The 72,089-nt window shown below is 45.8% G+C and overlaps 1 protein-coding gene across 1 annotated transcript; it reads right to left on the bottom strand.

The window, feature by feature from the left end:
• Nucleotides 1-25,689: 25,689 nt before the first annotated feature.
• On the bottom strand, nt 25,690-35,708 carry CMAS (cytidine monophosphate N-acetylneuraminic acid synthetase). Its single transcript, XM_040437708.1, has 8 exons — nt 35,483-35,708; nt 32,899-33,041; nt 30,372-30,527; nt 29,688-29,818; nt 29,431-29,525; nt 27,315-27,483; nt 26,681-26,834; nt 25,690-26,344 (listed from the first exon to the last, which is right to left on the bottom strand). Exons 1-8 carry the CDS (start codon nt 35,656-35,658, stop codon nt 26,169-26,171), a joined length of 1,200 nt encoding a protein of 399 aa, XP_040293642.1. The 5' UTR covers nt 35,659-35,708; the 3' UTR covers nt 25,690-26,168.
• Between the last annotated feature and the right edge of the window lie 36,381 nt (nt 35,709-72,089).

Below are 72,089 nucleotides of genomic sequence, written 5' to 3' on the forward strand. Positions count from 1 at the left end.
CTGGACTGCTGTCTGGCCTGTGTGGGCACCCTAACCCCAAATGCCAGCATTGGTGGGGACCACAATTATTTGATGATTTTGATGTCATTGAACTCCAGGCTGAAGGTTTTATTTTGACTAACCACCAGCTGAGAGAGTTACAGGGGCTGGCTACAACAGGAAGGCTTGAGGTACCCTTGAATTTGCCTGAGCCGACCTGACAGAGGGAATAGTAGATGTATAGTAGCCCCAGAATCATCATATTGTCTCTTATGGACACTGTTCTGGCGTGGCAAAAGGACTAAATCTTCACGACTAAGGAATCCTGCTAATTTTAGGGAAAAAAGGAGGATAACAGATGAGAGTCTAGAAGAACTCCCAATATATTTTGTTTACTTTGGAGACAGGTTGAATATTTGTAGATTGACTCGCTGCTCAATGATTCTCTAGCTGGTCTATCTAAAGTTAAATGGATGTGTCTGCTGTCCCTGGTCTTAACATAGCAATATTTGCTCCCCATGAGCTCTTCAGAAGGCCCTCAATTTTTTTTATTCATGAGACTCTTCCTCAGCATACAGGAATTTCCTTATGAATGCTGGACCTCTTTTCCGGATCTCTCAACTCCTTAAAAATCCGCTTCCTAACATTATTGTGTATATGGAAGACTCTTTTCTTCCTGTTCCTCAGGTCCTGAAACATTTGGTATTGCATTAACTGAGGTTATTTTATATCCTCCAGTTTTATGGTTGCCCTGATTATTTTTAGGAAACATAGTGGTTGACCAGAGCCATCATTAGATGAATCAAGAGCCAACATCCAAGAAGATTTCCGATTATCAATGCTTCCTGAATTTTTGATGTAGAAGGAAGGAGTAAAGAGGGGTTTCAGCTAAGGTTACTAGGAGAATTGACACCTATCTATCTCAGGGTCCACACACTATTCACACTTTCTCTGTACAGCGTGCACAAAGCGGTCTTACTGCCAGAGGTCTTTGAGAAGGGGTCTCGAGGTTCTAAAAAATGTCAACAAAGAGCATCATAAACTTGCTGAACAGCCAGCAAAGGATAAAGGAGTGCCCAACCAGGGGAAAAAAATAGGGGGGAGGATGTCACCAAAGTGAAAAAAATAAGGTATGGATTCACCACAATATGTGAAACCCTCAACTAAAGAATAAATTTAGGGGCTGACCCAAATACACCAAAAGGAGCTAACCAAACAGCATGAAATATCTTAATTTTCCCAGAAGAGAGGAGGTATACAGGGCTGAGAGCTTTGCAGTGGGCCACAGATTTGCAGAAAAGGTCACAGGAGTCTCCAGGTGAAGACATCTCAGTGTTCGCAGGATCCAGCAACTGAGGAGAATGGGTGCCCTGAGCTACTCTGTTTAAAAGACTGCCAGAAAACTGCCTTTGCACCACATCAGTTCTGGAGCATGCGTTCCTCCCTGTTCATCATACATGAAGTGTAACCCCTTAAGTAGAAGGGATTCCCTTGCCCAAAAGGAATCGAAGTCCGCAATGGCCACGGACTTGCGCGGACCATTCACATCGGCTGGCGCTCAAGTGCAGAAATGCTGACAGCAGAGCCCAGGGCTGCCTGTCCCGAAGAACTTAAGACTGGAACAGAGAAGAGTAGCGCAGATTCCCCACTGAGTCCCTGTCCTTTAGAAAGACAGGGCTAAAGATGAAGATAATAGACGGAAGAATCCTGGCAGGAAGGATTACACACATCCAGGAACAGGACACAAACTGAAGCAATACTAGTGCTTCCATTACAAAAGTGCTCACTAGTACGCAGGACACGTGGGGAGTGGTGACTGTAGCGCTATCTATACTCACTGCTCCCTGGTCTTCCTCTGGGCACTGCATGTGTCCTGTTTGCATGCAGCATCAGGAAGTAGTGCTCACAATACGATGCCTTATGCAGTCAGGTCACAGTGCAGCGTGGGTCCATAGAAGACCAGGGATTGGTGAGTGTAGGAGAGACTTCCTGATCTGCAGGAGAGGTATTCATTATTATTTTTTTTATCTCTGATGGGGGTCTAATTTGGGGATATAATCAGAGGGTATAATTTGGGGGTCTGATGAAGATTGGTGGTCTGGTCTGAGGTCTGATGAAATTTTTTTTTTATTTTCTTCTTCTAAAACCTAGGTGCAACTTATCAGGAGCGTCTTATAAGGCAAAAAAATATGGTATATTATAATAGATTATACAAAAAGATAAAACTAACCACACATGATGTTGTCACCATATAGTATTTATTTCAGCTGCAAGGTCCTGGTTAATAGAAAAACACATTAAACCGGATCCTACATATAAAATCTCCACCAACATAAAAGAATAAATTAGTGTAAATTCCCAGATTTACCCTGTAATTTGTATCACAACAAGAAGTGATAAAAGGTAACAAATAAGAGTCGTTTTTCATTCCTAATGTGCCATAAAACATGCAGGGTGAACAGGTGTAAAACATAGCAAGAGAGGGAGAGCTCCTTCGGATAATTCGTGGTCAGTGGCCAGTTACCTCCTGCTCTCCATCAGGGATATAACATGTTCAGCAAACTCCTGGACGGCTCCATAACCACCTCCCTGTGTACAAGTAAAGCTGTCAGTCATCTTAGCGGATGTTGATGCATCTGCTGGGACCCCGCTAACACCAGCGAGCTTCAGACATTCCACATCAGAGTCGCTGCATCCTGTCCAGAAAATGGGGTGATTACCGTATGGCCATAATACAATTGAAAAATGCCCTGCACGCATCGATAGTCTGAGGCCCTAAAACAAGCATAATAAAAATAAAAAATTTATTAAAAAGTCACAGCATATATAAGTATGGAGTTGTTTTCTGTCACTGGGCTTTCAAAAAACCCTGAACATCAAATCTGCCTCTGAGAAAAATGCATGTGGGGAAAATCGATGAGACTAAATTCGCCACTGGCTGGTGGGAAAGACCCCTCCCCCTCACGCTGACCCTCTAACTTCACACTGCCCTTTACCTCCCCTGCCTTCCATAATGACCCGCCTTCCCCTGCCACTAACCCATGTACGCAGCCTGGATCCAGGACAGTCCAATCTTGCTCATCCACTCTTGTCGGTGACGATGACCTAGGACTCACATGGCAGTTTCAGATTGGAGATCAGAGATGGACGGATATCTCTCTCTGAGATTAAAAGGACCTGAGAAAGATGAGCGACAATTAGAGCAGTCAGAGGGATGATTCGGCAGCAACTGGGTGTCACACTCAACGCCATCACCAACATAAGATGGTAGGGAGTCCTGTAGTGTTGAACCCCAACAATTCCCACACAAAGAAGTGGCTGCCCTACTTGTGAGTGCACCTGAGTGTGCTTCATCTGCTAAAGAAACCTCTACTACTTTAGTTCTGAAGAGATGGGATGCATTAAACACCAGCTTCACTGCTGACAAAAGCTGATCTTGGGGTACCTAATCATACAGCCCAAAATATAAAACAGTAACCCAAACTAGATAAACCCCTCAGTGCACTGACCGTGACCTCTCGGTCCAGCAGCTTCCGGATCCCATCAAGATCGCGCAGACTGTAGGAAATGAACTCGTCCTCTTGACTGACAGACTCGGCCGTCAGTGAGGCAGCCATCAATATTACAGACTAACAACTTCATCACTGTGGGCATCCCTTTACCAAAATACCCGAACCTGTCAGGGCAAGAGAGACATGGTGGGTTACCCACAATTAGGGGTCACTGCTCCTTATTAATATTATATATACAGTTGAAACCAGAAGTTTACATACACTATATAAAAAGACACATGTGCATGTTTTTCTCAATATCTGACATGAAATCAGAATAAACCTTTCCTGTCAATTAGGATTACCATAATTATTATTATTTGACAAATGCCAGAATAATGAGAGAGTGTTTAAGGCATTTTTATTGCTTTCTGAAAAGTCAAAAGTTGACAAACATTTCATTAATATTTGGTACCACTGCCCTTAAACTGTATGACTTGGGTCAAACGTTTTGGATATCCTTCCACAAGCTTCTCACAATAGTTGGTCGGAATTTGAGCCCATCCCTCCTGACAAAACTGGTGTAACTGAGCCATGTTTGCTGGTTGCCTTGCTCGCACCTGCCTTTTCAGCTTTGCCGATAAATTTTCAATAGGATTGAGATCAGGGCTTTGTGATGGCCACTTTGTCATCCTGAAGCCACTTTGTAACCAGTTAGGCAGTATGCTTCGGGTCATTGTCCATTTGGAAGACCCATTTCCGCCCAAGCTTTACCTTCTTGGCTGATGTCTTGAGATGTTGCTTCAGTATTTCCACATAATCTTCTTTCCTCATGATGCCATCTTTTTGTGAAGTGCAACAGTCCCTCCTGCAGCAAAACAACCCCACAGGACATGTCTCCAAAAATGTAGGTCTTTGTTCCTGTGTGCATTTGTAAACATTAATCTGGCTTTTTTATGTTTCTTTTAGAGTAATGGCTTCTTCCTCAGAGAGTGGCCTTTCAGCCCATGTTGATACAGTACTCATTTCACTGTGGATATTGACACAATCTTACCAGCTTCCGCCATCATCTTCACAAGGTCTTTTGCTTTTGTTCTTGGGTTGATAAGCACGTTCATCTCTGGGACACAGAACCTGTCTCCTTCCTGAGCGGTATGATGGCTGGACATTCCCATCTTGTTTGTACTTGCCTATAATTGTTTGTACAGATGAAGGAGGCACCTTCAGGTATCTTGAAATTGCACCCAAGGTTGAGCCAGACTTGTGCAAGTCAACAATTCTCTTCCTGATATCTTGGCTGATTTCTTTAGACTTTCCCATGATGCTACACAAAGAAGCAGCGCGTTTCAGGTGTGCATTTACATACATCCACAGGTGTGTCTCTAATTAACTGAGATGTTGCCAACAAACCTATCAGAAGCTTCCAAACACATGACATCATCATATGGGCAGTCCAGAATTGTTTAAAGGCATAGTATGAAACTTTTGACATTGCAGAAAGTAATACAAATGCCTTAAAACATTCTCTCTCTCATTATTCTGGCATTTGGCAAATAATAATAATTATGGTAATCCTAATTGACCAAAAACAGGAAAGGTTTATTCTGATTTCATCTCAGATATTGAGAAAAGCATGCACATGTGTCTTTTTATATAGTGTATGTAAACTTATCGTTTCAACTGTGTGTATGTATATATATATATATATATATATATATATATATACATACATACATACATACACTGCTCAAAAAAATAAAGGGAACACAAAAATAACACATCCTAGATCTGAGTTAATTAAATATTCTTCTGAAATACTTTGTTCTTTACATAGTTGAATGTGCTGACAACAAAATCACACAAAAATAAAAAAAATGGAAATCAAATTTTTCAACCCATGGAGGTCTGGATTTGGAGTCACACTCTAAATTAAAGTGGAAAAACACACTACAGGCTGATCCAACTTTGATGTAATCTCCTTAAAACAAGTCAAAATGAGGCTCAGTAGTGTGTGTGGCCTCCACGTGCCTGTATGACCTCCCTACAACGCCTGTGCATGCTCCTGATGAGGTGGCGGATGGTCTCCTGATGGATCTCCTCCCAGACCTGGACTAAAGCATCTGCCAACTCCTGGACAGTCTGTGGTGTCCAGGAGTTGGCAGATGAAAATAAAGAAAACTCTTTGAATGAGAAGGTGTGTCCAAACTTTTGGTCTGTACTGTATGTATATATATATATATATATATATATACACACACACACGTACACAGTCAGTGCTGACTTCTAATAGAGGAAGTATCTGTGACAACTGTCCATTATTTCATAACCAATTGGCAAGAACAATAAAACCATTAACAGATTACAATAGCACCAGACACGTGATGGGGTAAATATTAGGCATCAAGTCTGCAGTGTGCTCACAAGGTGATGTGTGGAAAGAAGGAAAAATGAGGCTCTGAAGGGTTTAAGGTCCCATACACATCAGTGTAATGTCGGCTGAACCCCCCCTCCTCCCCCAGTCCCCCGAGAATGGTGAGTTTGGACAACAGTCTAACGTGTGTGTGTGTGAGGATCTCAGAAGATGTTGAGGAGAAAGGATTGGGCGAAATTAATATTTTCCCCTGGTCCTTTTGTTCTCCTTGGAGATGAGCCACCACTAGAAGTGTCTGGCAGTGGTTTTCTCTGCTCTCCCCATAGAATACACATACATGTTCTGCCGAAACCAAATGTCCAGGTGTATGGAGGAGGCAATTGGCAGTCAGGAAAACCAGGCTAACTGGTAACAAGGTCATATGCTCCCATGACTTCCTGGCACACATGGGGAATGAAGATTATACCATCTGGTTTGATGCCACAGAAGGGCACAAACTGATGGAAAAGTTACTATGGGCTGTGATAGAAAGACATCTGAACATACTAAACATTGCAGCTTGCTGCACAAGGGGCTGGGGAGCCACAGACCAGTCAGAACGCCTATCCTGACCAATATCTACTGTCAAAGGTGACTACAATGTGCATCATAATGCACTATGAAGGGGGGAGACCAACCAGTGGAGGCAATGTTATGCTCTTGGCAATTTTCTTTGAAACCTTGGGTCCTGGCATTCACATACTGATGATGTACCTCCCAAGGACAAGCCATCAATATAAAAATCTTGGAAAAACCCTTTAATGTTAATATATATTTTCATACGCCGGTTATTACTTTTCTTGGGAAAGTCACGTTGCGTCAAAGCGCCAAGAAGACCTTTCTTCCCACCATTTGACAATTTTTTGGAGAACTATTTAGTTGATATAACAACAGTCTCTGGTAATGCATATTACATTATAGGAAAAGCCTTTGATTGAGAGGACGTGGTCTCATCTTACTTTTTAACCCTTTGTTCTGTAATTGGCCAGTCCAGGTCAATGTCTATGTGCTGTGCTCTGGCTTCATCTCATAATAGGCCATCTTTCCGCCCTGAGAAGAAATAAATCAAAACTACTATCAACAACTCATCAGTGACATAATTAGCCACATAGAGAGACTAATAGGATAAAACATTGATGGACTCGTAATAGGGCAAGTCCTTACGATATGATCTATGGGTGCCAAGAGCCTGCCTGGCACAGCACCATCCATATAACTGCAGCTCCATCCATGCAATCAAGTTCAGCGCCAACTTGTGCCAACATCATGGCTGGTATATTTTTAGCACAGTTCTCAAATTCTGAGGCTTCTACTGGGACAGGTGACATATAGTAAGATGTCCCCACAGGACAGAGCTGAGCCCAGCTGCCTATTTAAGGACAGCCAAGTGCTGCCAAAACCCAGAGCGGCACTTAAACTCCGGTCCGGTATTTGACCTCATCTGGCTGGAAACCAGCCCAGCTGCACATGCTGGGAGGAAAATACCTGCCTTGCCAGACACAACCCCTCACTGTGTCACAGCACCTATAATAAATAGCCAAAAAGAATCCGATCAGCAATGCAAGAGAAATAAAGGAATTATCTCACCCTCTTGGTAGCTGTCCCCAAGGACGCCGCAGGACGCCGCAGCCATCTTTGATGATCCCCTGTGCTGTGATCAAATCAGAGCCGCCTGGCACCGCCACGGCGGCTCCCAACATGGGGGAATCTGGGAGGAGAGCTGGATGAACAGCAGGCTCGAGAAGCAGCTACGAAAAGACACTTACGCCGCCATAGGAAAGGTCACCCACGGGCTAAAGCCTAGACCCTCCACAGCCATCCTTGGTGTGAACTTAAAAAGGTAGGTTCCCTAGGACCTCCTATCCGGAGGACAGGAAACCTGAACTGAGGTGTGGTGGGGGTGTGAACTTTTTTATATTCTCAGGTTTCCTGTCCTGGATGGGAGGTCTATAACGCATGGGTGCGGGGAAATATACATGATATCATCCAATCATATATACATTGTATCATCTTATTTACATTAGGATACAGTGTCTCTCTGTAACATGGAGCTGTATACAAGGTACACACTATGCAGTATACTTAGTATCATCTTACATTCTAACATTATACAGATTGTATATATTGTATAATTTTTAGATGCAATGTATATATTGCATCTGTACACAGTATATAACTTCTGCACAGTGAATATTAGTTGTAGAGTATAGATACTATAATATACAAGTCAGACATTACTATACTGGCGGTCAATATACACTGCTCAAAGGGAACACAAAAATAACATCCTAGATCTGAATTAATTAAATATTCTTCTGAAATACTTTGTTCTTTACATAGTTGAATGTGCTGACAACAAAATCACACAAAAATAAAAAAATGGAAATCCAATTTTTCAACCCATGGAGGTCTGGATTTGGAGTCACACTAAAAATTAAAGTGGAAAAACACACTACAGGCTGATGCAACTTTGATTCAATGTCCTTAAAATAAGTCAAAATGAGGCTCAGTAGTGTGTGTGGCCTCCACGTGCCTGTATGACCTCCCTACAACGCCTGTGCATGCTCCTGATGAGGTGGCGGACGGTCTCCTGAGGGATTTCCTCCCAGACCTGGACTAAAGGATCTGCCAACTCCTGGACAGTCTGTGGTGCAACGTGACGTTGGTGGATAGAGCGAGACATGATGTCCCAGATGTGCTCAATTGGATTCAGGTCTGGGGAACGGGCGGGCCACTCCATAGCATCAATGCCTTCGTCTTGCAGGAACTGCTGACACACTCCAGCCACATGAGGTCTAGCATTGTCTTGCATTAGGAGGAACCCAGGGCCAACCGCACCAGCATATGGTCTCACAAGGGGTCTGAGGATCTCATCCCGGTACCTAATGGCAGTCAGGCTACCTTTGACGAGCACATGGAGGGCTGTGCGGCCCTCCAAAGAAATGCCACCCCACACCATTACTGACCCAATGCCAAACCAGTCATGCTGGAGGATGTTGCAGGCAGCAGAACGTTCTCCACGGCGTCTCAAGACTCTGTCACGTCTGTCACATGTGCTCAGTGTGAACCTGCTTTCATCTGTGAAGAGCACAGGGCGCCAGTGGCGAATTTGCCAATCTTGGTGTTTTCTGGCAAATGCCAAACGTCCTGCACGGTGTTGGGCTGTAAGCACAACCCCCACCTGTGGACGTCGGGCCCTCATATCACCCTCATGGAGTCTGTTTCTGACCGTTTGAGCAGACACATGCACATTTGTGGCCTGCTGGAGGTCATTTTGCAGGGCTCTGGCAGTGCTCCTCCTGTTCCTCCTTGCACAAAGGCGGAGGTAGCGGTCCTGCTGCTGGGTTGTTGCCCTCCTACGGCCTCCTCCACGTCTCATGATGTACTGGCCTGTCTCCTGGTAGCGCCTCCATGCTCTGGACACTACGTTGACAGACACAGCAAACCTTCTTGCCACAGCTCGCATTGATGTGCCATCCTGGATAAGCTGCACTACCTGAGCCACTTGTGTGGGTTGTAGACTCCGTCTCATGCTACCACTAGAGTGAAAGCACCGCCAGCATTCAAAAGTGACCAAAACATCAGCCAGGAAGCATAGGAACTGAGAAGTGGTCTGTGGTCACCACCTGCAGAACCACTCCTTTATTGGGGGTGTCTTGCTAATTGCCTATAATTTCCACCTGTTGTCTATCCCATTTGCACAACAGCATGTGAAATTGATTGTCACTCAGTGTTGCTTCCTAAGTGGACAGTTTGATTTCACATAAGTGTGATTGACTTGGAGTTACATTGTGTTGTTTAAGTGTTCCCTTTATTTTTTTGAGCAGTGTATATATCTTACCATTGGCTACAATTTATTAGTTCCACTGGTCCCCCAAGGATTTCTTTGAACCTGATCTATCAGCATTCACCACGCCCCATGCACTCATAGGCACTACAGATTTGCACAGACAGATACTGTCTGCTGAACTGCTGTATCTAATCTTATCATGATCAGTAAAATGCCCGTCCCAGTAACATTAGATAATCGGATTTGTAGTGTTGTGTGGATAACTTTTACAACTTTCAAATGTTTTGCAAAGAAAAAGGTGATCAGCCATCTATAAAGCATTTTGGCGTCCAATCTTGTTGAGAAGCACATTCCGGTATTTGGCTGACCTTTTGGGGTTTGCTGGTCCTCTGCGTATATCAGGGATCGTCCAGCATCTCTGAGACACCAATGAAACCAAATTAGATCAGGCGAGTCCTCTCCAATAGGAGCGAGTTCCATGGTGTGACTGCTCTTACTGTAAAGAATCCCTCCTCTGCCGATAGAGGAACCTTGAAGTGGTGACATAAGGGGCACGGCTTCCTAATCACTAACACCTATATCATCCACAAGATCCTACGTATGCAAGGTGAACTCTAATCTGAATTCAGTCTCATATCTTAAAGGTCTCATTATAATAAATATCCCCCCCCCCCCCCCAGTAACTTTCCTGGGGTTTTACTGGTGAGTACACCTCTTTTCCTTGACTGCAGTGGCGTAACTATAAATGACTGGGCCCCACAGCACTCCATCCGTTTCCTTCAGAGTCACTGTATATAATGTTATTGTATAATACTATTGAGGGGGCCCTGACAAAATCTTTTAGTCCTCCTCCTGGAAGGGCTACTTCTGAGTTGAGGTCCCAAGGCAGCCGCTTCGCCTATAGCTACGCCCCTGCTTGATTGCTAAGCTTCAGTCTCAAACTGTGAAGGGCAGTCCTAGTGGGTTTCCCAGGGGTGGGACTTATATGCCCAAATTAATTTACCAACTACTATGTTGGTAAGTATGGAAAGCATCCCCACAGTTTATCCTTTCTCCATCTGCTGTCTGGTTAAAGCATAAATCATTATTTAATTTCTTTTATTTTATTTTTTTATAGTGTAGGGACTGGTACGTTAAACATTTTGTAGTATTTTATCAGAGAAAGATGTTTCTTTGTACTTGAAAATGGTGTAAAGAGTCTTCTTAGCAAAGTGCTGAGCATTGAGGAGAATCTTTCTTCCGTCTTTCACTACCACAGTCTCTATGTACATGGTGCCCCATCACCCCCCCCCCCCCCCATTTGTCATTACACACGCACTCAGTAGAAGACTGAAGACAGACTTTTCCTTGGCAGCGATCAGTTCGAGGTTTGCTAACTGATCACGATGTAATACAATCATATAATTATAATATTCAGTGATGTCAATAACTTGGGCTGTGACTATCTGCATGGATCTCATTACCAGGGGATGAATGCGGAGTTTGTTCTAGGTTCTTCTTATTATTGTTGACTCTTGGTCTTTGTAGATTATTATGGTGGTCCTCCTCTTATATAAACTGCTGGTTGTCAGCTCTCTGGTGGGTGCCACCGACGTTGTCCTTCTTGCTCCAGTACAATATTTCATTGCTACAAAGCTGGCGAAGGTACAGAAGAACACACAGGTGAGTGTGGCCCCAGCTAGTGAAGGTCAGACTTTCAAGATTATTCCACCGACAGGTTAAAGAAGACAAACGAGATCCTGAATGGCATTAAGCTGCTGAAGCCTTAGACTGTCTAGAAGTTAAGTCTGAGATTTAGTAAATAGGAGCTGAAGTCTTAAGGTGCTCACACATCTGCAATAGCTGTAAGCGGACACATGCATTCCCAATTCAGTCAAGCATGCATGTGTTTTCAATGGCAAGAGAGAAGAAAGCCATTGACAGACACCTCTGGTGGCAAGAAGAAATCCTGATCTTTCTTTTTCTTGACATCAGGGAGACTTAGGAGGCCCCACACACACAATAGGTAACCCAGCCAAAAGTGTTGGATTTTATGTTAGAGTCTTGGAGAGCAGGGGCTACATCAGGAGCTCAATATTCTCATACAGCAAGGAAGACTTTTTTCAAGATACAGGCTACCTGGGAGTCAATCTTAGGAGATTTATCACACATATTTAAGTCTTCCCTCAGCAAACAAGTATGTCATCTTGAACACTATGGAAATGCTGGCCCTCTTTTCTGGATCTCTCCGCTCTTTAGACATCAGCTTCCTAACATTACTATGTATAGGGAAGATGCTTTTCATGCTTTTGCCCAGGGCCCGAAAAACATTTGTTCCCATCGAATTATGGTTTGTTTATATCCTTCAGCTTCATAGTTGCCCTGATCATTTTTAGGATTTACTCTGCATCTTCTGGGAAACATAGTGGTCAACCAGAGCCATCTTGGGACGAATAGGAGTAAACACTAGAGATTTCTCAGTCAAGCTCCAACTGCATAGTAGGCGCTTCCTAAGTTTTTCATAGAAGGGGTTAAGAAGGATTTAATCTAAGGTCAATAGCAGCAGAACTGACAATCTATAACCAGGGTCTGCACACCATCTAAAAGGTAAGGAGACTCTTCATTCACTACTTTCTCTGTGCAACGTCTATCTTTTGAAGGGAAGAGATAAGATCACCCTACACATTGTGCAGTTTTTGCAGGAGCTTCACCACTAGAAGCCTTTGAGGAAGGGGTCTATAGGTTCTAAAAAAAAATATCACAGAGAGCATCATAAGCATCATAAGCCTGCTGAACAGCTAGTGAAGGATGTAGGAGGAGCCCAACCAGGGAAAAAAGGTCAAAGTGAAAAATTAAGGGATAGATTCATCACAATAAGTGAACCCCTCAACTAAAGAAGAAATAGAGGGGCTGACCCTAATACTCCAAAAGGAGCTAACCAGCTAGCATGAAATCGCTTAATTCTTCCAGAGGGGGAGGCTTACCTGTTTTAGGGCTTTGCAGGGATCCACAGACCTGCTGTGAAGATTAGAGGAATCTCCAGGTGCAGAGATCTCAGTGTTTGCAGGAGCCAGTAAGTCGGGAGAACGGATGCCCAGTACTATTCTGTATAAAAGACAAGCTGCTTTTGCCCCACCCTGTTTCTGAGATGTGCGCTGCTCCCAGGGCATAAAAATACTTCAATTACTCTTACCGGTAATTTGTTTTCCATGAGCCCATGACAGCACCTGTGAGAGATCCTCCTCCTTCCGGACAGGAAACAGGAACTTCCCAGATCTTTAAATTGGTCCCGTACCTTCCACCTTCAGTATTTGACAAGATTCCTGGGACCAGCAACACACCTATATATAGTGAAAACTAAAAACATAGGCGAGAAAAACATAATAGAAAAAAACTCTGCGCCAAATATATGCCAGGCATATCTCCTCTTTGGCACCATACCAAAGGGTAGATTTCTCTTTTTTCATCATACTTTATGTATAAATAAATTTTTTTCTTTTTTAATTAAGGGAGGGAATTATGTAGGTGCTGTCATGGGCTCATGGAAAACAAATTACCGGTAAGAGTAATTGAAGTATTTCCATTACGCCCCATGACAGCACCTGTGAGAGACTAGACTAGATAACTATTAGGGAGGGACTACAACCTGCAGCACCTTTCTCCCAAAAGACATATCCTGCACAGATGAAAGGTCCAACCTATAGTGCTTGTAAAACGTAGAGGGAGAACTCCACGTTGCAGCCCTACAGATCTGTTTGATGGTAGCGCACCCTTTTTCTGCCCAGGAAGAGGCTACTGCCCTGGTGGAATGGGCTGAAAAATCTGAAGGAACCTGACAATCTGATCTTGAATATGCCAGACCTATCGCTCTCTTGATCCATCTGGCTAAGGTACGGCTTGTAACTTTCGAGCCCCTGTTCTGACCCTGAAACTGAACAAAGAGTTGCAGGGTTTTTCTAAAGCCCTTCGTAGACTCTAAATATGCACAGACACACCTTCTAACATCTAAAGTATGAAAGGATCTTTCTCCTTCATTCTTTGGGTCCTGACAAAAGGAAGGGAGAACTATTTCCTGAGACTTATGGAATACCGACACTACTTTGGGCAGGAATGCAGGATCCGGTTTGAAAACAATTCTATCCTCCAGAATCTGAGTATATGGTGGGGAAGAGGACAAAGCGGATAGTTCTCCTACTCGTCTGGCAGATGTAATGGCCACTAAAAATACGGTCTTATAGGACAGCATCTTTAAGGGGATGTCCCCCAGAGGTTCAAACGGAGCCTTGGTTAGAGCAGAAAGAACCAGGTTAAGGTCCCATGGGGCTGACTTAGATTTAACTATAGGACATAGTCTAGAGGATCCCTTAATGAACCTTTTGACCCAAGGATGAGTAGCCAATCGAAAATCAAACAGGACACTCAGTGCCGAGACCTGTACCTTGAGAGTGCTGGGTTTAAGCTTTTTGTTAAGGCCTTCCTGTAAAAAGTTTAAAATTAACGGGATGTTGGGTGAGCTCAAGTCTAAGCCTGGACCTGCAAACCGAAGGAAGGTTTTCCATACTCTCAGATAGATTTCGGAGGTGACTTTTTTCCTACTAGCCAGGAGAGTCCCAATGACTTGTTCTGATAGGCCTCTAGACCTGAAGAATGTCCTCTCAAAATCCAAGCTGTCAGGTGGAGGTTCTTGACTTCCGGATGACGTAGAGGGCCCTGATATAATAGGTCCTGTCTTTCTGGAAGCACCCAGGGATCGGCTATTGATAGTCTCCTCAACCAAGCAAACTAAACTCTTTTTGGGCAGAATGGTGCTATTAGTATCACTGTAGCCTGTTACCTCCTGATCTTCTGGATCACTCTGGGCAATAGGGTGATGGGAGGGAAAGCATAGACTAGGCCCTTCAGATTTATCATCAGCCTGTTGGGCTTGGGGACCAGAAATAGGGTTGAATAAAAACCCTCTCCTTGTTCGTCCTTTGGGACTGGAACAAGGACTACCTTCTCCAGGAGGTTGTTTATTTCCTCCGAAGGTGCCAGCTGTTTTGGAGAATTTTGGTTTAATGAAGTAATTTTGAATGTCCTGGGTGGTAGTCTCTTGAAGTCTAGGCGATAGCCTTCCCTTATAACATCCTTTATCCAGGCGCTTGCGGTAATATTTCGCCAGGCCGGAAAAAATAAGGAAAGACGACCGCCTACTTGGGGTCTGGCGTCATTGTTGAGTGGAACTTGATGTTTGAGGTCTGGATTTAAACAGCACACCTTTGGATTTATCAGAACTCCACTCCCTCCTTATCTTTTGATCCCCAAAACCTTTCCTTCTTTCATTGATCCGAAATGGCTTCCCCTGTTTAGGAAAGGACGGTGCTGGAAAACCTTTTTTCTTATCAGATGCCTTATCTAAAATATCATCTAAGGCTGACCCAAACAAAAAATCTCCTTGGCAAGGGAGGGCACAAAGCTTAGATTTTGAAGCTACATCACCCTTCCACCCCTTCAACCATAACGACCTTCTGGCTGAATTGGACAATGCAGCCGCCCTAGCGGAAAGCCTCAATGCGTCAGCAGAGGCATCAGAGATGAAATCCACAGCACCGGACATAGTTGGTATAGCCTCCAGCAGCTGATCCCTAGGAGTCTTGTTCTCTATATGAGACTCTAATTCCTCCAACCAGAGCTTTAATGACCTTGCCACCGAGGTAGTCGCTATATTTGGTTTAAAGGCAGAAGTGGAAGCTTCCCAATTCTTCCTCAAGTACGCATCAGCCCTTTTGTCCATGGGATCTGTGAGGGACCCTAAATCCTCAAACGGGAGAGCTGACTTCTTATTTATCTTAGCTACGGGAGCGTCTACCTTCGGTACCTCCTGCCAAGCTGATACTTCTTGATCATCAAAGGGGTACTTTCTCCTGACCGCTCTAGGGATAAAGAATTTTTTATCGGGCTTCTCCCATTCGCGTTTAATCAGGTCCTTGATACAGTCCTGAATGGGGAACACCCTAGACTTTTTAGGCTTTAGGCTCTCAAACATTAGCTCTGGTCTAGACCTGGACTCCTTTTCTTCCTCAAGCTCCATCGTGGATCTAACCGCCTTCAATAGTAGATCTGTATTTTCCGCTCTAAATAACGGCTTCCCTGTCAAATCCTCAGAGGAGGAATCTGAGTCTGCAATAGCGCCCTCCTCAGACCCAGAGTCCATAGAATCCTCCACTATCGCCTTTTGGGCCCTCTTATGCCTGGATGAGCTAGGCAGGGATTTTTCAAACTCCTCCACAGAAGAACGTACTTCAATTTTAACTAAATCTTGGATACTTTGCAATAAAGATGGCGACTCCTCTGCCACTAACTTATCCAGACATGGTTGACAACATGCTTTTGGGTAAGACGGATCCAACTTCCGCTTGCAAATTCCACACTCTTTAGCTCTTTTGTGGGAAGCTTTCTTTGGGGCTTCTTTAACCTGCATTTAATAAAACAGCCCAATCAGTCTAACCCGGGGGTCGGCAACCCGCGGCTCCAGAGCCGCATGCGGCTCTTTTACACCTTTGCTGCGGCTCCGGTAGTGTGTCATGCGGGCCGGAGTCTTTCAGTGGCTGCGGCGCGCTCCTGAAGAATGGGAGGCGCCGCCTTACCTGTCAGGCTGCTCGCCGCGGAGGAAGATCTGCGACGTGTGTGCTGCCGCTGGCCGGCAGCCTATCAGAGAGGCCGCCGGACCTGTGCAGGCGGCGCGATGACGTCATCGCGCCGCCAGACTGCCGCTGCTCTGCCGAGCCTGCCGTAAAGAAGAGGACCGGGCTGAAGGAAGGCACGTGATTCGCTCTCAGGAGGTAAGTCACCCTTTTTTTTTTTTTTTTTTCCTCTTTTCTTTTCTATAATGCCAATGGCTAATTATATGTGGCCTGGACTCATGTGGCACATGTGGGGGCCCCCCTGGACTCTGGCACATTATATGTGGGGGCCCCCCTGGACTCTGGCACATTATATATGGGGGCCCCCCTGGACTCTGGCACATTATATGTGGGGGCCCCCCTGGACTCTGGCACATTATATGTGGGGGCCCCCCTGGACTCTGGCACATTATATTGGATGGGGGGTGCCTGGACTCTTGCACATTATATTGGGGGGGCCACCTGGACTCTGGCACATTATAGGGGGGGCCACCTGGACTCTGGCACATTATATGTGGGGGCCCCCCTGGACTCTGGCACATTATATGTGGGGGCCCCCCTGGACTCTGGCACATTATATTGGATGGGGGGTGCCTGGACTCTTGCACATTATATTGGGGGGGCCACCTGGACTCTGGCACATTATAGGGGGGGCCACCTGGACTCTGGCACATTATAGGGGGGCTATTGGACTCTGGCACATTATAATGGGGGCCTGGACTCTGGCACATTATAGCGGGCGCCTGGACTCTGGCACATTATAGGGGGGGCTATTGGACTCTGGCACATTATAATGGGGGCTATTGGACTCTGGCACATTATAATGGGGGCTATTGGACTCTGGCACATTATAGGGGGGCTATTGGACTCTGGCACATTATAATGGGGGCTATTGGACTCTGGCACATTATAATGGGGGCTATTGGACTCTGGCACATTATAGGGGGGGCCTGGACTCTGGCACATTATAATGGGGGCTATTGGACTCTGGCACATTATAATGGGGGCTATTGGACTCTGGCACATTATAGGGGGGCTATTGGACTCTGGCACATTATAATGGGGGCTATTGGACTCTGGCACATTATAGGGGGGGCCTGGACTCTGGCACATTATAATGGGGGCTATTGGACTCTGGCACATTATAGGGGGGGCCTGGACTCTGGCACATTATAGGGGGGGCCTGGACTCTGGCACATTATAGGGGGGGCCTGGACTCTGGCACATTATAGGGGGGGCCTGGACTCTGGCACATTATAGGGGGGGGCCTGGACTCTGGCACATTACAGGGGGGCTATTGGACTCTGGCACATTATATTGGGGGCTATTGGACTCTGGCACATTATAGGGGGGGGCTATTGGACTCTGGCACATTATATTGGGGGCTATTGGACTCTGGCACATTATAGGGGGGCTATTGGACTCTGGCACATTATAATGGGGGCTATTGGACTCTGGCACATTATAGGGGGGCTATTGGACTCTGGCACATTATAGGGGGGGCCTGGACTCTGGCACATTATAGGGGGGCTATTGGACTCTGGCACATTATATTGGGGGCTATTGGACTCTGGCACATTATAGGGGGGGCTATTGGACTCTGGCACATTATAGGGGGGCTATTGGACTCTGGCACATTATAATGGGGGCTATTGGACTCTGGCACATTATAGGCGGGGCCTGGACTCTGGCACATTATAGGGGGGGCCTGGACTTTGGCACATTATAGCGGGGGCCTGGACTTTGGCACATTATAGCGGGGGCCTGGACTCTGGCACATTATAGGGGGGGCCTGGACTCTGGCACATTATAGGGGGGGGCCTGGACTCTGGCACATTATAGGGGGGCTATTGGACTCTGGCACATTATATTGGGGGCCCCCCTGGACTCTGGCACATTATATATGGGGGCCCCCCTGGACTCTGGCACATTATATGTGGGGGCCCCCCTGGACTCTGGCACATTATATTGGATGGGGGGTGCCTGGACTCTTGCACATTATATTGGGGGGGCCACCTGGACTCTGGCACATTATAGGGGGGGCCACCTGGACTCTGGCACATTATATGTGGGGGCCCCCCTGGACTCTGGCACATTATATGTGGGGGCCCCCCTGGACTCTGGCACATTATATTGGATGGGGGGTGCCTGGACTCTTGCACATTATATTGGGGGGGCCACCTGGACTCTGGCACATTATAGGGGGGGCCACCTGGACTCTGGCACATTATAGGGGGGCTATAGGACTCTGGCACATTATAATGGGGGCCTGGACTCTGGCACATTATAGCGGGCGCCTGGACTCTGGCACATTATAGGGGGGGGCCTGGACTCTGGCACATTATAGGGGGGGCCTGGACTCTGGCACATTATAATGGGGGCTATTGGACTCTGGCACATTATAATGGGGGCTATTGGACTCTGGCACATTATAGGGGGGCTATTGGACTCTGGCACATTATAATGGGGGCTATTGGACTCTGGCACATTATAGGGGGGGCCTGGACTCTCGCACATTATAATGGGGGCTATTGGACTCTGGCACATTATAGGGGGGCTATTGGACTCTGGCACATTATAGGGGGGGCCTGGACTCTGGCACATTATAGGGGGGCTATTGGACTCTGGCACATTATATTGGGGGCTATTGGACTCTGGCACATTATAGGGGGGGCTATTGGACTCTGGCACATTATAGGGGGGCTATTGGACTCTGGCACATTATAATGGGGGCTATTGGACTCTGGCACATTATAGGCGGGGCCTGGACTCTGGCACATTATAGGGGGGGCCTGGACTTTGGCACATTATAGCGGGGGCCTGGACTCTGGCACATTATAGGGGGGGCCTGGACTCTGGCACATTATAGGGGGGGGCCTGGACTCTGGCACATTATAGGGGGGCTATTGGACTCTGGCACATTATATTGGGGGCTATTGGACTCTGGCACATTATAGGGGGGGGCTATTGGACTCTGGCACATTATATTGGGGGCTATTGGACTCTGGCACATTATAGGGGGGCTATTGGACTCTGGCACATTATAATGGGGGCTATTAGACTCTGGCACATTATAATGGGGGCTATTGGACTCTGGCACATTATAGGCGGGGCCTGGACTCTGGCACATTATAGGGGGGGCCTGGACTTTGGCACATTATAGCGGGGGCCTGGACTTTGGCACATTATAGCGGGGGCCTGGACTCTGGCACATTATAGGGGGGCTATTGGACTCTGGCACATTATATTGGGGGCTATTGGACTCTGGCACATTATAGGGGGGGGGCTATTGGACTCTGGCACATTATATTGGGGGCTATTGGACTCTGGCACATTATAGGGGGGCTATTGGACTCTGGCACATTATAATGGGGGCTATTGGACTCTGGCACATTATAATGGGGGCTATTGGACTCTGGCACATTATAGGGGGGCCTATGACTCCTAGCACAATGTAGGGGGGAGCTATGGCTACTAGCACATTGTGGGGGCTCCTATTGGCTACTGGCATATTATATGGGGGGCTTATTGGCCCAGTAATGGTGGTGATCTGTGATTTTTAGCGGTACAGTGGTATTGCGGCAGAAATGCCGAACAATTTTCACACAGGTTGCAGATAAAGAAAGGGGAAGTGGGCATAGCAAATTGGTATGGGGCCCTGTGATTTCTACTTACGTTGCTGTTTTCAACCCCCTGGTAGGCCAGCCATGGATAAAGGCAAGAAGAGAAAAATTTCTGATGAAAACAGAGTGTTTAATGATACGTGGACAGAATCATTTGCATTCTCTACTGACGAGACTGGTTTACCAGTATGCTTAATATGTGGTGAGAAATTAGCAAACCACAAAAAGTCCAATGTTGCAAGACATTTCCAGAATAAACACACAGCCTTTGCTGAAAAATATCCAGATGGAGATGAGAGACGAAAAGCTGTTGCAGAACTTATCAGGAAGGTTAATATGAGCAAAAATAATTTCAAGAAGTGGGTGAAATCTGCAAATACCACAACATATGCTAGTTTTGTGGCCGCTCAGGAAATAGTCAAGCACGGGAAGCCCTTCACCGATGGAGAGTATATAAAAGAAGCATTCATTAAGATTTCGGAACATCTATACATGGACGTCAAAAACAAAAATGAAATTGTGCAGAAAATCAAAGACATGCCACTCTCTGCGAAGACTGTCAAAGACAGAACCCTAAAAATGGCAGAAAACATTAGCAAACAGCAAATTCAAGACATTAATTCAGCTGTGGCGTACTCCATTGCCTGTGATGAGTCCAAAGATATCAGTGATATTGAACAAATAGCGCTGTTCTGCCGATATGTGAACTCTTTTGGGCCACAGGAAGAACTGATTGAGCTGATACCACTAAAAGACCAAACAAGGGGTGAGGATATCTGTAAGGCTGTCCTGGACTTTTTAACTGCTAAAAAAATAAACACCAACCACCTGGTCTCAGTAGCTACTGATGGGGCACCGAGCATGAGAGGAGCACAGAAGGGCTTTGTGGCTTTACTGCAGAAGGCTGTGGGTAGAACGCTGCTGTCATTTCATTGCATCCTGCACCAAGAGGCATTGTGTGCTCAAACATTTCCGCCGGAATGCACAAAAGTGATGGATGTGGTCATTCAGATTGTTAATAAGATAATGGCAAAGGGTTTAAACCACCGTCAGTTCCGTTTGTTATTGGATGAGGTGGAAAGCAAATATTCTGACCTCCTGCTCCACAACAAGGTCCGGTGGCTGTCCAGAGGCGAGGTGCTAAAACGCTTTGTCACATGTTTGGAAGAAGTAAAAACCTTCCTGGCCAGCAAAGAGCTCACCTTTGCTGAGCTGGAACAGCCAGAGTGGCTGGAAAAATTACATTTTATGGTAGACATGACAGCACATCTAAACACGCTAAATACAACCCTTCAGGGGAAAGGAGGCACAGCCCTGCATATGCTGGAGGAGGTTTTGGCATTCGAGCGCAAGTTGACAGTGTTTGTCAAAGATTTACAGAGAGGCACACTGTCTCACTTTCCCTCTTTGAGAGAGTTCAAACAAAGTCATGATACAATCAATTTGGAATATTTCAAGTCTGCAATCACCGCAATGCAGAGTTCATTTGGGAAACGATTCTGTGAGTTCAGAGAGGAAAAAACCACATTATCCTTCCCTGTCACTCCCCTGGAGATCGATCCATCCCTATTGAATATGACTGCATTTGCAGGTGTAAGTCAACCTGATCTTGAGATGGAATTGGCCGATATAGCCGACAAAGATCTATGGGTGTCCAAGTTCAAATGCTTGACCGCTACTCTTGAGGATGTTGCCCGTCAGAAGGCCATTCTGGCCCAGAATCATAAATGGACTGATATTGAAAACCTTCCCAAACAGGACAAACTTGTATTCGAAACATGGAATGCCATCCCCAACACTTATATAAACATGAAAAAGTATGCATTTGGAGTGCTGTCGATCTTCGGCTCCACATATGTATGTGAGCAGGTCTTCTCCAACATGAACTATATTAAAAACAAACATCGATCACGCCTCACAGGTGACAGCTTGCAAGCCTGTGTGAAAATGAAGGTGACGTCTTACAGCCCTGATGTGCAGACACTGTGCACTGAGGTTCAGGAGCAAAAATCCCATTAACCAGGTAAATTAAATATTTTAGTTAGCTATTAACAATGTAAAATATTTTTGCACATTAAGTGAAAAAGTCCTTTTTTTCTTCAGATTGACAGCTAACTGCACGATCCTGTATATAGCATTAAGCCTTAATGATTAAGGTAAGAAACAATATATGCAGTGTTAGATTTGTTTTATAATGGTTTTGCGGCTCCCAGTTTTTTTTTCTTTTCGGAAACGGGTCCAAGTGGCTCTTTATTTCTTAAAGGTTGCAGACCCCTGGTCTAACCTGACCATAATAATAACTCCCCGAAGGGAGATGGTGGGGGTTAACCCCTCTTACCCCAAGGAGTACCATGCTTGGTTCCGAACGCTGCTCCTGTCTGTCGGTGCGCTGTTGTACTTCCCCCTCTTCTTGCATGATAATGCTGCCTCAAGGGGGGCCAATGGAGGGCTGCAGGTGCCGCCTGGCGTCCAGTCCGGTCAGTATCTGCCTGCTGCTGCTCCCTCCACGCTGGCTGGCCGGCGTTCCCTTTTTCAAATGGGCCGCGCAGCGCCCGCCATGTTTAAGCTCCTCCCCTTCTGGCCGGTGGAACGCACGCGTCACTTCCGGTGCGACGCGCACGCCCAGCTCAGCCAGCCTCAATGAGAGGAGAAGACGTACCTCCCCCCTCACGCCGCAACTTCGCCGGCAGGCAGGGTCACAAGGCAGTTACAGGATTCCCCGCATGGCACCGAAGAAGGAAAAAAACAGCAGACGCCGGGCTTCTCAGCGGCTCCTAGTGGAGACTTACGCCGACAGGTACCTCCACTAGGTTTCGCTTTAACCCTAGAGATCCTGCAGCCGAAAATAGACCTGGAAAGATCTGGGAAGTTCCTGTTTCCTGACCGGAAGGAGGAGGATCTCTCACAGGTGCTGTCATGGGGCGTAATGGAAAAAAACACAACGTATAACTTGAAGTAGAAGTAGTTCCTTGCCAAGAGTGAATACCAGTCCGCCAACGCACAGAGCAATCCCACCTGCTGGTGCTCAAGTGCAGTGATGCAGACGACAAAGCCCAGAGCTATGTTCACAAAACTTAAGCTCAGAACAGAGAAGAGGAGCGCAGACTCCTGTGGAGCCCTGTTCCTTACCTGGACCTCCCAGCCAAGCTGGTTAAGAAGAAAATAGGAAAAAAAGGATTGCGCTGCAGGAGAGTGTTCTTATTGTATTTAGGTCCAATGATATTGGTGTTTTATTTTCTATGGAAATCCTCAGTCAAACAGGTTCATCTATACACATCAATCACAGCTCACCCACAATTACTTTCTGTATAGCGATCAGTTCTATCTTCAGCATTCTGGCGTGGCGATGGGGGCGAAATTCGCCCCCAGCCTCGCCAATCTGTTCATGACTATGTGGGAGAGAGAGAGGATAGACACGATCCTCAACAAAGATCTAGGAAGGGGACGTCTTCTAATATGGCGCAGATACATAGACGACTGCCTCCTCATCTGGTCAGGTGAGAAAGAGGGACTCGAGTCCTTTATAACAGATATTAACAAGAATCACTTTAACCTCAAGTTTACCAGCCACATTAGTGATACCTCTGTTGACTTTTTAGATCTAGTTATTTTTATAGAAGAGAATAGACTCAAAACAAAAACCTTTTTTAAGACTGTGGATGTAAATACATATATCGAACTTAATAGCTGCCATCACCCTTCCTGGCTTAGGAATATTCCCAAAAGCCAGTTTCAACGGATCTCTAAGAACTGCACTAAAGTAGAAGACTATAGGGAACAGGGACAGATGATAAAAACCAGATTTCTTGAAAAGGGATACCAAGAAGATCTTTTGGATCATTGTAGAAGAGAAATAGAAGACAAGCGTTACATCACCCAGACCCCAATAGATAAAAAAAAGTGACCAACAAAAGAAAGACTCTAGATATATGTTCCTAACACAATACAATAACCAAGTGGGCCATATTAAACATATGATTAGCAAAAATTAGCATATACTCAAAAATGACCCCGTTTTGAGCAAGGATTTGCCAGAGAAACCCCCTGTAGTTTTTAAAAGAGCCAGTAATCTTACTAATAGGTTGGTGCATAGTGCCAGCTTTGCTACCAATAAAAAACATAAGGCCGCATACAAGTGTAAGTTCACATGGTGCGGTTTTTGCATACCCTGCAAAAACCGCATCTCTAAAGATCGGAAAATGTTTGTGGACTCTGTAGCATCCAAAAAAAGAGCAGATACTAATTTTAAAATAAAAGGCAATCTGTCCTGTAATAATGTGGGTATCATTTATTTGTTGGAGTGCCCGTGTGGCCTCCAATATGTGGGGAGAACCACACGTAGTCTGAAAACTCGAGTGCAAGAACATATTTGTAATAATCAAAAAAGGTCTTGAGACTCAGTGTCTCTCTCCATTTTAAAATTCACCACCCAAAAAATCCCAAGGGGTTCCTTTTCACTGGTATTGAGTTGGTCCATACTCCTATACGGGGAGGAGATTTTATTTCAATATTAAATAAAAAGGAGGTGGAGTGGATGTTTCTATTAAACACCATTCAGCCCCAGGGACTAAACATTGAATGCAACGTGAATGCCTGTATAGTCTAAAATCCTCCATACTAGGAATAGGTTTGCGTTGTATATGACAGGGAGATGTAGGTCCCAAATGCGATTGTACTAGGTTTGTGGATCCTGAATGTGATTTTATTTTCACCAATTTTTTTTTTATTGTTTATTTATATATATTTTTATATGTGTGTGTGTACTTTTCAGCATTATGGCGAAACCAGGGTCGGGCACTGTGGACTTTTTTTTAACTTGCTCCTATACTTGTGTTTTTTTGTGAGTATATTAAATATTTTCCATTCAACACTGGTACGTACTTCACTATTGGTTGACCTCCTTTCTTTGAGACTCCGAAGAGTGGAGAGTCTGGTGATATTCTGTGAAAGTGGTTTTCCATCTTCGGGATCGTGGACATTGGCAGAATTTTACACAAGCGGTGAAGCCCCGGTCAGTGCGGTTTCTTAGGCGGCATCTTAGGGTGATTGTACATCTACCAGCTATAGTACAAACCTACATCCGTCCTCCTGACCACTCCAGATTTACCTTCATCTCAGTGTGCGAAGTTCCTTGGTGGATGACATCACTGAGCCTGCTTGTTACGCGCAATACCATCTGAGTTTTGTGAGTATAACCTGTTCACAGGTGACACCTCCTTTGAGAAGTTACTACACCATAGTGCGGTTTCTATTTTATTTCAGATTTCCACACTGTAGCTGTGATTGATGTGTATAGATGAACCTGTTTGACTGAGGATTTCCATAGAAAATAGAACACCAATATCATTGGACCTAAATACAATAAGAACACTCTCCTGCAGCGCAATCCTTTTTTTCCTATTTTATTGTGCGGACCATTTTTACTCACTTTGTCCTGGGATTTGCAGCGCTAGAGGGAATAATATCTCAACAGGGATTGTACCTTATATTTTTGGTTAAGAAGAAAGCCTGAACAAAAGAAGAAGATATAAGATGAATAATCCTGGCAGAAAATCTTCTATGCATCACACAAGGGACAGGAAACAAACTGAAACAGGTATGGGGAGAAGGCTCTTTATCTGTGGCTTTCACATGGTTTCCTGTCCCATGAGAGGGGCAGGTAAACCCTCCTGTCAGTGCCGCTGTGGAGGTGCCAGTGAAATATGTACTGTAAGAGATTATTTTAAATAAAAATAAAAACACTAACCAGACATGATCTCGTCACCATATAGTATTTATTGCAGGCACATGGTCCCGGCCAATAGAAAAACACATTAAACCGCATCTTGAATTAAATAAAATCTCCAATGGCACAAAAGAATAAATTAGAGCAAATTCATGGATTTATCCCAATATTTGTAAACATTTTAGAGGATCTTGTGGATATAGCGAGTCAATGGACTCAACGTTACACAAACAACAACCCTCAACATCCCACATTCCTATAAGATAAAATGTATGAAAAGACATAAAAGGCAACAAATAAAAAGCGTCTTTCTTCCGTCATAATGTGTAATAAAACTGACCCCTGCGAGCCTGGACACAGATTTCAAGCTGCTCGCAGCTTCGCTCAAATAAAAACTAAGATTAAAATTCTTATTACTGCACGCAGGGCATGCTGCGAAATAATGGAGGAGAACAGACGTAAAACATAGCAGGAGAGCTTCCTTGGATAACGTCGTGGTCAGTGTCCAGTTACCTCCCGCTGTCCATCAGGCTTATAACATGTTCAGCAAACTCCTGGATGGCGCCATAGCCGCCTCCCTGTGTGCAAGTAAAGCTGTCAGTCATCTTGGCAGCTGTCGATGCGCCTGCTGGGACCCCGCTAACACCGGCGAGCTTCAGACACTCCACATCAGAGTCACTGCATCCTGTCCAGAAAATGGGGAGATTACCGCACAGCCATAATACGATTGAAAAGTGCCCTGCAAGTCATACTACAACACCCAGTATGAACTGACAGCCTGAGGCCCCAAAACATATAATCACAGTAAATATCAACATCACATCTGGTGGAGTTGGCTTATATCTATGTACTGAATAGGAGACTGTTTAGGGCACCCCCCATTATAGTGCCACCAACGTAGAGTATGAGGTATGTAGGTCTCTAATCTTGTTATAATTTACAATGTTCGCATGTACCCAGGAGATCCCTCCCCTTTCATACTGACCCCCCTACTCCACACTGCCCCTGATCTGCCACTAACCCATGTACGCAGCCTGGATCCAGGACAGTCCCATCTTGCTCATCCACCTCTGCAGCACCGCCCTCTTGTCGGTGACGTTGACCTCGAACTCACATGGCAGTTTCAGATTGGAGATCAGAGATGAACGGATATCTCTCTCCGAGATTAAAAGGACCTGAGAAAGATGAGCGACAATTAGAGCAGTCAGAGGGATGATTCGGCAGTAACTGGGTGTCACATGCAACACCGTCAACAACATAAGACGGTAGGGAGTCCTGTAGTGTTGAACCCCAACAATTCCCACACATAAAAGTGGCTGTCCTACTTGTGAGTGCACCTGAGCCTGATGTGCTTCATCTTCTACAGAAACCTCTACGCAGGCATGCTCAACCTGCGGCCCTCCAGCTGCTGCAAAACTACAACTCCCAGCATGCCTACAGCAGGGAATGGTGGGAATTGTAGTTGTACAACAGCTGGAGGGCCACAGGTTGAGCATCCCTGCGTCTACTGCTTTAGTTCTTAAGAGCTGGGAAGGTGACGAGCATTCAGCACCAGCTTCACTGCTTACAAAAGCTGATCTTGGGGTACCTAATCATACAGCCCAAAATATAAAAAAAGAGTAACCCAAACTGGATAAACCCCTCAGTGCACTGACCGTGACATCTCGGTCCAGCAGTTTCCGGATCCCGTCAAGATCGCGCAGACTGTAGGAAGTGAACTCGTGCTCTTGATTGACATAGACTCGGCCGTCAGTGAGGCAGCCATCAATATTACAGACTAACAACTTCACCACTGTGGACATCCCTTTACCAAAATACCCGAACCTGTCAGGGCAAGAGAGACATGGCGGTTACCCACAATTAGGGGTCACTGCTCCTTATTCATATAGTCAGTGCTGACTTCTAACGGAGAAAGTAATTGGCAAGAACATAATCGCCATCTGTCAGTGGTTTTAATCTCATTACAACAGCACCAGACAAGTGATGGGGTAAATATTAGGCAGCAAGTCAACAGAGCGCTCATCAGGGTGGTGATGTGTGGAAAGACTCTGTGGGATTAGGACCCCCATACACATTAGTGTAATATTGTCCGAATGAATATTTTCGTCTGGTCCTTCTGTTCTCTTTGGAGATGAGCCACCGCTAGAAGTGTCTAGCAGCGGTTTTCTCCTCCCTGCCCATAGAATACACATAAATGTGCATCCAAGCAAAACGTGTATGTTCTGAGCCAAATGATTGTTCAGCTGACAGCTATTGAAGGTGTATGCCCGCATTTTGCGGACCGCACATCACCGGCAATCTCATAGAAAATGCCTTTTCTGGTCCGCAATTGCTATTTTTTTGGCGGAACTGAAAAGGAATGGGTCCGCACCTGTTCTGCAAAATTGCGGAACAGATGCGGACGTGTGAATGGACCCTTAAAGGGTTTTCTGAGATTTTAATACTGATTACCTATCCTCTGGATTGGTGGGAGTCCGACACCTGGGACCCCCACGATCAGCTGTTTGAGAAGACACCAGACCTCTTTGAGCACTGCCGACTTCTCAAAGCTTACTAAGCATAGCGCTGTACATTGTATAGCAGTTGTGCTTGGTATTGCAGCTCAGCCCCATTCACTTCTATAGGGCTGGCCTGTGCCTAGACCACGTGACCGATAAACTTGTCTTCACTGCCCTTGGAAAAGCTGGAGAAGGCCGCAGTGCTCACAGTAGCGTCGGTGCCTCCTCGAACAGCTGATTGGTGGGGGTCCCAGGTATATCCAGAGGATAGATCATCAGTATTAAAATCTTTGAGAAAACTCCTTGTTGCAGACTCACCTTTCACCTTCGCTCTAATTCCCCGCTGGGCCAGAAGTGTGATGTACGGTCCGCACACACATCACTGCATCCAGCCAATCACACCACATTTCTGGTCCTGTGGGGAATGGAAGCAGAGAAGAGAGATTGGGGCTAGGGATGAGCGAATCGACTTCGGATGAAACATCCGAAGTCGATTCGCATAAAACTGTCAGAATACTGTACGGAGTGAGCGTACAGTATTAGAATGTATTGGCTCTGATGAGCCAAAGTTATTACTTTGCGAAGTCTCGCGAGACTTTGTTTAATAACTTCAGAAATGTATTTCTACTGTTAAAAACCTTTTACCGAACTCTGGTTCGGTTCCAAGGTACCACTTGAAACTGAACAGAGTTCGGTAAAAGGTTTTTAACAGTAGAAATTAATTTCTGAAGTTATTACCAGTAATATCTTCGGCTCATCGGAGCCAATACATTCTAATACTGTACGGAGCGCTCGCTCCGTACAGTATTCTGACAAAGTTTTATGCAAATCGACTTTGGCTGTTTCATCCAAAGTCGATACGCTCATCCCTAATTGGCGCTGAACCCAGAGCGCTGGTGACTAGCAAGCTTTTACTGCAGCAGTATCCATCCACTACACAGTGGAGACCTATGTAGTTCAGATATCCGGAGCTGCTGTAAAAAAGCCGATTAGTCCCCCCCCCCACAGTCAGACCTACATATTGATGACTACTCTCTCAAGGACCGGCCATCAGTATAAAAGTCTTTGAAAAATCCCTTTAATGTTAATAGATATTTTCATACGCCTGTTATTTCCATCTCCGAGAAGTCATGGTATGTCAAAGGACCAAGAAGTCCTTTATTTTTCCTTCCATTTGAAAAATGTTTGAAGAACTATTTAGTAGATATGACAACACTTAGGTAATGCATATTACATTACAGGAGAAGCCTGCAATTGAGAGGACTCCTCTTACCTTTTAACCCTTTGTTCTGCAATTGGCCAGTCCAGGTCAATGTCTATGTCGACGCTGTGCTCTGGCTTCATCTCATAATAGGCCATCTTTCCGCCCTGAGAAGAAATAGATCAAAACTACTATCAACAACTTGAGCCACGTACAGAGACTAATGGACTCGTAATAGGACAAGTCCTTACGGTATGATCTATGGGTGAAGTTCTGCTGTGATCTCACCTTAGGCTGCCTCTGAATAAGAGAAGTAAAGAGACACCTACCTGCAGGAGGCCACGAACAATCAGCTCTTTGGTGGCGAAGTAGAAGGAGCCGTTCTCGTAGAGTTCACCCCTCCAGTCCTGGCGACGCGGCCTACGAGCTGGGTTCAGGTTCTCCGCCACTGTGAACTCACCTGTCCAATACATTGTCAGGGGGTCACTCATAGTTGCAAACAGCAGTCTCCCTACTTACTCTGATCACTCCCCCCTCCCCCCAATGCACTCAAAACAAAATCAAGTGTCCTGAGACTTGAAGGGGTTATCGAACCCCTATAATGACCCCCATAATGCCCGGGCCCCTCAGATAGGTTATACTTACCTCACTCCCCAGGCCCACGTTCCTCCTGCTCCCTGCACGTCTCCCCGTCGCGCAACGGGTTGTTGGTAGCCAATAACGGGCTGCAACGGGGACGAGCCTTCGTAGAATCACGCGCAATGCTAGGGAGGCTCGTTCCTGACGCTGCCTGCTATTGGCTGCCCTCCCCCGTCACGCGGAGCTGGGCAAGTATAACCTATCTGAGGGGCCCAGGCCTTAGGGGGTTAGATAACCCATTTAAGTCTGCAGCCATCACCGGTAAGTTTCTGATCCTTATCACTCACCTCCCCCTACCCCTTACATAGATTATGACGTTGTCAGTGACTAATTTCCATCTTAATAAACCACGGATGACATCCATGCCCCCTTACCTGGAGCTGTCACCTCTCGCCACCGGAACAGGTGATGCCGAACAACAGAAAACACAGAGTCGCAGCCATGAGTGCGGATCATATCCACAACCTTGATAAGATCCGCTGGGTGGAGACACGGAGACGTGGCCTGGATGTTCCCCACGATATCCACCTCTACAGAAGAGAAGAGATTCATGAGAGACCTCAGTGGCTCAAGATGACAGCAGAACTGTAGAACACACAGTACTACCCGGGTGCTAAAGTCAGTGCCATCTATTCACCGCTCCTTGTTCTGAGGACCAATTTACTGCTGAACTTCACCCAGTCATTTTCCTGCCGTTTCTGCTGACATCCAATGATCGGAAAGCTGGATGGGAGCAGTTCAGCAGCATCGCGGGAACCCAAATATCTTTACTGCGCATGTACACACTGCCTCCCATAAAAAAAAATACTGTTCACAGCGAGCTCATTAATAGCAGGGAAAGTATATGTGTATTAATAAGGCCTGTACAAGCATCTACAGCATGACGCTTGTACAGGCGCCATTGCGACCTCTGGTATAGGGGATAACTATTAGACCACTGGCACCCCCATCGATCGTGGCCTTGTACTCCTGATATGAATGGAGCGGCAGGTTGAGCAGGCGCCCTGCTGCTCCATCCATTCACTGGAGAGGCAGTGGCTATGCTCAAACTGCGGCTCCATTTACTATGGAGGCCCCCGATTTTCGAGATCTAATAGTTATGTCCCATCCTCTAATCTGAATACCGGTTTAAAGGGAAATCTTTTCTACAGACGCAGAGTTACAGCCACTAAAGCCAACAATGTGTTCAAACGCCTCGACCCCCACAAGTGTAGTATTAGGGCTCATTCAGACGACTGTTTGAATAAGCCAGCATCCGTTCTGCAATTTTGAGGAACGGGTGCGGACCCATTCATTTCAATAGGGCCACAAAAGATGCGGACAGCATACCGTGTGCTGTCCGCATCCGTAGTTCCGTTACGCGGCTCTGCAAAAAAAATAGAGCAGGTCTTATTCTCGTCTGCAATTGCGGCATTTCTATAATGGGCCACCCATTCGGTTCCGCAAATTGCAGAAGGCACACGGACGGCATCCATGTTTTGCGGATCTGCAATTTGCAGATGGCAAAACACAGCGCGTCGTCTAAATGCGCCCTTAGGGTGAGCTCATAAAAACATTTGCCGATCCGAGTGCAGATTCAGTCCCATTTAATGGGGCAAATCCGTGTGGAGCCATCCACTGCGGACACTGCAATAAGTGGCATCTTATCTTCAGCGAATTAACTTTGGTGTATAGTCACATTTAAATCAATGGGACACTCCTATTAAGCAGTTTGTGATGCAGATTTCAGTGCCAAAACCACACCAAAATTCATGCAAAATAACACCATGAACAGAAAAGTGTCGGTCTTCACTGAGGTTCTGCCATTCCACTTATGAACCAGAAGGAGCAGGATGAGCAGGGCTGAGTAATTAGACTGTGCTACAGTGCATGTGGGAGGTCTTTTACTATAAAGGGTGAGGTGACATCTTTAGCTGCTAGCTTGTAGATGTGACCACTGTCTGAGGGGAGACTGTTGTGCGGAGTACCAGCCGGGGGTAACTAAGGCCTCTTTCACACGGGCGAGGTGAACGCATTGCACCCGCACTGAATCCGGACCCATTCATTTCTATGGGGCTGTGCACATGAGCGGTGATTTTCACGCATCACTTGTGCGTTGCGTGAAAATCGCAGCATGTTCTATTTTGTGTGTTTTTCACGCAACGCAGGCCCCATAGAAGTGAATGGGGCTGCGTGAAAATCGCAAGCATCCGCAAGCACGTGCAGATGCGGTGTGATTTTCACGCACAGTTGCTAGGTGACGATCGGGATGGGGACCCGATCTTTATTATTTTCCCTTATAACATGGTTATAAAGGGAAAATAATAGCATTCTGAATACAGAATGCATAGTACAATAGGGCTGGAGGGGTTAAAAAAATAATAATAATAATTTAACTCACCTTAATCCACTTGTTCGCGCAGCCGGCATCTCTTCTGTCTTCATCTTTGCTGTCCAGGAGGAGAAGGACCTGTGGTGACGTCACTACACTTATCACATGGTCCGTCACATGATCAGCGCAGTGACATCACCACAGGTCCTTTTCCTCAAAGAAGACAGAAGAGAATAAGAGATTATTTTTTTTAACCCCTCCAGCCCTATTGTACTATGCATTCTGTATTAAGAATAAAATCTACACAACACCGATCCCAAGCCCGAACTTCTGTGAAGAAGTTCGGGTTTGGCTATCAAACATGCCAATTTTTCTCACGCGCGTGCAAAAGGCATTAAAATGTATCGCGCATTTTCCCGCGACGCACTCGCATCTTATCCGGCCCAAATCCATGATGCCCCTGTGAAAGAGGCCTAAAGCTCCGAAAGGCTCTAAACCCCTGGAAGACAAACAGCCGCCCACAAGGACCACCCGACAGGCTCCGGGGCAATCGGCACAGGATTATAAGCCGAGCTACAATGATCACAGACCTGGATGATGCTGCAGGAACTCCTGTATGGTCTCCAGGGAGGAGGACGTGTCCTTGGAGACCTCCTCACTCCGCCGATGTACCTGCGCCCCATAGTCTTTTGCTACTTTCTCAATTTCATCGCTGTCTGTAGAAACCCAGACGCTGAAACAAATAAAGAGATCGGTTAAGTTGGCATTAAAATTACAATCACTAGAAAAATTTCCCTGTAAATGAGCGAGAAAATATATGATATCTACCACAATACCAACCGTGGACTACAACTCCAATCATCAGCATATCTGTAATTCTAAAGAAGCACTGGATATTAGATCCTTCTGCTCCAGGGTCACATGGGGGCTGACTGCACAGTAATGGTGGTGCTGGTGGGGGTCATATGGAGAGGCTGTCTCTACAGTAATGGGGGGGGGGGGGGGGGGGGGGGAATCACAAGGGGAGGCTGACTGCACAGTAATGGTGGTGCTGGTGGGGGTCATATGGAGAGGCAATGGGGGGGGGGATCACAAGGGGAGGCTGACTCCACAGTAATGGTGGTGCTGGTGGGGGTCATATGGAGAGGCAATGGGGGGGGGGGGGGGAATCACAAGGGGAGGCTGACTGCACAGTAAGGGTGGAGGGGTGACATGGGGCTGTCTCTTTAATAAAGAAGGTTACATGGCTGGCAGTCTGCACAGTAGAGGGGGTCACATGGTAAGCTCTCTCTCTTTGATAGGGGGGTCACATGGTAAGCTCTCTCTCTGATAAGGGGGGTCACATGGTAAGCTCTCTCTCTGATAAGGGGGGTCACATGGTAAGCTCTCTCTCTCTTTGATAGGGGGGGGGGGTCACATGGTAAGCTCTCTCTCTCTTTGATAGGGGGGGTCACATGGTAAGCTCTCTCTCTCTCTCTGATAAGGGGGGGTCACATGGTAAGCTCTCTCTCTGATAAGGGGGGGGTCACATGGTAAGCTCTCTCTCTGATAAGGGGGGTCACATGGTAAGCTCTCTCTCTGATAAGGGGGGTCACATGGTAAGCTCTCTCTTTGATAAGGGGGGTCACATGGTAAGCTCTCTCTTTGATAAGGGGGGTCACATGGTAAGCTCTCTCTCTGATAAGGGGGGTCACATGGTAAGCTCTCTCTCTGATAAAAGAGGGTTATATGGTAAGTTCTCTCTTTGATAAGGGGGGGGGGTCACATGGTAAGCTCTCTCTCTCTCTGATAAGGGGGGGGCCACATGGTAAGCTCTCTCTCTCTGATAGGGGGCTCACATGGTAAGCTCTCTCTCTGATAGGGGGCTCACATGGTAAGCTCTCTCTCTGATAGGGGGCTCACATGGTATGCTCTCTCTCTCTGATAGGGGGGTCACATGGTATGCTCTCTCTCTCTCTGATAGGGGGGTCACATGGTAAGCTCTCTCTCTTTGATAGGGGGGGGTCACATGGTAAGCTCTCTCTCTTTGATAGGGGGGGTCACATGGTAAGCTCTCTCTCTTTGATAGGGGGGTCACATGGTAAGCTCTCTCTCTCTTTGATAGGGGGGTCACATGGTAAGCTCTCTCTCTCTCTGATAGGGGGGTCACATGGTAAGCTCTCTCTCTGATAAGGGGGGGGTCACATGGTAAGCTCTCTCTCTGATAAGGGGGGGTCACATGGTAAGCTCTCTCTCTGATAAGGGGGGGTCACATGGTAAGCTCTCTCTCTGATAAGGGGGGTCACATGGTAAGCTCTCTCTCTGATAAGGGGGGGTCACATGGTAAGCTCTCTCTCTGATAAGGGGGGGTCACATGGTAAGCTCTCTCTCTGATAAGGGGGGGTCACATGGTAAGCTCTCTCTCTGATAAGGGGGGTCACATGGTAAGCTTTCTCTCTCTGATAAGGGGGGGGGGTCACATGGTAAGCTCTCTCTCTGATAAGGGGGGTCACATGGTAAGCTTTCTCTCTCTGATAAGGGGGGGGTCACATGGTAAGCTCTCTCTCTGATAAGGGGGGTCACATGGTAAGCTTTCTCTCTCTGATAAGGGGGGGGGGTCACATGGTAAGCTCTCTCTCTGATAAGGGGGGTCACATGGTAAGCTTTCTCTCTCTGATAAGGGGGGGGTCACATGGTAAGCTCTCTCTCTCTCTCTAAGGGGGGGTCACATGGTAAGCTCTCTCTCTGATAAAAGAGGGTTATATGGTAAGTTCTCTCTTTGATAAGGGGGGGGAGGTTACATGGTAAGCTCTCTCTCTTTGATAGGGGGGTTATATAGTAAGTTCTCTCTTTGATAAGGGGGGGGGGAGGTTACATGGTAAGCTCTCTCTGATAAAGGAGGGTTATATAGTAAGTTCTCTCTTTGATAAGGGGGGGGGGGTTACATGGTAAGCTCTCTCTCTTTGATAGGGGGGTCACATGATAAGCTCTCTTCTTGGTAACAGGGGTCACCTGGAAGAAGCTCTCTTTGATAGGGGAGGTCACATGATAAGCTCTCTCCTTGGTAACAGGGGTCACCTGGAAGAAGCTCTCTTTGATAGGGGAGGTCACATGGTAAGCTCGCTCTCTTTGATAGGGGAGGTCACATGGTCTCCTTGGTAACGGGGGTCACAGGAGTGATGAAGTTTCCCTCACCTGTCGAAGGCTTCACTGTCCAGCGCCGCCCGCAGCACCCAGGCGATGAGCGGCTTCCCGGCCAGCCTCTTAATGTTCTTGTGGGGAATCCCCTTACTGCCGCCCCGGGCCAGCACCACAGCGGCCAAATGTCCCCTCCTCGGTCCGCAGTCCCCGGAGCCCGAATCTGCTGCCATGTTCCACAAGTCGTGTCAGGAATCATCCACTTCCGTACACGTCAGTTATATGGGGAGTCACGTGGTTGGAGAAAGGCTGGACTGACGCCTCTCGCAGAGCTCATCACGGCACTACCCTCCATCCCGCAGGGACCGGGCGCCTCCGGTTATCCGCATCAGTAGTAGATACTATTGTAATCTTTATTACCAGGGATATATACATTACCCTGCTGCTGAATCAAACCCCGGTGATTAGCATGTCACGTGACATTCACAAGGCAACATGCCCCTGAGGAGCCGGAGTGGAAGTGGCTCTGGCTGTACAATCTCAGTGGCTTTCCAAATATCTACCCAACCCTCATGCAGGCTGCACCCCTAAGCATATACACAACGCAACAAAGACCCCCCTATTTAAGAGACTTACTCCCCATGACATCCCATCCCCCTACAACCCACGCTTACACAGACTAGACAGGATGCCCCACCAAGACTACAGGACAGGGCCCCTATAGCCTTCCCTCAGAACACAGTACACACCATGATGCCCCCACCCCTCCTCACATAATGCATCAGGCACCCCCCACAATTACAGACATGCCTCCATACACCTGCAGCCCATGGCCCATGACCACACTTCCTCAGATTTGCATCCCATGGTCCCCCTCACCCAGTACGCTACTCAAGTCCAGTCTTCTCTCCGTGTGGCCCCCCAAGTCTCCTTTTCTCTCCATTCGCGCCTCCCCCCCCCCCCCAAGTCCCCTGTTCTCTCTTCATGTGGCCCCTCAACTCCCCTTTTTTCTCCATGTGACAGCCTCCAAGTCCCATTTTCTCTCTCCATGTGCCCCCAGTCCCTTTTTCTCTAATGTAGCTCCCCACAAGTCCCGTTTTCTCTCCATGTGTCCCCCCACACGTCCCTGATTGTCTCCATTTGACCCTAGAAGTTTCCTTTTGTCTCCATGTGGCCCCCAAGTCCCTATCCCTTTCCATTTGGCACCTTCCAAGTCCCCATTTCTCTCTATGTGGCCCCTGTCCCCTTTTCTATCCATATGGCACCCTCCAAGTCCCCTTTTGTCTCCATGTGGCCCCTACAAGCTCTTTTTTCTCTCTTTGTAGCACTGTCCAAGTCCCCTTTTCTCCCCATATGCCCCCACCCACACAAGTCCTCTTTTCTCTCCATGTGGCCCCACACAATATAGGTGACACCTTATTTGATCATTGCCTCTCTGAAAAGAAGTCCACGGCAGTGTTGTGGATAAATGAACTTCTTTACCTGTGACATGGCAACTCCCGCTCTGACAACACACACCAGCGTTCACCTCTCAGGCTAATGGAAGCAGTGCACATTTGGAGCAATGTTCATGTGTATTAAGTCCTAAAAAAGAGCAGGTGAGAGTCCACAAGGCCACTTTCACACTCGTGTTTGGTGCGGATCCATCATGGATCTGCACAAACGCACCCGTTCAGATAATACAACTGCATGCATCCGTTCAGAACGGATCCGTTTGTATTATCTTTAACATAGCCAAGACGGATCAGTCTTGAACACTGTCAGGAATATGGATTATTATTAACTGTCAGCCATGTCCTCACACCCACCATTTGCCGAAAGATAGCAGAGGTAGTGAACTCCACAGGAGAGCCCTGCTTCAAAGCCGCAGCCAGATAGCAGAAAACTCCTAGCAGGACATATTTGGTTACATTTCACACCTCCATTTAGACAGCACGGATCCTGCACGAAAACCTCCCTGCAGGGGGTCTAAGCCATTCCCCAGTTCAATCAAATTTAGCAGACAGCATGGAATCGGCGATTTATAAGGACTTATGAATCGCCCGGCTATCACAGGCGCAAACCAGATACATATTTGTGTCCCGGTGGCCACCATGAACATGCCCATGGTCTTAGTTTGGTGGTGGGATGCCAGGGAAGGGAGATATAGATATCTCCCCACAGAAACCAACTAACGGTACCATGTTTCTACTTGTAGCCGGAACCCAGGCAGATCTGTTGGTCCCAGAACCATCCCCCTGTGACGTTCTGGTCTGGAGCTATGAATCCTAAAGGGTTTTGTGGGTCATTGAGCTGCTAGGATCAGCAGGGAGGGGGGGACCACTCCCAGAGGCCGGGAGAGTAGGGGCCTGCTACAGGTTAAAAGGCTTGGGCCAGCAAGCGGGCGGGTCTTTTTCTGAAAGGGGGTCACATCGTGCCATGTGTTTGGAGAGACCTAGAAACAGCTGACATCACTGCCCCCCACGTGACCGCAGCCAAGGACTATTACACCATCCTAACCCAAAGGAACATTTATCTACCCGGTAACTGACTTATACTCTGTGTAATCCTGTGTGTACCATATTACCTGTATTTGTAACCTCAGACCAGTGTATATATTCTGTGTGTATAGTATTATATCTAGTTTTCCCTTAAAGGGTTTCTACCACTTCGTTTTCCCATAATTAGCTTTCAGACACTAGCGATCCGCTAGTGTCTGCTCTCCCAAACAATCCTAATATAAATGTTTATTGTCCTGCTGTTTCGCTAAAAATCGAACTTATATAGATATGCTAATGAGCCTCTAGGTGCTATGGGAGCGTCATTAGCACCTAGAGGCTCGGTCTACCTTCACAAACTGCCACCGCCCAGCGCGTCCCTCCAGCCCGCCCATCTCCTCCGGAATGCGATCAAGCGGACGAATTCTCGCGCATGCGCCGTGCGCATCTGTATTCGGCGCATGCGCAGTGAATGTCTGACCGCTTCCCTGCACAGACATCTCCACTGCGCCTGTTCCTCGGAGCACTATGACGTCATCGGCGCAGGCGCAGTGGAGATGTCTGAGCAGGGAAGCGGTCAGACATTCACTGCGCATGCGCCGAATACAGACGCGCACGGGGAGGATCGCATTCTGGAGGAGATGGGCGGGCTGGAGGGACGCGCTGGGCGGCGGCATTTTGTGAAGGTAGACCGAGCCTCTAGGTGCTAATGACGCCCCCATAGCACCTAGAGGCTCATTAGCATATCTATATTAGTTCGATTTTTAGCGAAACGGCAGGACAATAAACAGTTATATTAGGATTGTTTGGGAGAGCAGACACTAGCGGATCGCTAGTGTCTGAAAGCTAATTATGGGAAAACGAAGTGGTAGAAACCCTTTAAGGCGAATAAATATATAATTTTTGTGCTGTCTTGTATCTCGATCACGAATCCCCACGTCCGTGTTTCGGCCTAGTTATAAGCTACCGCGGGTTGTTTTCTCACCCTATATAATCCCGTTAGCAGACTGGGCTTATATCAAATGAGAAGCGCTGTTTTCACTGTGGCAAAGTGGGATCGAGATACTAGTGTGTGAGTGTGAGACCCATACTCCCAGAAACTAAAGATTACCAGCTGTAGCTTTTGCCGCTGGAGTCTTAAGATCAGCTCAACACTAGACAGTCTGAGTGCAAATACAATAAGGTGTGTGTGCATCAGGTTGCAGTCTGTGTCAGTGACCATCCGTGGCAATAATGGCCAGTTACACATGAAGCAAGGCTAAGGAGATGGCCGAGGCTATGAGCGGTGAGGACGCAGTCCAGATAGGGGGCCGAGAGGAGATGGAAGACAACTTTATTCAAGGCGAGGGGGAGCACAGCCAAAGCTCCCCAAGGAGCCAGTTGCTAGAGGTGAGGTCTGGGCCTCACTCCACCTGCCCATACCCCCAGCCTGGCAGGCTCGGCTGCTCTCCTACAAGCTGCCCTGGACCGTCTCCAGGCCGGAGACCAGGCAGCCTCTGAGCTCCTCATGGCGGCTGCAGAGCATCGCGAGCAAGCAGAGGCTGCAGAACGTCAGGAGCAAGCTGCAGAACGACGTGAGCGGGCCGAGCGTGAGCATCAGTTGCGAGTGCTTCAGCTCCAACTCCAGCAGCCCTCTCCAGCCCGATGTGATTCTCCAGGGATCTGGATTCCCAAACTTCGGGCAGAGGACTTTCCCCTACTGGACAAATATGGGGACCTGGACACCTTTTTGTTGGCATTTTAGACGGCCTGCCATCCGTACCAGCTGTCAGAGGACCAGCGGGTGAGATTCCTCACGCCACGTCTCAGGAAAAAAGCCCTTGAAATCTTCGGGTACCTGCCCAGCGAGACCCTCCTGAGCTATGAGGACATCAAGCAGGCTCTGGTAAGGCAGTACGACCTGACCCGTGAGACATACCGGAAAGAACTTTGTAGTTTGCAGAGGGGTTCTACCCAGAGCTGGGCCAATCACATGCGGGCCCTGCTGAGAGCGGTCGACCAATGGACCACAGGATTGGAGCTCACCACCGTCCAGCAGCTGAAGGTGCTCATCGCCACAGAGCATTTCTTGTGGAATTGCCCGGAGGACCAACAGCAGTACCTCCGCGACTGGAAGCCAAAGGGGGCCTCCACAACAGAAGCCCTGGCCGATGAATACACCAACAACAGGACTTCAGAGCCCGGGAAACCTGTCGGCTGGAGAGGGGGTAAGACGTACGCTGCACCTGCTACCCCTTCCCCTAGGCCCAAGTGGGCACCAGCCCCTGCTATACTTTCCACGTCAGTGGGGGAACCCCGAATTTGGCACCTGTGTAAGCAGCCAGGACACTTCAAAGCCATGTGTCTTCAGCGCCCGAGGGACCCGTCCAAATCACCGACCCGGAAACCGTCCACTGTGTTGTGTGTGGGTGGGGGTGGTGGGAGGTCCCTTGACAATTTGCAACCGATCACCGTGGGCCAGGCCGCGGTCATGGGACTTAGAGACACCGGCGCTGATAAGAATCTGGTACGGCCTGAACTGGTGGCACCCGATGATTTGTTGCCCGGGAGATCCCTTACTGTCTCCGGCATTGGACTGGGGCGCCGGTCGAGGTGACAGGCTGGGTTCACACTGGCGTTGCGAGTGACGTGCGGGAAAAGATGCGGGTGCGTTGCGGGAAAATGCGTGATTTTTCCCCGCGAGTACAAAGCACTTTAATGCGTTTTGCACGCGCGTGAGCAAAATCGGCATGTTTCGTACCCGAACCTGGACTTCTTCACAGGAGTTTGGGTTAGGTGTGTAGATTTTATTATTTTCCCTTTTAACATCGTTATAAGGGAAAATAATAGCATTCTTAATACAGAATGCTTAGTAAAGTAGGGATGGAGGGGTTAAATTTTTTTTTTTAACTCGCCTCATCCACTTGTTCGCGCAGCCCGACTTCTCTTCTGTCTTCTTCTTTGACAGGAGGAAAAGGACCTGTGGTGACGTCACTGCGCTCATCACATGATCCATCACCATGGTGCCAAGCTGACCTTACATGCTCCTCCAGGAGCTCGACGTAGTTGACGTCAAGTGGGCACGAGGCGTGGTATTCCATCACAAACACCATTGAAAGTCAATGGGAGACGGATCCGTTTTTTATTGTGCCATATTGTGTCAGTGGCTCAGTTTCGTCAGACGGACACCAAAACGCTGCAAGCGGAACGGAGGCAAACTGATGCATTCTGAGCAGATCCTTATCCATTCAGAATGCATTAAGGGCAAAACTGATCCGTTTTGGACCGCTTGTGAGAGCCCTGAACGGATCTCGCAAACTGAAACCAAAACGCCAGTGTGAAAGTAGCCTAAATCTGCAGCAAAATCCACCAATATTCATGAAATCTGCACCACAATCAAGTTTATGCTGTGAAATGTATTAAACACCATTTGGATGAGATTTTTTTTAAATTGGATCCACTTTGCTGGTGTGGAATCACTGTGGACTTTCTGCCACATATTTACGGGCAGCAAATCTTCAACGTTTATGTCCTATGTGGACGCCCCCTAATATTTCCACGTAGGGTGTGCCCCCAGAATCAGTTCCTCTGGTGGGCCCTAGGCACCCCAGTCCAACGCTGATTATATATTATATACTACAACTTAAGTAACGTCCCACGGCTGCGCTCCTAATATTTTGAGTGTGCTGTAGTAAGTGTCCTATCAGTATAGATTCTTTTATATATAAATATCATTTTCCTATTGGCCTCTGTGTAGCTGCTGGGTTGTAATAAAAGTAACCTGCCCGTACTTGATGTGAATATACAACAATAAATAGCAATGACCCGCGCTTACTAGTAGGCACCTATCACTTCTTGTGGGGTACTGGTGCTGATATCAGTTGGATGCTAGTTTTAATATTAATATTCTACTACTATATACTATTATATACTACTAGTATATAATATATATAGCAATCAACCCGCGCTTACTAGTAGGCACCCGCTGATATCAGTTGGATGCTAGTTTTAATATTAATATTTCAAACCCACCGATACCTATTGCACCAACTGCAATAGAAATAGAAATAAGACTCCCACAAAGAAACGTCTGTGTCTTATTCCGATACATACAATTTAGTACAATGTTCCAAAGTGCTCAAAAAAAGTCTACTACAGTCACTTGCCTTGTTTGTATTTCTATTTGAAGCAATCCTGTAGTTTAGTCCTGCCCATGAGCTCCGATGCTTAATCCTGCTTGCTTGCGTCTTCGGCCTCTGAACATGTCGACGCCCCGGCCGGCGGCGTTCGCTCGTGTCTTAGGCCTCATTCACACATATGTGGATTTTCACGGACCACGATCCGTGAAAACCCGGCCTGCCATCCTGCTGAGTGCACGAAGCGCACGCCGTCATAGCAACCAATGACGCTGTGCGCTCGTGCACTCGGCAGGACAGCAGGTCGGGTTTTCACGGACCGTGGTCCGTGAAAATCCACGTATGTGTGAATGAGGCCTTAGAAGTCAGAACGAGCTTCCCGAAGTGTTGGTATGACGTCACATATATACGGCAGCCTCTGGGAACCAAAAAAAAACTATGCGTTTCAGAGAACTCGGTCTCCTTCGTCAGGGATACTGGTCCTTCCATCTTATATGTTGTTATATAGTTGGCCTCCAGTAACACCCGTTCCATATTAATTATGGTGAATATTGCATCCATGCTCCTCTTTAATTATTGCTAAAATTCCTTTATTAATTTGCCTCCTATGGTATCTAAATCCTAAAAGGCAAATAATTTGATTTTCTGATTTAACCCCTCAGGTGCCAAACTACTCAATTCATAGATCCATATGCTTTCTGTCCTAGATATCTGTTTACATAGTCCCCTCCCCCTGTATCAGATTAAACTATTTCAATACCACCAAATTAGAGTTGTTGCGATACCAAATTTTTGATTCGGTTTCGATACCATGAAAAAGTATTGCGATACTCGATACCATTCGATACCACGCAAAAAATAAATAAACCAAAAAAGCCGATGAATACACCAACAACAGGACTTCAGAGCCCGGGAAACCTGTCGGCTGGAGAGGGGGTAAGACGTACGCTGCACCTGCTACCCCTTCCCCTAGGCCCAATCGGATCCACTTTGCTGGTGTGGAATCACTGTGGACTTTCTGCCACATATTTACGGGCAGCAAATCTTCAGCGTTTATGTCCTATGTGGACGCCCCCTAATATTTCCACGTAGGGTGTGCCCCCAGAATCAGTTCCTCTGGTGGGCCCTAGGCACCCCCAGTCCAACGATGATTATATATTATATACTACAACTTAAGTGGTAGAATTCACAATGAATGGGTAGCTTATTGGGTTTAAAACATAACATTTATTTATGTATCTAGATAAAATAATGGGCCCTACTATACTTAACAATGCTTAATAGTTACCACTAATTACACTAATCTCCTATAAAGAATGGGCGGAGATGGGAAGGGACCATAAAGGGATAGTAATAGTGTAAGGGGATAGGGTGAAGGGTAGCCAGGTACCAAGGCAGAAAGACACAGTGCTGGGTCCAAAACCCTAGGTAGCCCTGTCTCTCTATGTCCTCCCTCCTATCTACTTCAATATCCTTATTATCACCCTCCCTGATTGTGGACTGCCCAGCTTTGCCCGATAGCCAGAATATGGTTCTGTAGATGGTATCCCTAACAACGAGGGCAAAGGAAGGGAAAGCTGGCAAAAAAGAATGTGATGAAACAAGAACAGGTAAGTTCACAGCTGAGAATGAGTCACCTGTAGTGCCTGAACAAGTTCATACACACAAGGAAGTATATAATCAAAGGATCATGATGTCCCAAGAATAAACATATTCAAGTAGTCATGAAGTCCCGACGCGTTTCCTCAGTGTTACCTGATTTGTCAGGGGACAAAATCCAGCAAAATAGAGGGGTCACAGAGAGCACATAAATATACCATACCTAATAAGCTTATGCAGTCTCCCCTGTAGTGGACAGCTGTACAGCAGATAAAATGCATAGGTAGGTTGTTATGTGGCCTCCAACCAGCCAAACGTTGTGGTGATAAAGGCCAAATTGCCCTCTATTTCACATGGCCTGTGGTAATTCCTGGTATTTAGTCTCTGTCCGTATGGAGAAAGAGATATAGTGTGTTCAGTATTCGATACACACTGATATCCAGGTGTGAGTGTCAAGACCTGGGAAGTAAACCAGGAATAACCAGAGGTCACCAGTCTTAACTATACAAGGTTGTACTTGTCAGTGAGACTTCAATCCAAGCCTAGTAAACCAATGGTAGTATATTCATAAATGCATCACATTACAGGGAGTGCAGAATTATTAGGCAAGTTGTATTTTTGAGGATTAATTTTATTATTGAACAACAACCATGTTCTCAATGAACCCAAAAAACTCATTAATATCAAAGCTGAATATTTTTGGAAGTAGTTTTTAGTTTGTTTTTAGTTTTAGCTATTTTAGGGGGATATCTGTGTGTGCAGGTGACTATTACTGTGCATAATTATTAGGCAACTTAACAAAAAACAAATATATACCCATTTCAATTATTTATTTTTACCAGTGAAACCAATATAACACCTCAACATTCACAAATATACATTTCTGACATTCAAAAACAAAAACAAATCAGTGACCAATATAGCCACCTTTCTTTGCAAGGACACTCAAAAGCCTGCCATCCATGGATTCTGTCAGTGTTTTGATCTGTTCACCATCAACATTGCGTGCAGCAGCAACCACAGCCTCCCAGACACTGTTCAGAGAGTTGTACTGTTTTCCCTCCTTGTAAATCTCACATTTGATGATGGACCACAGGTTCTCAATGGGGTTCAGATCAGGTGAACAAGGAGGCCATGTCATTAGATTTTCTTCTTTTATACCCTTTCTTGCCAGCCACGCTGTGGAGTACTTGGACGCGTGTGATGGAGCATTGTCCTGCATGAAAATCATGTTTTTCTTGAAGGATGCAGACTTCTTCCTGTACCACTGCTTGAAGAAGGTGTCTTCCAGAAACTGGCAGTAGGACTGGGAGTTGAGCTTGACTCCATCCTCAACCCGAAAAGGCCCCACAAGCTCATCTTTGATGATACCAGCCCAAACCAGTACTCCACCTCCACCTTGCTGGCGTCTGAGTCGGACTGGAGCTCTCTGCCCTTTACCAATCCAGCCACGGGCCCATCCATCTGGCCCATCAAGACTCACTCTCATTTCATCAGTCCATAAAACCTTAGAAAAATCAGTCTTGAGATATTTCTTGGCCCAGTCTTGACGTTTCAGCTTGTGTGCCTTGTTCAGTGGTGGTCGTCTTTCAGCCTTTCTTACCTTGGCCATGTCTCTGAGTATTGCACACCTTGTGCTTTTGGGCACTCCAGTGATGTTGCAGCTCTGAAATATGGCCAAACTGGTGGCAAGTGGCATCTTGGCAGCTGCACGCTTGACTTTTCTCAGTTCATGGGCAGTTATTTTGTGCCTTGGTTTTTCCACACGCTTCTTGCGACCCTGTTGACTATTTTGAATGAAACGCTTGATTGTTCGATGATCACGCTTCAGAAGCTTTGCAATTTTAAGAGTGCTGCATCCCTCTGCAAGATATCTCACTATTTTTGACTTTTCTGAGCCTGTCAAGTCCTTCTTTTGACCCATTTTGCCAAAGGAAAGGAAGTTGCCTAATAATTATGCACACCTAATATAGGGTGTGGATGTCATTAGACCACACCCCTTCTCATTACAGAGATGCACATCACCTAATATGCTTAATTGGTAGTAGGCTTTCGAGCCTATACAGCTTGGAGTAAGACAACATGCATAAAGAGGATGATGTGGTCAAAATACTAATTTGCCTAATAATTCTGCACGCAGTGTAGTTAGAAGTATCTATTCAGTATACCTCCCAACCAATAATAAATGCATCGCGTCAGTTGATAGTATCTATCTGATATACATTGTAGCCGATCTCCCACTAGTAATGTCACTAGCGGACGTTTAGAAATCACTGCAACGTTGCTCATCAAATGCTTATAACAATCTGATATGAAAGCATATAGATATAAGCGGCTTATCTGTCCAGTTGTTGATGATAACTGTTCCCAGATAGGGATGGGTGGAGGGTGCTCCCTGGCGTCCCGCGTGTAGCAGTGGCAATGAAGCCATATTCGCGGGTCATTTAAAATGCTGAGAAGCCCCGCCCCCATCCAACGCCCCCTCATTGTCAGGCAGCGTCATAGTCACGTGATACATCAGCTGTTCCGCCTATAGTTACGTGATTCTATTCCTTTTTATGACGCTTAGCGTGGAGGCAGGTTCCTGCTGCCAGGCAACCAAGACGAAGCTCAGCCTTCATAGTGAAGTCGAGGTCCATACGTTTTGAGGTGACCAAGCAAAACGCCGCCTTCACTTGTTAGGTTTCAGACGGCATATACTCTCCACTACGCATGCTTGAGGTGGGTGTTTTAGTGAGGTGCAGAGATGAAGTCAAAGGGCAAGTAAGCTCAATCTCTGCTCCCACCAAGATCTAAAGTATTTTCCATTGGTCCGCCTGGTCTGCAGATCACCTAATGGAATATCAGAGTTTTTAAGGTGATTCCTCAAATAACTGTCGTTGCCAATTAATTGCTTCAACGCAACCATATTTCAAAGTGCCTCTTTTATTCATATCCCAGTAGAAGGTATAGTAATCTAGCTCGGTATATCACTCCAACAGAGTCATTTATTATTGCAGTCCTACCAACATTATCTAAGGGTGACTGAGGGAGCGACCGGACCATATCGCTGAAATGCAGAGTAATATATTAAGGTTCAATATAGCAACCAAATAACAGTTGCTCATTTAGACCTCTAGGGGCCACGGTTTGAAGGTGAAATATCCACCAAGTCTCTCTCTGCAATATCTTCCGGTCCCAATCCCCTCCCCTTTTTGGTCTCGCGACTACTTCAATGCCCATAAATCTCAACTCCGATGCATCACCACCATGTATCATGTTAATATGTTTGGCAATAGGTGTATCTCTAGCGTTCCTAATGTCACCCAAATGTTCACCTTTTCCGGCGTCGCAACTCACGGGTAGTTTTCCCAATGTACTCAAGACCACATATACAGTTGGCCCTGTAGATCACTCCCCTTGTGCGACAATTTATGAAATGTCTAATTTGGTGACACTTGCCGGTGACATTGGCATAAAACGACTGTCCCTTTAGAATGTGTCCACACGCCACACAACCACTACAGCGAAAATAACCGATTGGACGTTGGAGCCATGTCTCTTTAGAATCACGTGTATCGCTGTAGTGGCTGTGTACAAGGCGATCCCTAAGACTGAGGCCCCTACGATAGGTGACCTGTGCTGTTTCGGGGATAACCTTTTTAATGTCTGGGTCAATGAGGAGGACCTCCCAATGTTTCCTTAGTATCTGTGTAACCTCTGCCGTGGAGTCATCAAATATGCCTATAAGGCGTATCAAACCAGTCTCCGGCTATAAGAAAATACAAAATTAGAGGGGCAGAGGAGTAAGGAATAACCAGAGAGGAAGACAGGATCAGGGCGGTTCAGATTTTTTAGACACACCTTACCCTCTACGCAATAGAGGGTCTCAAAAATCACCACCTCAGACCAACAAGCCACTGGGCAACACAACCAAGTAGTCAACCTCTCTAACCAAAAACTGCAGGGTCCAGAGATGTGCCTACTTAGCAAGGGCCTGTCCTTTGTTCCTACCTCTAGCTTCAGCCTCTTCAACTGGGTTAGAGATATCCACCTCTTTGCCAGAAAGCTTAGATGGCGTAAACACTTTGCGCTTGTCGCTAGGCGAGAGAGCAAAGAGATGGGTATCTCACCCGACATCCTCCAAGATGTCCGCCTCCTATACAGCTTGAGTGACAGCATTCCTCAGGAGGGTAAAGGCCCATTTACTCCACTTAAAAACAAAAGCCTCAAAATGCCTCCTTTGGGGGACCCAACCTGTATAGATGTTTTTGTGAACCAAGTTTGTCGGGATCTGTCCAGTCTTATATCTTGTCATGGTGGCTTCAATTGCAGCAAAAGTGAGTATAAAGCTTTGCTGGATTTGGAGAAAAAGAAAAACCTAATCATCAAACCCTCGGATAAGGGGGGGAACATCGTATTGATGAACACCAATGACTACACTAACATGTGCCATGCCCTGCTTGATGACAGAGACACATATGAAAAACTGAGTTGTGATCCCACCGTTAAATATCAGAGGGAGTTAATTGATATATTGCGACTGGCAAAAACTGATGGCCTTATTTCTGGTGATGAATTCGAGTACTTGTATAAAAAACATCCTACTGTAGCCACTTTTTATAGCCTACCTAAGGTGCATAAGGGTGGCTTCCCTGTTAAGGGACGCCCGATTGTTTCAGGTGTAAATAGTTTGACCCAAAACTTGGGGATCTACTTGGACCACATATTGGCACCATTTGTCAAAACACTGCCCTCATACCTGAGAGATACGAGTGACCTTCTTGGTCGCCTGGAGGGAATCAGCTTGGAGGAGGGGACATCCCTAGCCTCTATTGACGTTGAGGCCCTCTATTCGTCCATACCTCATCACCTCGGTATGAGGGCAGTGGAATCATTCCTCTACACTAGGGGCCAACAGTTCTATCCACATAATGTATTTGTTTTGCAGTTACTCAACTTTGTTCTCACAAGGAATTATTTTCTGTTTGATGGTGTCCTCTACCACCAGCTCAGGGGCACTGCGATGGGGAGTTCTTGTGCCCCGTCGTATGCTAATTTGTTCCTGGGCTGGTGGGAGAGGACACTGGTCTTTGGCGACGCACCCAATAGACATATTTCCTGCATCGTCACTTGGGCAAGATTTATTGACGACGTCTTTGTTGTCTGGAAAGGGGGAGAAGTAGAATTCTCTGACTTTGTTAAGGATCTGAATGTTAATCACATAAACATGAAGTTTACCTCGGTCTTTGAAACAAACACCTTGCCTTTTCTTGATATTTCCATCTCAAGGGGCAAGGATGACCTGATTCAAACAGACATCTTCAGGAAACCCACTTCCACGAACTCACTTCTACACTGGAGCAGCCACCATCCCTTCCCCCTGAAAAGGGGAATACCAGTGGGACAGTACCTGCGCATCAGGAGGAACTGTTCCACTTGGGATACATTTAAAACACAGGCTGACGATCTTAGAAGTCGTTTTCGGGAAAGGGGGTACCCAGATGCGGTCCTAAAAAGCGCCTTTAAAAGAGCATGTGCGAGCAAGAGAGATGACCTTCTCTATTCTAAACCCAAAAAACCGGAGACTGGTTCGATACGCCTTATAGGCACATTTGATGACTCCTCGGCAGAGGTTAAACAGATACTAAGGAAACATTGGGAGGTCCTCCTCATTGACCCAGACATTAAAAAGGTTATCCCCGAAACAGCACAGGTCACCTATCGTAGGGGCCTCAGTCTTAGGGATCGCCTTGTACACAGCCACTACAGCGATACACGTGATTCTAAAGAGACATGGCTCCAACGTCCAATCGGTTGTTTTCGCTGTAGTGGTTGTGTGGCGTGTGGACACATTCTAAAGGGACGGTCGTTTTATGCCAATGTCACCGGCAAGTGTCACCAAATTAGACATTTCATAAATTGTCGCACCAGGGGAGTGATCTACAGCAGTGGTCCCCAACCTTTTTTGCACCAAGGACCGGTTTCATGCAAGACAATTTTCCCAGGGACCGGTTGGGGAGGGGGCGGAGTTCTTGGGCGGGGCTTAGGGGGTGGGCGGGACCGACTGATTCACGCGCATAACAAAACACAAAGGTGCATATTAAAATATATAACACTATATAATGACTATATAAACTGAATATGGTCTCTGCTGCACTGGTCTCTGCTGCACTGGTCTCTGCTGCACTGTACCGTATTTTTCGCCCTATAAGATGCACCTAGGTTTTAGAGGAGAACAATAAGAAAAAAATATTTTTCATTACACCTCAGGTCAGACCAGCAATCAGACCCCCAATGTTAATCAGACCTCAGATTAGACCCCCAATGGCTCAGATCAACCACCAAACCTTTAGCCATCAGCCCCCAATGTCAGCCATACACCCCCCCCCCCAATGTCAGCCATAACCCCCCCCCCCCCCCAATGTCATAAGCCATAAGCCCCCCATTAGCCCCTCATGTCAGCCATAAGCCCCCCATTAGCCCTTCATGTCAGCCATAAGCCCCCCATTAGCCCCTCATGTCAGCCATAAGCCCCCCATTAGCCCCTCATGTCAGCCATAAGCCCCCCATTAGCCCCTCATGTCAGCCATAAGCCCCCCATTAGCCCCTCATGTCAGCCATAAGCCCCCATTAGCCCTTCATGTCAGCCATAAGCCACCCATTAGCCCTTCATGTCAGCCATAAGCCCCCATTAGCCCTTCATGTCAGCCATAAGCCACCCATTAGCCCTTCATGTCAGCCATAAGCCCCCCATTAGCCCTTCATGTCAGCCATTAGCCCCTCATGTCAGCCATAAGCCCCCATTAGCTCCTCATGTCAGCCATAAGCCCCCATTAGCCCCTCATGTCAGCCATAAGCCCCCATTAGCCCTTCATGTCAGCCAAAAGCCCCCCATTAGCCCCTCATGTCAGCCATAAGCCCCCATTAGCCCTTTGATGTCAGCCATAAGCCCCACATGTCAGCCAGCCCATAAGAACCCATGTCAGCCAGCCCATAAGCCCCCCATGTCAGCCAGCCCATAAGCCCCCCATGTCAGCCAGCCCATAAGCCCCCCATGTCAGCCAGCCCATAAGCCCCCCATGTCAGCCAGCCCATAAGCCCCCCATGTCAGCCAGCCCATAAGCCCCCCATGTCAGCCAGCTCATAAGCCCCCCATGTCAGCCAGCCCATAAGCCCCCCATGTCAGCCAGCCCATAAGCCCCCATGTCAGCCAGCCCATAAGCCCCCCATGTCAGCCAGCCCATAAGCCCCCCATGTCAGCCAGCTCATAAGCCCCCCATGTCAGCCAGCTCATAAGCCCCCCATGTCAGCCAGCCCATAAGCCCCCCATGTCAGCCAGCCCATAAGCCCCCCATGTCAGCCAGCCCATAAGCCCCCCATGTCAGCCCCATGTCCCCCAGGTCAGCCATCAGTGCAAATCAAATAAAATAAAAAAAACACTTACCTCTCCTGGTCACCATCGCGATCCTCTTCATTCTGCTGTCGGCTCTGGCTGTGTATAGCGGCACACAGCGTGAGGTCACAGAGCGACCTCACGCTGTGCGCAGCCCTGCACAGCCGATAGCCGAGCCGAGGACCAGGAAGCGGTGAGTACAGATCCTTTACCGCTCCCTGGTCCTTCTGTACTAATGAAGCGCTTCCATAATGGAAGCGCTTCATTAGTACAGAGTTAAAGACTGCCCTGATCGCCGCGGCCCGGCTAACAATCTTCCACGGCCCGGTCCTGGGCCGCGGCCCGGCGGTTGGGGACCGCTGATCTACAGGGCCAACTGTATATGTGGTCTTGAGTACATTGGGAAAACTACCCGTGAGTTGCGACGCCGGATAGGTGAACATTTGGGTGACATTAGGAACGATAGAGATAAACCTATTGCCAAACATATTAATATGATACATGGTGGTGATGCATTGAAGTAGTCGCGGGACCAAAAAGGGGAGGGGATTGGGACCGGAAGATATTGCAGAGAGAGACTTGGTGGATATTTCACCTTCAAACCGTGGCCCCTAGAGGTCTAAATGAGCAACTGTCATTTGGTTGCTATATTGAACCTTAATATATTACTCTGCATTTCAGCGATATGGTCCGGTTGCTCCCTCAGTCACCCTTAGATAATGTTGGTAGGACTGCAATAATAAATGACTCTGTTGGAGTGATATACCGAGCTAGATTACTATACCTTCTACTGGGATATGAATAAAAGAGGCACTTTGAAATATGGTTGCGTTGAAGCAATTAATTGGCAACGACAGTTATTTGAGGAATCACCTTAAAAACTCTGATATTCCATTAGGTGATCTGCAGACCAGGCGGACCAATGGAAAATACTTTAGATCTTGGTGGGAGCAGAGATTGAGCTTACTTGCCCTTTGACTTCATCTCTGCACCTCACTAAAACACCCACCTCAAGCATGCGTAGTGGAGAGTATATGCCGTCTGAAACCTAACAAGTGAAGGCGGCGTTTTGCTTGGTCACCTCAAAACGTATGGACCTCGACTTCACTATGAAGGCTGAGCTTCGTCTTGGTTGCCTGGCAGCAGAAACCTACCTCCACGCTAAGCGTCATAGAAAGGAATAGAATCACGTGACTATAGGCGGAACAGCTGATGTATCACGTGACTATGACGCTGCCTGACAATGAGGGGGCGTTGGATGGGGGCGGGGCTTCTCAGCTTTTTAAAGGGTTTCTATCACTTCGTATGACATAATTAGTTGTCAGACACTAGCGATCTGCTAGTGTCTGCTCTGGCCAACCATCCTACTATAATCACTTGTGGGGCAGCGGTTTTGCTAAAAAACTAACTTTTATAAATATGCTAATGAGCCTCTAGGTGCTATGTGGGCTTTATTAGCACCTAGAGGCTCCGTCTACCTTCATACACAGCCGCCGCCCAGCTCGTCCCTCCAGCCCGCCCATGTCCTCCTCCGTGTGACGCAGCGGACGAGTTCTCGCGCATGCGCCGTGCGCGGCTGTATTCGGCGCATTTGAGATCTCAGCTCGGAGCGGTCAGACATTCAATGCGCATGCGCCGAATACAGCCGCGCATGCGCATTGAATGTCTGACCGCTCCGAGCTGAGATCTCAAATGCGCCGAATACAGCCGCGCACGGCGCATGCGCGAGAACTCGTCCGCTGCGTCACACGGAGGAGGACATGGGCGGGCTGGAGGGACGCGCTGGGCGGCGGCTGTGTATGAAGGTAGACGGAGCCTCTAGGTGCTAATGACGCCCACATAGCACCTAGAGGCTCATTAGCATATTTATAAAAGTTAGTTTTTTAGCAAAACCGCTGCCCCACAAGTGATTATAGTAGGATGGTTGGCCAGAGCAGACACTAGCAGATCGCTAGTGTCTGACAGCTAATTATGTCATACGAAGTGATAGAAACCCTTTAAATGACCCGCGAATATGGCTTCATTGCCACTGCTACACGCGGGACGCCAGAGAGCACCCTCCACCCATCCCTAACTGGGAACAGTTATCATCAACAACTGGACAGATAAGCCGCTTATATCTATATGCTTTCATATCAGATTGTTATAAGCATTTGATGAGCAACGTTGCAGTGATTTCTAAACGTCCGCTAGTGACATTACTAGTGGGAGATCGGCTACAATGTATATCAGATAGATACTATCAACTGACGCGATGCATTTATTATTGGTTGGGAGGTATACTGAATAGATACTTCTAACTAATGTGATGCATTTATGAATATACTACCATTGGTTTACTAGGCTTGGATTGAAGTCTCACTGACAAGTACAACCTTGTATAGTTAAGACTGGTGACCTCTGGTTATTCCTGGTTTACTTCCCAGGTCTTGACACTCACACCTGGATATCAGTGTGTATCGAATACTGAACACACTATATCTCTTTCTCCATACGGACAGAGACTAAATACCAGGAATTACCACAGGCCATGTGAAATAGAGGGCAATTTGGCCTTTATCACCACAACGTTTGGCTGGTTGGAGGCCACATAACAACCTACCTATGCATTTTATCTGCTGTACAGCTGTCCACTACAGGGGAGACTGCATAAGCTTATTAGGTATGGTATATTTATGTGCTCTCTGTGACCCCTCTATTTTGCTGGATAAGTGACCCCAGTTTAGGGGCTCTTTGGATATAATTTTGTCCCCTGACGAATCAGGTAACACTGATGAAACGCGTCGGGACTTCATGACTACTTGAATATGTTTATTCTTGGGACATCATGATCCTTTGATTATATACTTCCTTGTGTGTATGAACTTGTTCAGGCACTACAGGTGACTCATTCTCAGCTGTGAACTTACCTGTTCTTGTTTCATCACATTCTTTTTTGCCAGCTTTCCCTTCCTTTGCCCTCGTTGTTAGGGATACCATCTACAGAACCATATTCTGGCTATCGGGCAAAGCTGGGCAGTCCACAATCAGGGAGGGTGATAATAGGGATATTGAAGTAGATAGGAGGGAGGACATAGAGAGACAGGGCTACCTAGGGTTTTGGACCCAGCACTGTGTCTTTCTGCCTTGGTACCTGGCTACCCTTCACCCTATCCCCTTACACTATTACTATCCCTTTATGGTCCCTTCCCATCTCCGCCCATTCTTTATAGGAGATTAGTGTAATTAGTGGTAACTATTAAGCATTGTTAAGTATAGTAGGGCCCATTATTTTATCTAGATACATAAATAAATGTTATGTTTTAAACCCAATAAGCTACCCATTCATTGTGAATTCTATTATTGATTTAAGGGTTTAGCCCATTATCTTATTATAGTCTGACCGACTACAATTGGTTGTGTAATAATAATATACTACAACTTAAGTAACGTCCCACGGCTGCGCTCCTAATATTTTGAGTGTGCTGTAGTAAGTGTCCTATCAGTATAGATTCTTTTATATATAAATATCATTTTCCTATTGGCCTCTGTGTAGCTGCTGGGTTGTAATAAAAGTAACCTGCCCGTACTTGATGTGAATATACAACAATAAATAGCAATGACCCACGCTTACTAGTAGGCACCTATCACTTATTGGGGGGTACTGGTGCTGATATCAGTTGGATGCTAGTTTTAATATTAACATTCTAAACCCACCGATGCCTATTGCGCCAACTGCAATAGAAATAGAAATAAGACTCCCACAAAGAAACGTCTGTGTCTTATTCCGATACATACAATTTAGTACAATGTTCCAAAGTGCTCAAAAAAAGTCTACTACAGTCACTTGCCTTGTTTGTATTTCTATTTGTAGCAATCCTGTAGTTTAGTCCTGCCCATGAGCTCCGATGCTTAATCCTGCTTGCTTGCGTCTTCGGCCTCTGAACATGTCGACGCCCCGGCCGGCGGCGTTCGCTCGTGTCTTAGGCCTTATTCACACATATGTGGATTTTCACGGACCACGATCCGTGAAAACCCGGCCTGCCATCCTGCTGAGTGCACGAAGCGCACGCCGTCATAGCAACCAATGACGCCGTGCGCTCGTGCACTCGGCAGGACAGCAGGTCGGGTTTTCACGGTCCGTGAAAATCCACGTATGTGTGAATGAGGCCTTAGAAGTCAGAACGAGCTTCCCGAAGTGTTGGTATGACGTCACATATGTACGGCAGCCTCTGGGAACCAAAAAAAAACTATGCGTTTCAGAGAACTCGGTCTGCTTCGTCAGGGATACTGGTCCTTCCATCTTATATGTTGTTATATAGTTGGCCTCCAGGAACACCCGTTCCATATTAATTATGGTGAATATTGCATCCATGCTCCTCTTTAATTATTGCTAAAATTCCTTTATTAATTTGCCTCCTATGGTATCTAAATCCTAAAAGGCAAATCATTTGATTTTCTGGTTTAACCCCTCAGGTACCAAACTACTCAATTCATAGATCCATCTGCTTTCTGTCCTAAATATCTGTTTACATAGTCCCCTCCCCCTGTATCAGGTTAAACTATTTCAATACCACCAAATTAGAGTTGTTGCGATACCAAATTTTTGATTCGGTTTCGATACCATGAAAAAGTATTGCGATACTCGATACCATTCGATACCGCGCAAAAAATAAATAAACCAAAAAAGCCACGTGCATTCCGCATTTTTAAAAATTGCGAATCGCGCAGTTTTTATTTATTTTTTCTGTTCCGGCGTTCACCGCATAGATTTTTTTTATATTTTAATAGTTTGGACTTTTCTGACGTGGCGATATGTAATATGTTTATTATTTATACATTTTATATGTGAAATTGGGAAAAGGGGGTGATTCATACTTAATATTTTGGTGGGGTCTTTTTTTTTCCTTTTTTTTTTTTTTACACTTTTTATTTAATAACTCTTTCCCCCCCTTAGGGGCCAGAACCTGGGATCTTTCATCCCTTGTCCTATTCACCCTGATAGAGCTCTATCAGGGTGAATAAAAAGACCTCACACTGTCCCTGCTGCTCTGTGCTTTGTGCACACAGCATCAGGGATGTTACCATGGCAAACTAAAAACCAAACAAGTGGAATATTGTATCAAAAAATGTCATTTATTATAAAATATAAAAGATATGGAGAACAACAGGATGTTATACAGTACACGGAGAAGCACAAGGCCAGTCACATCAAGAACACCACCATGGAACTGCGCAATATAAGGCACAGATGGGTACGACCAAAAGATAAAGCTAAGGCTCTGGGATAACCAGATTGGTATCGCGTATAATGGTCTCCCCAATTAGGGTATAGTACACGGGGTACCACAGACCAAATATGGTAGACCCAAAGCCGTAGCTGACATACACGGAATTGTATAGGCACCACAATCAGCCAATAAAAGTAACACGATAAATATAGATCACTGGCTGGAATCAAAATTACTAACGTGCGCCTAAGTACAGAGGACCCAATGTGGATACATGCAAGGGTGCCCTGTACGCAGTGTGGAACCGTGCTAATGACGGGACGTACCTGAAGACATGGTGGTGAGATGAATGACAGGCCCTGAGCGCGAGACCTCGACGCGCGTTTCACCTCAGCGGCTTCGTCACCTCCTGGACAAAAGTATCGATTGGGTATCGAAATTTCGATACCCGCAACAACCCTACACCAAATATTGATCCTTTAACCCCTTCAGGACCCTGCCATTTTTCACCTTCCTGCCCAGGCCATTTTTTGCAAATCTGACCAGTGTCACTTGTGGTGATAACTTTAAAACGCTTTTACTTATCCAAGCCATTCTGAGATTGTTTTCTCGTCACATATTGTGCTCCATGACAGTGGTAAATTTGAGTCAAAATATTAAATTTTTATTTATAAAAAAAATACCAAATTTACCAAGATTAAAAATTTATATTTCTCTGCTTTTAAAACAGATAGTGATACCTCCTAAAATATTTATTACTTTACATTCCCCATATGTCTACTTATGTTTGGATAATTTTGTGAATGCCATTTTATTTTTTGGGGACATTAGAAGGCTTACAAGTTTAGAAGCAAATCTTAAATTTCAGAAAATTTCCAAAATAGGGTTGTTGCGGGTATCGAAATTTCGATACCCAATCGATACTTTTGTCCCGGTATCGATACGATACCGGGATTTCCGTTTTTTCGATACTGGGCTGCGCTTCTGCGCAGTCTAGTATCTCTGAACATGAGCGCGCTGCTATCGGCGCGCTCATGTTCTCTCTCAGCAGCACGGGGAGAAGGAAGCTGTCCTCCCTCCCCCTGTGCTGCTGCCGCTGCCACCAATGAGAAGAGAGGGGCGGAGGAGGGGCGGCAATGAGAAGAGAGGGGGTGGAGGAGGGGCGGCAATGAGAAGAGAGGGGGCGGAGGAGGGGCGGGCGCACTGCGCCACCAATGATAGGATTACTATCGGAGCGATGGGAGGAGACATCAGCTTAACTAGTGGGCGTTCCTTTTCCCTGCGCTGCGATTGGACAGCGCTACAGCCAGGGAGAAGGAACGCCCACTAGTGAAGCTGATGTCTCCTCCCATCGCTCCGATAGTAATCAGCAGCATGTGGAGCAGGAGAGGAGACAGTAATGGGGCACTGCAGGCGAACGGAGCGGCGCCCAGGACTAAATGGTGAGTGCTGAGACATCGCTGGGCGCCGCTCTGTGTGGCCTAATAGTGAAAGTCTGGACTCATATACAGTAGTCAGTCTTTAACACATACAGGAGGCGGGTGCCGGCAGCAGAATCGCATTGCCGGCACCCTGCCCCTGACAGGGAGCTGCGATCAGCGGCAGTTAACTGCCGCTGATCTGCTAGTACCCGCCTCCTGTATAAAGGGGTAAAATCATTGGTGGTGCAGTGTGCCCCCCCCCCCCCCCCTCAATCCCCCCATCCCATTAAAATCATTGGTGGCACAGTGCGCCGGCCCCTCTCAACCCTCCAGTATTAAAATCATTGGTGGCAGTGGCCACAGGGACCTCCCCCTCATTGGTGGTGCAGTGGCAGCTTCTGATCGGAGCCCCAGCTGTGTAAGCCTGGGGCTCCGATCGGTTACCATGGCAGCCAGGAAGCTACAGAAGCCCTGGTTGCCATGGTAACATCCCTGATGCTGTGTGCACAAAGCACAGAGCAGCAGGGACAGTGTGGAGTCCTATTCACCCTGATAGAGATCTATCAGGGTGAATAGGAAAAGGGATGAAAGATCCCAGGTTCTAGCCCCTAAGGGGGGAAATAGTTATTAAATAAAAAGTGAAAAAAAAAAAAACACTAAAATATGAAGTATAAATCACCCCCCTTTTCCCAATTTCACATATAAAATATATAAATAAACATATTACATCGCCACGTCAGAAAAGTCCAAACTATTAAAATATAAAAAAAAAATCTAGGTGGTGAATGCCGGAACAGAAAAAATAAAATAAAAACTGCGCGATTCGCCATTTTTAAAAATGAGGAATGCACGTGGCTTTTTTTGTTTATTTTTTTCGCGTGGTATCGAATGGTATCGAGTATCGCAATACTTTTTCATGGTATCGAAACCGAATCAAAAATTTGGTATCGCAACAACTCTATTCCAAAACCCAATTTTTAAGAACCAGTTCAGGTCTGAAGTCACTTTGTGGGGCTTACATAAAAGAAACCACCCATAAATTGACCCATTTTATTAAATACACCCCTTAAGGTATTCAAAACTGATTTTACAAACTTTGTTAACCCTTTAGGTGTTCCACAAGAATTAAAGGAAAATAGAGATGAAATTTCTAAATTTCACCTTTTGGCAGATTTTCCATTTTAATCCATTTCTCTTTAACACATTGAGGGTTAACAGCCAAACAAAGCTCAATATTTATTACCTGGATTCTGCAGTTTGCAGTTTACCCCACATGTGGTTGTAAATTGTAAACTGATGTAAGGGCACACGGCAGGGCGCAGAGGAAAAGGAGCTCCATATGGTATTTGGAAGGCAGATTTTGCTGGACTGGTTTTTAGACACCGTGTCCCATTTGAATCCCCCCTGATGCACCCTTACTGAAACTCCCAAAAAGTGACCCCATTTTGGAAACTAGGGGATAAGGTGCCAGTTTTATTGGTACTATTTTGGGGTACAAATGCTTTTTAATTGATCTATATTACTTTTTTGTGAGGCAAGGTAACCAAAAAATTGCTGTTTTGGCACCATTTTTATTTTTTACAACATTCATCTGACAGGTTAGATCATGCACTTTTTTATAGAGCAGGTTTTTACGGACGCAATGATATCAAAGATGTCTACTTTCTTTGTTTGTTTCAGTTTTACATAAAGCATTAAAAAAAATATATGTTTTTGTGTCTCCGTTTTTTGAACACCTTATTTTTTTTATTTTTCTGCCGATCGTCTTTTGCAGGAAGAGTTGACATTTTGATTGGTACCATTTTTGGGTATATATGATTTTTTGATCATTCATTATTACATTTTATGGGGCAAGGTGACAAAAAAATTGGTTGTTTTGGCACAATTTTCATTTATTTATTTATTTTTACAGCATTCACCTGAGGGGTTAGGTCATGTGCCTTTTACAGTATATAGAGAAGATCGTTATGGACATGGCAATACCTAATATGTATACTTTTTCTTATTTATTTATGTTTTACACAATAATAGCAAAAAAAAAAAAGATGTTTTAGTGTCTCCATAGTCTGAGAGCCATATCTTTTTTATTTTTCGACCGATTGTCTTAGTTAGGGTCTCATTTTTTGCAGGATGAGGTGACGGTTTGATTGGTACTATTTTGGGGGGCGTAAGCCTTTTTGATCACTTGGTGTTGCAATTTTTGTGATGTAAGGTGTAAGATTTAAGTTTTTTTTTTACGTTGTTCAGCTGAGGGGTTAGGTCATGTGATATTTTTATAGAGCTTGTTGTTACGGACGTGACGATACCTAATATGTATACTCTTATTTATTTATTTCACTTTAACACAATAATAGCATATTTGATGTTTTAATGTCTCCATGTTCTGAGCCCTATATATTTTTAATTTTTTTAGCAATTTTCTTATGTAGGGGCTCATTTTTTTTCGAGATGAGGTGATGGTTTTATTGTTACCATTTTGTGGGACATACGCCTATATGATCGCTTGGTGTGGCACTTTTTGTGATGTAAGGTGACAAAAATGGCTTTTTTGTAACACAGATTTTTAATTTTTTTTTATGGTGTTTATCGGACGGGGTGGATCATGTGATATATTTATAGAGCCAGTCGTTATGGACACATTGATACATAATGTGTGTTTTTTTCCTTTTTTTCAATTTTTTATTATAAAATCAGAGGAAAGGGGTGTTTTTTTGTTGTTTTTTTTACTTGAAACTTTTCTTTATTTATTAAAAACACTTATTTTTATTTTATTTATTTCCCACTCTGGAACTTCAACTTTTGAGGGTCTGATCCCCTCTGCAATGCATTACAATACATCTGTATTGTAATGCATTGCCTGTTAGTGAATTACACAGAGTAATACACTAACAGGTTACCTAGGAGACCGGACCTGGGGCTGGATCTCCTCGGCCCCCATAGAAGGCAGGTCCGATTTCGTGCAAGACCCGATGGGCTCTCTCACCCGCCGCATGCACCTTCTATGCTGCGGATACAGCAGGGGCCCGGCTATCAGTGACTGCCGGGCCCCCGCAGTAATCGGGCGCGCACCGCTCCGGTGCCCGCCTGATCACCATGACGTAATAGTATGTCAAAATGTGGCAAGTCTCTTGCCGCCATGACGTACTATTACGTCATATGTCTGGAAGGGGTTAAGAACCTCTCCTTCATCTTCATCATTATGTGTGTATATAGATAAATCATTAATTTCCACTGCTGGCACTGACTGGTGGCTGTGGCTGAGACTGCTGGCTGCGACTCAGACCGCTGGCACTGACTGGTGGCTGTGGCTGAGACTGCTGGCACTGACTGGTGGCTGTGGCTGAGACTGCTGGAACTGACTGGTGGCTGTGGAGGAGACTGCTGGCTGCGGCTTGTGGCTGAGACTGCTAGCACTGAGTGCTGGCTTTAGCTGAGAATGCTGGCACTGATTGGTGGCTGAGACTGCTGGCACTGACTGGTGGCTGTGGCGGAGACTCCTGGCACTGTGACTGGTGGCTGTGGCTGTACAACTGGCACTGACTGCTGGTGCTGAGACTGCTGGTAGCGACTGGTGGGTCAGACTGCTGACAGGGACTCCTCTCTATATGGCTGATAGTGCTGTTACTGACGAACAGAAATTTTAGAAATCACATTTTTTGGCACATTTTTTATTTTATTTTTTATGGCGTTTACCAGACAGGTTGGATTACATACTATTTTTATAGAGCAGGTTGTTACGGACACTGCAATTCCTAATATGGGTATGTGCATATTTTTTTTTGTTTTTTACACAATAAAACCATTTCAGAAAAAAAATCATGTTTTTGTGTTTCCATTTTCTGAAAGCCATATTTTTTTATTTTTTAGGCTATTGTTTTAGGTAGGATATCATTTTTTGCAGGATGAGATGACGGTTTGATTGGTACCATTATGGGGCTTGGTATTACACGTTTTGGGATTTAAGGCGATAAAAATAGATTTTTTGGCACAAATATATATTTTTTTATGGTGTTCACCAGATTGGTTGGATCACATGCTATTTTTATAGAGCAGGTCGTTACGGACATGACGATACCTAATATGTGCATTTTTGTAACTTTATTTTATTCAATAAAAGCATGTTTGAAAAAAAAAATCATGTTTTTGTGTCTCCATTTTCTGAAAGCCATATTATTATTTTTTTGGACGATTTGGCTTATGTAGGGGCTCATTTTTTGTGGGATGAGATCATGGTTTGATTGGTGCTAATTTTGAATACATATAACTTTTTTACTCACTGTGGGAAAAATTGCAATTCCATCATAGTTTTTATTTTTTTATTTTTTTTTATGGTGTTCACTATGCGGTAAAAGTAACATGATTCTTTTATACATCAAGGTCCTTACGGACGCGAAAAGCATGTTTAGTGTTTTACATTTTTTATATTTTTAACCAATTATGTGTGGATATAGGAAGTTTTCTTTTTGTTTTTTTACTTTTTTCACTTGTATTTACATTTTTTGGACCCAGACCCACTTGGTTCTTGAAGATCCAGTGGGTCTGATGGCTTACAATACACTGCAGTACACTATATAGTGTATATACAGTTGCAAGAAAAAGTATGTGAACCCTTTGGAATGATATGGATTTCTGCACAAATTGGTCATAAAATGTGATCTGATCTTCATCTAAGTCACAACAATAGACAATCCCAGTCTTCTTAAACTAATAACACACAAAGAATTAAATGTTACCATGTTTTTTTGAACACACCATGTAAACATTCACAGTGCAGGTGGAAAAAGTATGTGAACCCCTAGACTAATGACATCTCCAAGAGCTAATTGGAGTGAGGTGTCAGCCAACTAGAGTCCAATCAATGAGATGAAATTGGAGGTGTTGGTTACAGCTGCCCTGCCCTATAAAAAACACACACCAGTTCTGGTTTTGCTTTTCACAAGAAGCATTGCCTGATGTGAATGATGCCTCGCACAAAAGAGCTTTCAGAAGACCCACGTTTAAGAATTGTTGACTTGCATAAAGCTGGAAAGGGTATAAAAGTATCTCCAAAAGCCTTGCTGTTCATCAGTCCACGGTGAGACAAATTGTGTATAAATGGAAAAAGTTCAGCACTGCTGCTACTCTCCCTAGGAGTAGCCGTCCTGTAAAGATGACTGCAAGAGCACAGCGTAGACTGCTCAATGAGTTGAAGAAGAATCCTAGAGTGTCAGCTAAAGACTTACAAAAGTCTCTGGCATATGCCTTCATTCCTGTTAGCGAATCTACAATACATAAAACACTAAACAAGAATGGATTTCATGGGGGGATACCAAAGAGGAAGCCACTGCTGTCCAAGAAAAACATTGCTGCACGTTTACAGTTTGCACAAGAGCACCTGGATGTTCCACAGCAGTACTGGCAAAATATTCTGTGGACAGATGAAACCAAAGTTAAGTTGTTTGGAGAAAAAGAGGCACAGCACACCAACATCAAAACCTCATCCCAACTGTGGAGTATGGTGGTGGGGGCATCATGGTTTGGGGCTGCTTTGCTGTGTCAGGGCCTGGACGGATTGCTATCATCGAAGGAAAAATGAATTCCCAAGTTTATCAAGACATTTTGCAGGAGAACTTAAGGCCATCTGTCCACCAGCTGAAGCTCAACAGAAGATGAGTGTTGCAACAGGACAACGACCCAAAGCATAGAAGTAAATCAACAACAGAATGGCTTAAACAGAAGAAAATACGCCTTCTGGAGTGGCCCAGTCAGAGTCCTGTCCTCAACCTGATTGAGATGCTGTGGCATGACCTCAAGAAAGCGATTCACACGAGACAGCCCCAAAATTTTGCTGAACTGAAACAGTTCTGTAAAGAGGAATGATCAAGAATTACTCCTGACCGTTGTGCACGTCTGATATGCAACTACAGGAAACGTTTGGTTGAAGTTATTGCTGCTAAAGGAGGTTCAACCAGTTAAATCCATACTTTTTCCACCTGCACTATGAATGTTTACATGGTGTGTTCAATAAAAACATGGTAACATTTTAATTATTTGTGTTATTAGTTTAAGCAGACTGTGATTGTCTATTGTTGTGACTTAGATGAAGATCAGATCACATTTTATGACCAATTTGTGAAGAAATCAATATCATTCCATACTTTTTCTTGCAACTGTATATATATATAGTGTGTATTTAACGCCTTTAGCAGGAGCCTGATCAGGCTTAGATATACCACGACAAGCCGGGTGCCTGTGAAGGCATCCAGTTGCCATAGTAACCATCGGATAGTGGGGGAAGAAGCAGGAGGCTTGACTGAAGGAGGAAGGGACCGGGTGTGTGAAGAGAAAAGGAACGGAAAAAGGAGAGGTACGTAGCTCATAAAAGAGAGCACAGAAAGACAGCAGCAAGCAGTGCCAGAAACAGGTATTATTGAAAATATAGCAGCAGCGAGCCAATCTCACATTCCCTCCTCTCACTGCAGCTTCATGGGCCACAGGACCATTATTGCTTAGTCACAAATGGGGTATGGTCAGCAACATTCCCACAGATTTATTATTCCTTAAGTCAGGAAATGTTGCAAATTTCAATGCAAATCTGAGTCTGCTCACAGCAGCCGTCAATTTCACTTTCGGTCTGATCAGGCTTACCACGGACCCTGTGAAGGCGTCCGGTTGCCATGGTAACCATCGGGACGCAGCCAAAGCCCAGTGGCCCGATGGGGGAGGGAGCTCCCTCAGTTTACCCTTCAAGCATTGGCCGCTGCCACAGCAGAGCAGCGGCCCGATGGTTAGTCCCTCCATACAGCGGTCCCTAAGGACCACGGCATTGAAGGGGTTAAACAGCCTACATTGGTGCCAGCACCTAGAGGCTCATTTGCATATCAATAAAACTACGTTTTTAAGCTTAACCGCTCCAGACAAAGGTAATACATGAACATGGTTAGGTACAGCAGACACTAGCAGATCGCTAGTGTCAGACAGCTAAATAGGTGAAAATCTGGTGGTAGAAACCCTTTAAGGTGAAAAATGGCAGGGTCCTTAAGGGGTTAAGCATCAAGGCTCATTGGCAGGACTAAACTACAGGATCGCTACAAATAGAAATACAAACAAGGCAAGTGACTGTAGTAGACTATTTTTGAGCACTTTGGAATATTGTACTAAATTGTATGTATCGGAATAAGGCACAGACGTTTCTTTGTGGGAGTCTTATTTCTATTTCTATTGCAGTTGGCGCAATAGGTATCGGTGGGTTTGGAATATTAATATTAAAACTAGCATCCAACTGATATCAGCGGGTGCCTACTAGTAAGCGCGGGTTAATTGCTATATATATTATATACTAGTAGTACTTTTCGTTTCATCCGATATAAAAAACTCCAAAATGCAAAAAAGGCACTAAAAATCTGTGTGTGAGATTGTGAATAAGCTCTGCCTGTATAAGGTTTATGTTTAAAGTGTACTTAAACTGTCATTTGGCATTCCGGGCACTAGAGGCCACTGTTTTGCAGCTACAACCAGAACACTCTGGGATTTGCATATGTAAAGTAGGTGATGACTCATGTTGCTGCTTTGTGAGTGAACCAGGAAGTGTTGATCTGACATGGTGGAAGGATTGTGCTGTGAGGGACTGAATCCGATTCCATCCTGGCCTGCAGATGTCCGGCAGTGAATGGACACTCAAAGGAAGGAGAGTAGCTGTCGTCTCCTTACTGAATCCAGCTCTTTGAAAGAGAGGTTGTCCCAGGAAGACCAGTTTCAGTGTTTGGACAGAAAGCCTCATCATCAAGCAAGGCCGCACGGTTGCTGAGAGCTTAGTGGCCATCCCGGGTAAGCGGCATCCTAGGGCCCAGAATGGACGAAGGTCAGTACACCTGTTTACTCCATGCTTTACACTAGTGGCGCCTGAAAAACAGAGACTAAGCCTAGGCCTGAAACTAGATAGCTAGTTAGGGTTGTGTTATTGCCAGGTTGTTCGGGACTGTTCTGCGGCGCAGTATTGACGTTGCAGGCTCTGCTGTGTCTGCCATCGGCTAGGTCAGTCTTCTGTAGTGGCACAGCACGACTTGCAGGCTCTGCTGTGTCCGCCATCGGCTAGGCCTGTCCAGTGGGCAGGGACATTGACTGTGGGTCCGGGATATAGCGTTTTCTATGCGTATTTGTATTGTTTTGGTTATGCCTGTGTTATTACTTTTTGCCTAAGTAAAGTTTCTGTTCTTGCATATTAAGCTGGTGTCAGTGTTGCTTTCCTTGTCTGTGACTTCGCTGTATCCTGGGGAGCCCACCCCGGTACACGGCTTACATATGTGTGAAGACACCCTTATTATATTATTTGCAGATTATGTTGCAGTTTTTGACACAGATTTGCCACAGATCTTACCCTTTGCATTTCCGTGTGGAAAATTTCTGCAACGTGTAGATGAGGCACTGTATTACGCTGCAGATTTTTCACACAAAATTCTGCGTGAAAAAAAAAACATTTCATGCATATACCCACAGAGGTTTTTGGTAACAGTTTTCTGCATTTTGCAGATCATTTATTAATACAGGCGTTTTAGAGGCTGGTCTTAATAACCCTTGCATCTGGCTGTGGATCCGCCAAAGTTATGAAGAGGAGCAGGACTCTCCATAACTTCAGCGTATTCACCACCGGTCTAAATGTAAGACCGCTTCCTTGCTGGCTTACATTTAGACCATTTTCTACGCCTAAACCAGGAGTAGAAAATGATGAATGAGACAAATCTGCCTTGCCCGCCCATGCCAGGCCCACTTTTTTAGACCTGGCATCAGCGTGGATATAGGTGTACTTCTGCATAATAAATGACCCCCTTCATGTTTGTTTTGTATTGACAACACAAATACTTTATTTTCACTGCACAAATGGATAATCTAACGAAAGAGGAAAGAACTGCTGTGCAAACAAGAGTGGTGGGACTGTTCTGATGGACAGACAGGTGTATGTGAATGGAGCCCTAAGGACTTTGTCTGATTATTGTAAATTATTATTGCATGATCCCTCAGATTTTATTGGTAAGGCTTATAATTAACTGATTAAGTTTGCAATCACTAATCAAATTTTTTTTTTTATATATATATATACAGTACAGACCAAAAGTTTGGACACACCTTCTCATTCAAAGAGTTTTCTTTATTTTCATGACTATGAAGGCATCAAAACTATGAATTAACACATGTGGAATTATATATATATAACAAACAAGTGTGAAACAACTGAAAATATGTCATATTCTAGGTTCTTCAAAGTAGCCACCTTTTGCTTTGATTACTGCTTTGCACACTCTTTGCATTCTCTTGATGAGCTTCAAGAGGTAGTCCCCTGAAATGGTCTTCCAACAGTCTTGAAGGAGTTCCCAGAGATGCTTAGCACTTGTTGGCCCTTTTGCCTTCACTCTGCGGTCCAGCTCACCCCAAACCATCTTGATTGGGTTCAGGTCCGGTGACTGTGGAGGCCAGGTCATCTGGCGCAGCACCTCATCACTCTCCTTCATGGTCAAATAGCCCTTACTTTCAAAGTTTTCCCAATTTTTCGGCTGACTGACTGACCTTCATTTCTTAAAGTAATGATGGCCAGTCGTTTTTCTTTACTTAGCTGGTTTTTTCTTGCCATAATACAAATTCTAACAGTCTATTCAGCAGGACTATCAGCTGTGTATTCACCTGACTTCTCCTCAACGCAACTGATGGTCCCAACCCCATTTATAAGGCAAGAAATCCCACTTATTAAACCTGACAGGGCACACCTGTGAAGTGAAAACCATTTCAGGGGACTACCTCTTGAAGCTCATCAAGAGAATGCCAAGAGTGTGCAAAGCAGTAATCAAAGCAAAAGGTGGCTACTTTGAAGAACCTAGAATATTACATATTTTCAGTTGTTTCACACTTGTTTGTTATGTATATAATTCCACATGTGTTAATTCATAGTTTTGATGCCTTCAGTGTGAATCTACAATTTTCATAGTCATGAAAATAAAGAAAACTCTTTGAATGAGAAGGTGTGTCCAAACTTTTGGTCTGTACTGTATATATATAATTTAAAAAAATAATTATATCCATAATCCACAAACGTCAATTTTTTTACTTTTTACCAAAAATTCATAAACCTCTTAACATCTTAGCCAAACAAACACAAGGCAAGTAGAGACAAATACATGACAGTAAACAAAACAAATTCTTAATTAAACAAGATACAGACAAGGAAGAAAACTAGAAAAGCAGGTATGTGACCAGTGGCAGGAAATACCACTGGACCAAGTGCACCGTTTTTTTGGGGGGGGGGCCAAACCCAGAAGGCAGAGACTCAGTGTGCCCCGTTCTTCACGGAGCCCCAGATGGTGGGGATGAACTTAGCCGAGGCTCACTGGTTGCACCTCCAGGAAATGGTCCCGGTGCACTTGGCCAGCAGTCCACACAAACAAGGACTGCACCCCCGAACACACATACTGCAACCAGAACAAACCGCACAGGACACAGTACAGACAGGACAAACGGGAACCAGCACACAAGCAACTGCCTGGACCCCATACAGAATGACACATGGCGGTCTCAGACAGAGCTGCCCAAATGGGCAGACAAATGCAATGGGCGCCTCCCCCTAGGGCCCTCTATGTCGCACATCCCAGGTGTAGGAATGCAAAGTGGTATAGTGCGGCCTAAAATGTCTCTTCATGTGTGTCACGGTGCTCCTGCCTGGATACCGCTGGACCCCAGGCTTTGGCTCCGAAGCAATAAATAGGGGGAATAATTGAGGGATAAAAGAATAGCTGGAGTCCAGACCTTGCGATGAAGTTCAATGGCAGCTTTACTTTGCATACATATTCTCCAAAACGGTTTATAGGCTTTATCTTGGTTCCAGCAGGCTTTAGCATGAAACTGGCAGGCAAACTCCACTCTGCTATATCTGTTTTTCTCTGACTCTGCTGTGCTCACAGGCTGGCTGTATAACTCAGCTTCTTCTGTATCCTGCACTTGACTTTGTAGTCTGGCTCTAGGTTATGCCAGGGAACTTTCCTCCTGGCTCCTGAGACTTCAAGCTTTGGCCTCCATGGCCAGCAGAGCTTAGGGTGTTCTGGCTTGCATGGGCACGTCCAGCAGACGTGCCCCTGTACACCCTTCCCCTAGCTGGGGATAAGCTAGACTGAAGCTAACTGGTCCCCACCCTTCCTGCAGGGGGTAGGGCTGGCCCACTCCTCTCCAGAGAGGAGGGTTAGAATGGAATGGAAAGTTCCATTCTCTCTAAGTACAGCCCTGCCATGTTTGCTACCACCGGCTGGGGAACAGTTCACACACAGGTCACAGATACCCAGGAGAGAGCCTGCAGCCAGCCTGAGCCGCACGGTGACTCCTCTCACTAATCCTCCAGGCCGTCCAATTGTACCCGGCACCATATAGACCTGTTTCTTTAGGGATATGACCTCTTATTTCCATCCTATCTCCGTGTCTCTACCCATTGGATTTCAGATATTCTTTCATTATCTCTTCCGTCTGAATTTGCAATTATGACATTGGACGTTACATCCCTTTATACTAATATTCAGCGCCATCCGGGATACTTTATATCGACACAATTCCCTACCTCATTTAAAGATAGAATTTTTGTTAAAGGGTATTTCATTCGTTTTGCATACTAATGTATTTTCATTACAGTATCAACTTTATCATCAAATCAAAGGCAGTGCGATGGGCACTTGGGTCGCCCCGCGTTATGCTGATTTGTACATGAAGCGATTTCAGTTCCAATTCATTGCCCTCCCATTCATTACTCCCCGAGATTTATGGACGACCTGTTTTTATCTGGCTCAGTGATAATAATAATAGGAAGCCAGTGATTTTCTCGCATATTTAAATGACAACTCCTAGGGGCTTCGTTTCACTGCTCATATTTCATGAAATAGCTTTGCATTTTTGGATCTTATTATCTCTAAAGACATTAAGAATCATATCAGCTCCAAAACACATTTTAAAAATGTTGATATTAATAGGTATATTCATTACACAAGCAGTCATTATCCGATCTGGCTAAAGAACCTACCCTTCAGTGAGTATCAAAGAATCCACAAAAATTGCAACAGAGACGAAGACTAAGTCAAACAATCGCAAATCCGATGCCAGCGCTTCATAGAAAAGAAATACCTTAAACCTGTTATTCACACTACTTGTAAGAAATCCAAAAGCCTCTCTCAGAATGATTGTCTTCATCTTAAACCTTAATTAGTGTCCACTGAGAACCCTTTTAAATTTAAAGGGGTTGTGCATGTTTGGGGGGGGGTTGGCAACCCCCAACGGGCAGACCGTTAGGGCTCATGCAGACAGCCGTATGTATTTTGCAGTCTGCAAAACACAGATCAGCAAAAAAAAGGGTGACATCAGTTTTTTTTGCGGATCCGTTGTAACAATGCCTGTCCTGTAGGACATGTTCTATTTTTTTTGCAGAACGGACATGCGGACATACGGAATGCAAACAGGGTCATTTCCATTTTTTTTGGTGGACCCATTGAAGTGAATGGTTCCGCATATGGACCTGTAAAAAAACGGAATGGAAACGGAAAAAAAAAATACGTTCGTGTGCATGAGCCCTTAAAGGGAGGCATATTCATCTGTGTCGTGACACTGGCTCCCAGATCCTGTGCTCCCCGACCTCTGCTGCTCCACTCAGGTCCCTGGATGTAAACTTCCAGTTTGACGCTGCAGAGGTGACCACATAACAAATGGTCATGTGATGCAAAGGGAGCAGGTCACAGCTGCAGCCAGCGATTGGCTGCAGCGGCATTAAATCAGAAGTTTACATCCAGGGACCAGTGGAGGCCAGCATCAGGAAACAGGTAAGTATGCTTCCCTTTGAAGGTCTGCCTAGGAGGGGTTTTTCCTACCTCCTTCTCCTCCCCTAATGGGCACCACCCCTTTTATTTTTTGACCACTTAAACGCCATTGATCTGTTATACAGAAGGATCCCATTTTAGGACCTCTAATTCCAACAAAACCAGCCATTACTTTTAGAAGGGAGTGGACCCTAATTTTATGACGGGCAGTGTGTACATGCGCAGTAAAAATATTTAGGTTCCCACGATGCTGCTGAACTGCTCACATCCAGCTTTCCGATCATTGGATGTCAGCAGAATCGACTGGAAGATGAATGGGAGAAGTTCAGCAGTAAACTGGTCCTCGGAGCCAGGAGCGGTGAATAGACGGCACTGACTTTAGCACCCGGATAGTACGACCTCTAAGAATACAGCGCTGCTGCATTCTCCTGACTGTGGAGCCGGCTGCCGGAGACATCACATCAGAGGGGAGGCCACTGACAGACAAGAGGTCAGATTCTGGTGTCAAGACGTTATGAAGAGCTGCTAAACTCTTTTTACCTGAAAGGGTCCCCCCAAAGTGGCATTGCTTGAGGGGTTAACCCCTTCTACCCTGGGCCTGTTTTCACCCTCCTGCCCAGGCCATTTTTTGCAAATCTGACATGTATCATTTTATGTGGTAATAACTTTGGAACGAATTTTAAAAATTTATATTCATCTGCTTTTAATACAGAATGTGGGGACTTCCGGTTCCGGTGCCAGCATGAAAGGTAGCATGTACAAGGAGCTCCATCCCCCATAGCACCACAAAGCGCATTATCCCCTACAAACTGACTGCTCCACCACTGAAAGCAGTCAGGAAAATCTACTTGAACGGCTGCCCACCGGTCTATGGACCGATACGTGATACCTATGGGGAGAAAATCTAAAAGAAATCCTGCAAAGCCTTGCAAGGCACCAACAGATACCAAAACAGAAGAGGAAGAAAGCTCGAAACCCCCGGTCATAATGGACTTTGAAAACTCTAGTCCAGATCCGAAGGGGGATAGGCTGAAGAAAGACTACATACATCTAGCTGTGGAGGTCACTGCCCTCATTTTATCTGACCTGCAGGAAGTGTTACAGTCCTTTGCGGCCCTGCAATCGGAGGTTACACAACATGCCGTGTGCCTAAACGAGTTGGAGGCCAGAGTGGCGGTAGTCGAAACAGCAAACGAATCGGCCCAGGCTCATCTCAACAAAGCCCTGACTGAAAACGCCAGATTCTGGAGCAAGATAGACGACCTCGAAAACTGCTCAAGGCAGAGTAATTTTCGCATAGTTGGCTTCCCAGTTAGAGACCTCACCGTCATCTGTGTGTCTGAACTACCGGAGGCCCTGGGACTATCAACTCCATGTAAGGTGGAGAGGGCCCATAGGGTGGGACTGGGTGTCCCACCTGAAAACAACAACAGACAAAATAGGCCGTCCGCGGCATCAACTCGTGGAAATAGACCACGTCAAGTGATTGTAAAGTATCTAGATTACTCATACAAAGTGGCCATTTTGCAAGCCTACAAGCAGGGAGGTCACCAAATCTTAATATCTGAAGACTTTTCTGCAGAGGTGACTCACCGCAGATGTGCATTTGCTCCTATTTGTTCCACACTTTTTAAAAATCAAACCCACTTCTCTCT

The sequence above is a fragment of the Bufo bufo genome, chromosome 1, assembly GCF_905171765.1.
Source record: "Bufo bufo chromosome 1, aBufBuf1.1, whole genome shotgun sequence".
In the NCBI taxonomy this organism is placed as follows: Eukaryota; Metazoa; Chordata; class Amphibia; order Anura; family Bufonidae; genus Bufo; species Bufo bufo.

What these genes read in the sequence shown, in the direction of transcription:
- CMAS (XM_040437708.1), bottom strand. Translation starts at nt 35,658, where the DNA reads ATGGCAGCAGATTCGGGCTCCGGGGACTGCGGACCGAGGAGGGGACAT. An exon ending in GCGAGAGGTGACAGCTCCAG is followed by an intron (nt 29,819 to 30,371) that starts GTAAGGGGGCAT and finishes TGTATTGGACAG; the next exon opens with GTGAGTTCACAGTGGCGGAG. An exon ending in GATCCAGGCTGCGTACATGG is followed by an intron (nt 26,345 to 26,680) that starts GTTAGTGGCAGA and finishes TTTTCTGGACAG; the next exon opens with GATGCAGTGACTCTGATGTG.